At 40.6% G+C, this 72,089-nt stretch overlaps 2 protein-coding genes across 5 annotated transcripts in view; one reads left to right on the top strand and one right to left on the bottom strand.

Annotated features, from left to right (window-relative positions):
• The window catches only part of ccdc66 (coiled-coil domain containing 66), a 28,472-nt gene extending 8,019 nt beyond the window's left edge, over positions 1–20,453 (bottom strand). The window contains exons 1-16 of one of the 3 annotated variants that reach the window (XM_079889650.1): positions 20,364–20,453; positions 19,863–19,921; positions 18,433–18,467; positions 16,901–17,342; positions 16,712–16,829; positions 15,889–15,995; positions 15,067–15,167; positions 12,410–12,505; positions 12,188–12,319; positions 10,423–10,619; positions 9,192–9,276; positions 8,951–9,112; positions 7,270–7,432; positions 7,108–7,197; positions 5,451–5,890; positions 1,237–1,280 (exon numbers count right to left, since the gene is read on the bottom strand). In XM_079889650.1, coding sequence (XP_079745776.1) covers positions 1,237–1,280; positions 5,451–5,890; positions 7,108–7,197; positions 7,270–7,432; positions 8,951–9,112; positions 9,192–9,276; positions 10,423–10,619; positions 12,188–12,319; positions 12,410–12,505; positions 15,067–15,167; positions 15,889–15,995; positions 16,712–16,829; positions 16,901–17,342; positions 18,433–18,467; positions 19,863–19,921; positions 20,364–20,377 — 2,285 coding nt within the window. In that variant the 5' untranslated portion in view covers positions 20,378–20,453. The remainder of the gene's footprint in view (positions 1–1,236; positions 1,281–5,450; positions 5,891–7,107; positions 7,198–7,269; positions 7,433–8,950; positions 9,113–9,191; positions 9,277–10,422; positions 10,620–12,187; positions 12,320–12,409; positions 12,506–15,066; positions 15,168–15,888; positions 15,996–16,711; positions 16,830–16,900; positions 17,343–18,432; positions 18,468–19,862; positions 19,922–20,363) is intronic. The other 2 variants (XM_079889651.1, XM_079889652.1) reach the window with 2 other exon arrangements.
• A 5,214-nt stretch (positions 20,454–25,667) lies between these two features.
• Positions 25,668–69,827, top strand: ip6k1 (inositol hexakisphosphate kinase 1). Of its 2 annotated transcripts, none has more exons than XM_079891149.1 (6): positions 25,668–26,536; positions 49,624–50,017; positions 59,474–59,678; positions 60,265–60,446; positions 61,662–61,837; positions 67,286–69,827. In XM_079891149.1, exons 2-6 carry the CDS (start codon positions 49,795–49,797, stop codon positions 67,733–67,735), a joined length of 1,236 nt encoding a protein of 411 aa, XP_079747275.1. In that variant the 5' UTR covers positions 25,668–26,536; positions 49,624–49,794; the 3' UTR covers positions 67,736–69,827. The 2 variants fall into 2 exon arrangements, with proteins under 2 accessions (XP_079747275.1, XP_079747274.1); XM_079891148.1 differs by lacking the exon at positions 25,668–26,536 and adding an exon at positions 40,442–40,797.
• Positions 69,828–72,089: the final 2,262 nt, after the last annotated feature.

Genomic DNA, 72,089 nt, shown 5'->3' with positions numbered 1-72,089 from the left:
ACTATCTCTGTTACTGTAATTTCCTATTATCACAGTAAAGCTAGTAATGTATCATTAGAAAGTATTCAGAATGCACTGTATGTAATGTAATTAATATTGTAATAATAATCTGAATGTAATAATACTTTCTGAATGCACTGTATGTAATTACATTACATACAGTGCATTCAGAAAGTATTCAGACTCTTTAGATTCAGATATTTTTCAGATTATTGTTTTTCTTGTATTTTACTGTTATTGATAAGCACCAATACAAATTCCTTGTACAAACCGATGGTACTTGGGCAATAAAGCTGATTCTGATTCATGTAAAAAAGCTTTAATATATCAGTCTACACCCCATAATGACACCGCAAAAACCAGATTCGTGATGACAGACCCTTTGAAATGTAGCTCAGGTTCCCCCCGTTTCTCTGGATCATTCTCATCTTTGAGATGTTTCTGAACTTTGACTGCAGAACACACGAGGCAAGTTCAATAGACTGGACATGATTTGGAAAAGCTCTGACATTGGAAGCTGGACACCGGCCTAACAGCTGAAACATCAAGTCTGAGGAAGACTACAAACAACATCTCTGCTGTACTGAAGGTTCACCCTCCATCATTCACACTGGAAGAAGTTAGTGTTTCTCACAGGAGGACTGGAGGAGTAGAAGAGCCCGGGCCAGAGCGTTTAGGACCTCACAATGCTCGCTCGAATGAGACGCTTGTTAAAATGTGAGTATTAAGCCTTCCTTAAAAGCCTGATGGATCATATTTAGTAGTTCATCTCTCAATCATTATTAGATTGCATTATGTTTCAAAACTACAGATCATAAAACTAAGCATTTAAATATCATCTAATAACACTAAGATGTATTATTGGCAGATATAGATTTATGACTGATATTTTATGTAAGTATCTGCTAGACTATTATAAAGATCTCATTTAATCACATAACATCTTTGTGGCTATATAAATATCAGCAACTGCTTGAAATGGCATATTTCCGCTCAGTTTGGGCCTCTAAACAAAACTGATGTCAATCGAGTATGAGATTCATATTCTGCTATATCATACTATACAGCCATAATAATCAACAAAAACACATTTGAAAACATTGGTCTGACCCTAAACAGTCACTGTAGTCCATTACAGAGTTACACATCTGTCCATTTACTAGATTTATTAAGAAGTAAAAAGAAAAGCTTTGAATAAGCCAGCTCAAACAGCGGCTGCATCTGTGTGACACTCACCGTTCAGCACTGAACACTGATGCTTCTGGGAGGTGATTTTCACTCTGAAGAAAGAGAAGAAACAACATCACTCTGACATGAACACGTTTGCACTACACACATTTATAGGGACAGGAACTGAGGAACTTAAAGGAATCGTTCTCTTCAAAATGAAAATCATTCATTAGCCATCATTTACTCTCCCTCAAGTTGTTCCAAACCTGTATGAGTTTCTCTCTTCTGCTGAACACAAAAGAAGATAGAGTGAAGAATGTACCCGAACAGCTGATGGACTCATTGACTTATATAGTATTTGTTTTTCTACTATGGAAGTCAATGGGGTCCATTAACTGTCTGGTTACATTCTTCAAAATATCTTCTTTTGTGTTCAGCAGAAGAGAGAAACTCATACAGGTTTGGAACAACTTGAGGGAGAGTAAATGATGACAGACACTTCATTTTGAAGTGAACTCTTCCTTATATACTTTAATTAATACTTTAATTATTCTACCATTACATGTCAAGTAACTGATCTCTATTTTTTTGTTGATCTCTATGTTCAGTTCCCTGTGTTCCTGCACTGTGAGGTCAGTGAACAGTGAGGTCAGTGAATTGTGTGAACAGTGAGGTCAGTGAACAGTGAGGTCAGTGAACAGTGAGGTCAGTGAACAGTGAGGTCAGTGAACAGTGAGGTCAGTGAATTGTGTGAACAGTGAGGTCAGTGAACAGTGAGGTCAGTGAACAGTGAGGTCAGTGAACAGTGAGGTCAGTGAACAGTGAGGTCAGTGAACAGTGAGGTCAGTGAACTGTGTGAACAGTGAGGTCAGTGAACAGTGAGGTCAGTGAACTGTGTGAACAGTGAGGTCAGTGAACAGTGAGGTCAGTGAACAGTGAGGTCAGTGAACAGTGAGGTCAGTGAACAGTGAGGTCAGTGAACTGTGTGAACAGTGAGGTCAGTGAACAGTGAGGTCAGTGAATTGTGTGAACAGTGAGGTCAGTGAACAGTGAGGTCAGTGAACTGTGTGAACAGTGAGGTCAGTGAACAGTGAGGTCAGTGAACTGTGTGAACAGTGAGGTCAGTGAACAGTGAGGTCAGTGAACAGTGAGGTCAGTGAACAGTGAGGTCAGTGAACAGTGAGGTCAGTGAACAGTGAGGTCAGTGAACAGTGAGGTCAGTGAACTGTGTGAACAGTGAGGTCAGTGAACAGTGAGGTCAGTGAATTGTGTGAACAGTGAGGTCAGTGAACAGTGAGGTCAGTGAATTGTGTGAACAGTGAGGTCAGTGAACAGTGAGGTCAGTGAACAGTGAGGTCAGTGAACAGTGAGGTCAGTGAACAGTGAGGTCAGTGAACAGTGAGGTCAGTGAACTGTGTGAACAGTGAGGTCAGTGAACAGTGAGGTCAGTGAACAGTGAGGTCAGTGAATTGTGTGAACAGTGAGGTCAGTGAACAGTGAGGTCAGTGAATTGTGTGAACAGTGAGGTCAGTGAACAGTGAGGTCAGTGAACAGTGAGGTCAGTGAATTGTGTGAACAGTGAGGTCAGTGAACAGTGAGGTCAGTGAACAGTGAGGTCAGTGAACAGTGAGGTCAGTGAACAGTGAGGTCAGTGAACAGTGAGGTCAGTGAACAGTGAGGTCAGTGAACAGTGAGGTCAGTGAACTGTGTGAACAGTGAGGTCAGTGAACAGTGAGGTCAGTGAACAGTGAGGTCAGTGAACAGTGAGGTCAGTGAACTGTGTGAACAGTGAGGTCAGTGAACTGTGAGGTCAGTGAACTGTGTGAACAGTGAGGTCAGTGAACAGTGAGGTCAGTGAACAGTGAGGTCAGTGAACAGTGAGGTCAGTGAATTGTGTGAACAGTGAGGTCAGTGAACAGTGAGGTCAGTGAATTGTGTGAACAGTGAGGTCAGTGAACAGTGAGGTCAGTGAATTGTGTGAACAGTGAGGTCAGTGAACAGTGAGGTCAGTGAATTGTGTGAACAGTGAGGTCAGTGAACAGTGAGGTCAGTGAACAGTGAGGTCAGTGAACAGTGAGGTCAGTGAACAGTGAGGTCAGTGAACTGTGTGAACAGTGAGGTCAGTGAACAGTGAGGTCAGTGAACTGTGTGAACAGTGAGGTCAGTGAACAGTGAGGTCAGTGAACAGTGAGGTCAGTGAACAGTGAGGTCAGTGAACTGTGTGAACAGTGAGGTCAGTGAACAGTGAGGTCAGTGAACTGTGAGGTCAGTGAACTGTGTGAACAGTGAGGTCAGTGAACTGTGAGGTCAGTGAACTGTGTGAACAGTGAGGTCAGTGAACAGTGAGGTCAGTGAACTGTGTGAACAGTGAGGTCAGTGAACAGTGAGGTCAGTGAACAGTGAGGTCAGTGAATTGTGTGAACAGTGAGGTCAGTGAACAGTGAGGTCAGTGAATTGTGTGAACAGTGAGGTCAGTGAACAGTGAGGTCAGTGAATTGTGTGAACAGTGAGGTCAGTGAACAGTGAGGTCAGTGAATTGTGTGAACAGTGAGGTCAGTGAACTGTGAGGTCAGTGAATTGTGTGAACAGTGAGGTCAGTGAACTGTGAGGTCAGTGAACAGTGAGGTCAGTGAACAGTGAGGTCAGTGAACAGTGAGGTCAGTGAACAGTGAGGTCAGTGAACAGTGAGGTCAGTGAACTGTGTGAACAGTGAGGTCAGTGAACAGTGAGGTCAGTGAATTGTGTGAACAGTGAGGTCAGTGAACAGTGAGGTCAGTGAACAGTGAGGTCAGTGAACTGTGAGGTCAGTGAACAGTGAGGTCAGTGAACTGTGTGAACAGTGAGGTCAGTGAACAGTGAGGTCAGTGAATTGTGTGAACAGTGAGGTCAGTGAACAGTGAGGTCAGTGAATTGTGTGAACAGTGAGGTCAGTGAACAGTGAGGTCAGTGAATTGTGTGAACAGTGAGGTCAGTGAACAGTGAGGTCAGTGAACAGTGAGGTCAGTGAACAGTGAGGTCAGTGAACAGTGAGGTCAGTGAACAGTGAGGTCAGTGAACAGTGAGGTCAGTGAACTGTGTGAACAGTGAGGTCAGTGAACAGTGAGGTCAGTGAACAGTGAGGTCAGTGAACAGTGAGGTCAGTGAACAGTGAGGTCAGTGAATTGTGTGAACAGTGAGGTCAGTGAACAGTGAGGTCAGTGAATTGTGTGAACAGTGAGGTCAGTGAACAGTGAGGTCAGTGAACAGTGAGGTCAGTGAACAGTGAGGTCAGTGAACAGTGAGGTCAGTGAATTGTGTGAACAGTGAGGTCAGTGAACAGTGAGGTCAGTGAATTGTGTGAACAGTGAGGTCAGTGAACAGTGAGGTCAGTGAATTGTGTGAACAGTGAGGTCAGTGAACAGTGAGGTCAGTGAATTGTGTGAACAGTGAGGTCAGTGAACAGTGAGGTCAGTGAATTGTGTGAACAGTGAGGTCAGTGAACAGTGAGGTCAGTGAACTGTGTGAACAGTGAGGTCAGTGAACAGTGAGGTCAGTGAACAGTGAGGTCAGTGAACAGTGAGGTCAGTGAACTGTGAGGTCAGTGAACTGTGTGAACAGTGAGGTCAGTGAACAGTGAGGTCAGTGAACAGTGAGGTCAGTGAACTGTGAGGTCAGTGAACTGTGTGAACAGTGAGGTCAGTGAACAGTGAGGTCAGTGAACAGTGAGGTCAGTGAACTGTGTGAACAGTGAGGTCAGTGAACTGTGTGAACAGTGAGGTCAGTGAACAGTGAGGTCAGTGAACTGTGAGGTCAGTGAACTGTGTGAACAGTGAGGTCAGTGAACAGTGAGGTCAGTGAACAGTGAGGTCAGTGAACTGTGTGAACAGTGAGGTCAGTGAACTGTGTGAACAGTGAGGTCAGTGAACAGTGAGGTCAGTGAACTGTGAGGTCAGTGAACTGTGTGAACAGTGAGGTCAGTGAACAGTGAGGTCAGTGAACTGTGTGAACAGTGAGGTCAGTGAACTGTGTGAACAGTGAGGTCAGTGAACAGTGAGGTCAGTGAACTGTGAGGTCAGTGAACTGTGTGAACAGTGAGGTCAGTGAACAGTGAGGTCAGTGAACTGTGTGAACAGTGAGGTCAGTGAACTGTGTGAACAGTGAGGTCAGTGAACAGTGAGGTCAGTGAACTGTGTGAACAGTGAGGTCAGTGAACTGTGTGAACAGTGAGGTCAGTGAACAGTGAGGTCAGTGAACTGTGAGGTCAGTGAACTGTGTGAACAGTGAGGTCAGTGAACTGGCACCTGTGTTTGCGGTGAGCTCCTGTGCGTCTGCGCTGCAGGTCTGTGGTTCTGCGGTGAGTGTGTGGGCGGCAGCGGCTCTGGCTGAGGAGTGCGTGAGTGTGTGTTTCTCTCCATCAGTGTCATGAGCTGGATCTGCCTCAGTCTCCTGCTCTCCTGCCGGTGTCTCTTCAGGGCTTCAGGATACCTCTCTGACGCCGGCACGAAGGCTTTACTGGGCCGCAGTGTGTTCCACTCGGGCCTCTTCTGCGGCCTGCGCGCGTACGCCTCGTACGGGTCGGCTCCGGCTTCTCTATGTGTGTTGCGCAGAGGATCCTTTACCTCGCTGTGATGAGATCTCTTCACACTGAGAGCTGTGTGTGTCACTGCAGCAGGAGAGCGTTTATCTGCATCTCCAGCAGAATCATTCTCAGGCTGATGACTGACCTCTGCAAAATCACACACTGAGAGAGAGAGAGAGAGAGAGAGAGAGAGAGAGAGAGAGAGAGAGAGAGAGAGAGAGAGAGAGAGAGAGAGAGAGAGAGAGAGAGAGAGAGAGAGAGAGAGAGAGAGAGAGAGAGAGAGAGAGAGAGATGAACTTATACATTTTTGAATTGTCAAAATGTTCTCCTCCACCAAAGAACAAGGTTCAAGGTTAGAACCAGGTTAAATCAGAACAAGGTTCATGGCTAATAAATACGTTAGGCTTGTCGTCAGTAGCCATGTTTCCGTCTAGTGAATTTAACTTGCACGCAAAATTTAAATATGGCATAAAACATTTGCGAATAAAGCATCCCATGTGTTCAAGAGAACAAAATCATCACTTCCTGGGAAACTGGAACAAAATATCAGTAATAAAACTGTGAGTTTCTGCAGTCGGCTCTTTTCCCTCCATCATAAACGAGTGTGTCTCAGAGCGTCAGTCGAAACTCAATAACCGCTGTCATGATCTCTAGTGTTGGGATGCTGGTGTTTGTGAACACACTCGTGTGAGACGCTTCTGGAGGGAATTAAACCGAATCATTCTGATCACACACTTCGGCTCCGGCGTTTCAGAAACACCAAACCTACATCTGAGATGCTGCGATGCGATTGGTCCGCTGGTTACTCCAGTTATCCAATCACAGCTGACGCTGAGGGAAAGTCACCGGAGTTTATTGTTGCGTATCGAGAGATTTACCCTGTAAATGTGTTTCCATCGTAATTTATGAGCATGTCTTCTTATCGGATTTAAAAAAAGTATCCGCCTCAATTGAGCGCACGTGTTTTTTATGCACATTTTCAGAATTTATGCTCATCTGGACGTTTCTATCCAGCATATCCCAAGATTCACATAAAAATAGGTGGATGACAACAGCTACCGTCACGTCAGATCAAATGTGAAGAATGAGTCATTATATTTGAGAGCTTTTGCAGATATTTTCCATGAATAATCTAAATTCTAGTCCGTCTCTCACTGAAGGCTTTGAATTTAGCGCATCATATATCGTATCATATTTAAATGTACTTTTATGATACTTTCATAATTTCTTTGTCCTTTTTGAAACTTGACAGACATTGTCGTTGATTGTCTACAAACTGTCTTCTTCTGAAAAACTGATGTGCAAAGATTCACAGGATGAGGAAAGGATGACAGAACTTCATTTCTGGGTGAACTATCCCATTAAAAAAACAAACAAACCTGTCTGAACAGCGGTGTGTCTTCTGGGAGATGTTGTCCTCTGGGTTTGACTCCTGGATGATGCCGCTGGTAAATCTGGACCACTGAGGGCTAAAACACTACTTTATAATCATGCATACAGAATGTTGCAAATACAAAGCAAATGTTAGCTTCCTCCCGTACCCTGTGAGGCCGAGTCTCCGTCCAGGCTGTGCAGGAGTTTGGACACGTCGTGGCCTTTCTTGGCCAAGTCTCTGATTCTCTGGAGGTGTCTGTCTTTCACGGCCTCTTCTTGGGCTCTCTGAATGCTCAGATGCAGCTCCTCAGTTTTACGAGACTGCTTCTCCTGGAATACATACACAACTTTCATATTCAGAATACAATTTGAAACGGATCCTACCATTTTTCTTATTCCTTTGAAACATACGGTGTAATTATTTTACAACTAAGCGTGGTTCAACATGGTATGAGAAGGGTCTACTACTCTGTTCAAGTGCTGTCCGAAGTGGCTCTCTGTGCGCATTCTGTGTGTGTGTGTGTGTCACACAGACAGGAGATTCACAGATGCGCGCCAATACTGCACTGCATTCTCTTTTGTGTCTTATTGCGCTTGAATGGTTTAAAAGCATTTGCATGAATAAGAGCGATGTCATATAATCTAACGTGATCCAAAGGATGACAGGAAAAAAAACGAATGCGGCGGTAAATGTTTTTAACGCATTAAACTGTAAAAAATAATCGCTTACATTAACTAATTAATTTTGACAGCCCTGCTTATTACTTTTGACATATAGTCTGACACCAAATTGATGTGGTGTGGTCAGTGTTGGGTGAAAATGACAACATTTGGTGTCAATATGTCAAATCTTTCCAGAGAATCAGCCTCAGGTGCAGTTCAGCATTATGCCATTAAAGTCATTGTTGCGGTATACAAAAAAACGGTTTCGTCTATCGACACTAAATCCATAAGATTTCCCGGTGTGGTGAACAAATGAGTCCTACTGAAGAGATGAGTCAGAGCTTAGGACCCCATTAGTATGCCATAATAATGACATAATTATAATTGCATTACGAATTGCTGTGAATATGGTAAGGCAGTATCAGTGCAGTATAAGCTCAGGTAAAGCTCAGCTAGCACGATCATCGGATAACGTTAGCTGTATGCCATGCTACTATTTAAGCTAACTAAAAAAACACAATAACAACGAGAAATGTTTAATTTCACAATCTATAGTTTCGGTTAAATACTAGTATATGAAAAGTTAAAATACATTAATGACTCGTTATAACGTAGTACAAACGTCTTCTATAATAAAGTGATTTTGTATGATTTGTAACCAGGCACTAAAGCGATTACCCATAAAACGTGCTTTGAACCAATCGGATTGCTTGGGTCCTAAGCTCGGACTCATCTCTTCAGTAGGACTCATTTGTTCACCACACCGGCATAGGAGTTTGAAAAAGTAGGTTTTTAAAGAAAATCAAAATGGTGGACAGGAAGTTCAAACAACTATGGCAATATTGGTATCTATGTACTCAGCCTGACCCAAGGAATCTATTAAGACCAGTTTCAATAGGCAAAAGCTATTTACATTTTTTAAAATTTCATTAGAATTTTTGACCAGAAGGTGGCGCCGTCTCAAAACTTTTTGAGTACCTTCAGGCATGGTGCCGATGACAGTCACCAAGTTTTGTAACAACACACCAATGCATAATTCAAAACGGCCGATATGGGAATACTGGGTTTTGAGACCAGTTTTACCAAACCATTCAGAAGTTATAAGCAAAAAGAGGCATTTTTCAGATTTCCTGACCACTTCGTCACTTGATTTTAGTGTGCAATCCGTGTGTGTGATAGTTTTACCTCCTTGTGTCTCTGTCGCTCCGTGTCCGTGATATACTGCTGCTGGAGTCGCTCTCGATCTCTCTCAACCCTCCTCTCCTCTTCCTGTTCCTGTGCTCGTCGTGTGGCGTCCTCTTTCTCTTTCTGACGTCTGCGCTCCTCTACTTGAGCCTCAATTGCTCGCTACACATCAGAAATGTGTACATATTATAAAGGCACATGCAGTGATTTCCTGTCAGTTTGGTCAAGGGATGAATCCTACCTGGTGCTCCAGCTGCTTGAGTCTCCGGCGTTCCCGTTCCTCGATCTGAGCAGGGTCCAGCAAGGCCGTCATGGTGCGAAGATGACTAAACAACAAATCACAAGGGCATTTTGAGTCTCATAAAACCTTTGAAAAAGCCAGAATATGTAGAATTTGTTTAGTTATTCCAACAAAGAATAAATCATTTTGGAGCATCATCATCATCACTAATCAACGTCCATTCTGTTAAGGCAGGCAGTGACCAATGAGATTCACACACACAGCCTCACACACTGTAAACTAAAGAATCTGGGAAATTTCGGGGTAAAAAGCAAGAACACCATGTACAAAACACCATCATGGTAACACACAACACTATAAACATTCATTTAACAACAACCATAGTGTACATAATTGATAAGGGTATTTCAATGAAAAACCATCAAATGTGAGCTGAGGATTCTGGGAATTTCCATTTTCACTGTAAATTATAAGATGACACTTCCTAAAACTGTACATTTAACAATATTTTAACCCCTTAAACCAGAAGTGTACCATTGGCGGTACACCCCAACCCCCTCACCCTCTCGGCACCAAAATATTCCTAATCAAAATTACTAAGCCACTAAATGACAATAACACAAAATAGGTATCATTTTAAAGCTTAGAAACTCAGCTTTTCGATCAACTCTTAACAGTTCTGGGTAATCATATTTTTTAAAACTACTGCCTTGAACACAAAATAGGTTTCATTTGAGTCTGGACTTTACAATGCATGTAGCCAATTTGATCAACTCCTAAAGAGTGCCGAGTTATTTGCTGTTAAATAAAATGAATAAAAAAAATGCAGAATTTGTGAAAAATACAACAAGCATAGTTGTTTTGGGCTTTGACTAAACAGGAGGGAGTTTTTGTACATGAAGGGCCATATGCAAATAATATACGGATGTTGCATTCATGTGGTGTGTTCAAGTAAAATTACATGAACAGTCTCATTAGATCTGTTCTTATTAGATCTGTTTTTCACCGCATGGAGTAAGGAACTAATCGTCTTTGTCTCCTCTTTCTGACACACCCATTTCAGGTTCTAGAGTTTCTTCTAATGAGCTGATGAGTTGAATCAGGTGTGTTTGATTAGGGAGACAAAGAAAATGTGCAGTGTTGGGAAACACTGGTCTAAAAGACTGTGTGCTCAGTATAGATGTGTGTTGTGTTCTCTGTCGGTGTGTCATGAAGCTGTCAGCTGTCAGACCTGGATCTCTGTTGCACTCCCCGAGTGGTGTCGACGCTGGCCCTGCCCAGACTGTCCACTCCACACACACCGTCCCGTGCAGTGGCCAGGGCTCCTGAGACGGGGCGATGAGGAGACGGACCGCTGCTCGGGTCAGGCACCGCTGAGGGCTGAACCAGAGTCTCAAAGTGAACCGCCCACCGCTCCATGTCCTCGGCCTGTGGAGACAGAATCACAGAAGACATCAACTAAAACCATTCTTCACATCAATGTTAGACTATCCTCTGACATACGAGTCTGTCTCAGTTGTCTGCACATGCTTTACATTTATATATTCATTTAACACACTGAGCTGTGAAAAAGTCAAAAGTTAAAAGTGCATGAAAAATAAACAAACGTTAGTTAGTGTGTCTTTTTCAGTCGATTTTGATATTCTAGGTATTATCAACTGGCCGGAATTTTGAGATCGCAATAGACGTGAAGGACTATAATGCGTTAAGAGCTCGCTCAAGTACTCAGAGCTAAACCATTCAGTGCTTTGTAAGTAATCAGCAATATTTTAAAATTTATTATACAATGTTTAATAGGGAGCCAGTGCAGTGTTGACAGAACGGTGCTAATATGGTCATACTTCCTGGTTCTGGTAAGAACTCGAGCTGCTGCGTTTTGGATCAGCTGTAGTTTGTTTATTAAGCGTGCAGGGCAACCACCCAGTAGAGCATTACAATAATCTAGCCTTGAGGTCATGAACGCATTGTTCCGCATTTGTCATGAGCATATTTGAGCATATGACGTAATTTAGATATATTTTTAAGATGGAAGAATGCGGTTTTACAGATACTAGACACGTGGCTTTCAAATGAAAGATTGGTATCAAAGAGCACACCCAGGTTCCTAACCGACGACGAAGACTTAACAGAGCAGCCATCAAGTGTTAGACAGTATTCTAGATTATTACGTGAGGAAGTTTTTTGTCCAATAATTAGAATCTCTGTTTTTTAGTAGTAGGAAATTACGAGTCATCCAATTTTTTATATCAGCTATGCATTCCGTTAATTTTTTTAATTGGTAAGTTTCGTTAGGTTTTGAAGAAATATAGAGCTGAGTATCGTCGGCATAACAGTGAAAGCTAATGCCATGTTTCCTAATGATATCTCCTAATGGTAGCATGTACAGAGTGAACAGCAGCGGTCCTAGTACTGAGCCTTGTGGTACGCCATACTGAACTTGTGATCGATAAGACACTCTTCATTTACTGCTACAAACTGATATCGGTCAGATAAGTATGATTTAAACCATGCTAGTGCATTTCCACTAATGCCAACATAGTTTTCGAGTCTATTTAAAAGAACGTTGTGGTCGATAGTGTCAAATGCAGCACTGAGATCGAGTAACACTAATAGAGAGATACAACCACGATCGGATGATAAGAGCAAATCATTTGTGACTCTAATGAGAGCTGTCTCAGTACTATGGTACAGTCTAAATCCTGACTGGAAATCCTGATTTTAACGCGTCTTGACTGCCGTATAGTTTAACATTAATGACAGCTGAGATCCTACAGTGTGACATGACTTACAGCATGTTCAAACAAGCAACCGTCTTTTATAACTCATACAGTGTGTACCCGGCCTTAGCTTAAAATAAAAATGATTGATTCCCGAAACTGAATTTCGAGATACTTACATTTTATTGTAAAGCAGCTTTGAAGCCATTTATATTGTCTAAAGAGCTATGCAAATAACCTTGACCTGTCTCGACTGGAAGCCCTGTGGTTTGAGTTCACCTGGCTGTTCATTTCTTTGTCTCGTTGTCGCCGTAGTTTGTCCTCTTTTCTCTGCTGGTCCAATTCCTGTATCCATCGTCTCTGCTGTTCCTCTCTCTGAGCGTTGAACATGTCCTCCACAGGACCTGCTTCCTGTACACATCAAACATCATTCATCAATCTATCTATCGTAGAGTCAATACGGTGGACACGTGTTCTGAGTGAGTAACTGCTGAAACACACCCCGACTCTGAAGGCCGAGCGGATGGCAGCAGGGAGCTCTCGCTGGGACTGAGCCCTGTGCTTTGAGCTCTCCGCAGTCCGTGTGTCCATCCCATCCTGCACCGGGAGACACACACAGCTCAGTTACACAGACAAACACACCTGCTGTTTTAATCCGTCCACTTTCAAACACTTCTGTCCTGATTTCTTCGAGGGGAGGGTCTATGGGCGGGTAAAGGTATGGGCTTTTACAGAACTTTCAATCTAGTGGATGAAATAAGCTCACGCAATTTACATATCAACACATACAGAGATGACGACAAACACGCGGAGAGCATCAGCTTTAGTTTCTGCTCTGACAGTCGCAAGACCAGCCGAACGCTCTGAGTGTGTGTTAGAAATCAGGAATGGTGAGAGAACATTGTGCTTGGTATGTTTTTCATCTTCAAACCAAACTTGTGTCTTCAGTCGACAAAGTTTAAATACCGTCTGGCTCGAGCTCTTTCCATAATGTTCATGCATTAGGTCAGTAGACCGTCTACTCTCCGCCTACTGACCTAATGAGTCCGGATTGTTTCCTATTGATCGGATTGTTTTCGTAGTGTAAACGCTCATGTGGTTGAATGTGTTCAAACAGTTACACTACAAAAACAATCCGGTCCGTTTTCCACTACCTCTGGAAGTGGTCGAAATAGGACAAGCTCAAAACGTTTTAGACCCCGTTTACACCTGTATTAAGTGTCGTCCACTTCACATCTGATCCAACCAAAATCCATCTTAATACCAGGTGTAAACAGAGCCCCAGATACAAATTACATTAGGGGCCGCTAAGACGACACCATTCTCTCTACACAGACTTTAAACGCGAACCTGTGAGAAACGCTGATGGCGGTCACATGCGCATTAAGAATTGGTTCTATAGTTATGTGCGTTTGAATATATGTGCGCAGGTTTGGAATTCCCTACAAACCAAGCCTAAACAAAGTACTGGTGAAAAGAATAATCAGAAGAGTTGTCCAAGAGCCAAGGACCACTTGTGGAGAGCTTCAAAAAGACCTGCAGATAGCAGGTACTGTGTTCTCAAAGAAAACAGTAAGTAATGCACTCCACCTCCATGGCCTGTATGCACGCTCACCACGCAAGACTCCATTACTGAAGAAAAAAAGCATGTTGAAGCTCGTTTAAAGTTTGCTGCACATCATTTGGAAAAGCCAGGGAAATACTGGGAGAATATAGTGTGGTCACATGAGAGCAAAATTGAATTGTTTGGACGCCATAATACACACGTTTGGAAGAGAAATGGCACTGCACATTACCCTAAAAACACCATACACCTTGGTGTTGGCTCTTGGACAACTCTTCTGATTATTCTTTTCACTCCTCTGTCAGAAATCTTGCGAGGAGCACCTGGTCGAGGCAAATTTATGGTGAAATGATTGTCTTTCCGCTTCCGTATTATGGCCCCAACAGTGCTAACTGGAACATTCAGAAGCTGAGAATGGTGCCTATAACCAATGCCATCATTATGTGTTGGAACAATTAGGTTGCGAAGGTCTTGAGACAGCTCTTCGCTTTTACCCATCATGAGATGAGTCTTGTGTGACACCTTGGCAATGAGACCTTTTTGTAGGCCATCAGTTGGGACTGAACCAGCTGTTATTAATTTGCACGGACAGGGGGCTGGATTGCTTTTTAATTACTAATAGTTTTAAGCTGTTGTCTTGGCTTTCCATGCCTTTTTGCACCTCCCTTTCTTCATGTGTTCAATACTTTTTCCCTGTGTCATTTCACATTATTACACATAACTTAATTTCTGAGCTTATTTGTTTTGGTTTCTTTGTATGTACTGATTCCTTGGGTTGTTGTCAACATCTGGTGAAAATTTCATGTCAATAGCACCTTTGTAAATATATTTACTGAGAAAAATGGTGACGTGTTCAATACTTATTTCCCCCGCTGTATATATAAATGAAATGGTAAAAAATGGTAAATAAATGAACTAAATTAATAACTTATTTACACCAGAAATGAACCATCACTGAACTTACTTAAGATGGACTATGATGCTATTTTCTTCTAGAAACAAACTTTGTTGCATTATTTTCCTGTCATCTCTGTAAAGCTGCTTTGAAACACTGTGTATTGTAAAATATAAAATATATAAATAAAGATTACTTGACTTGACAAAAGAAACTGTGTAAAAATAAACACTGGGACTGGTCTGAGAGTCTAGGTTAAATCTTTTTGACTTTATTATGCTCTTTAATTTCAAACGAAATGCATTTTTAATAACAGTCAGGTTTGTTCTTCACAAACATTATAACACAGTATAATTGATTTTGATTTGATTTGTTAAACCCACAACAAATAACATGGATTGTTCTTATTGTGTTCATATTATTTAACCCTAATATTTAACTGAAAATCTGAATTTCATTTCTGTTTCCACAGCCCTGAAGGCATAGCAGACTCTGTATGGTTTGGCAGTATATGTGGCTGTACTGGCAGCATGAACTGTGGCGGACTGAGAGTTATGAACCATTATCAACAGCAAGCTCAAACCATTAGTGTAGCAGATTACATATTCACATTAGTGTAAAGCTTGACCACCATGACACAGAAATGGCAAACAATGGCAACATGTTACACGAGATGCAGAGTATGTTCTGTTTACTCACTGAGTCAGGCGGGGGTTTCAGTCTCACGTTAGATGGTTCATCAAGAGCCTTCATATCTTTGAGACTGGCTTTTTGCTGCCTTTTTAGAGCTATCTGCTCATCTGCAAAGTAACACACTGATCAGCCACACATTAATTCAACACACTCTCGTCACAATTCATAACTGTGTTACGGTTTGTATGAATTTGTACAATCTCATTTGCATGATCTGCTTACTGATAGTTATCTTTAGGGTTGGGCCTTCATGCTTGTGTTTTTTTCCTCTCTAAAAACCTTAAGTATCAACTCAAGTCAAGTCACCTTTATTTATATAGTGCTTTATACAATACAGATTGTTTCAAAGCAGCTTTACAGAGATAACAGGAAAATAATGTATTTGGGATGTTGTTCAGCTGAAGTCAGTCAAGTGTTGATTCAGTTCTGTTGTAAAGATCATCAATTACTGAATTAGTTCATTTCATCTATAAAACAGTTCTCTCTCTTCCAGCACTTTACACACAGTTGCTCCTTTGCTCTTAAAGAAGATTAAAGAGAGCACTTCATGAGAAAAGGGAGCCCAGCTGGAAGAAAACAAGACTAGAGGTAATTCGCATTTCATGGAAGGAAAGTGTTTTTGCATTCAGAAAGGCCTTAAAATCACATCGTACAAATTCATACAAAATCACCACTTAGTAAGATAGTTGTTTTCTCATGAGATTGGGTTCATTACATTAATGTCAATTTAATGAAATTAATTTGTCCATCATATTCCTAGACTTTCTATGCCACCCTCATTCATATTTTACCTCTTGTTACTTATAGTGTCTGACTGCACAACATTACCCAGCTCTCTCCTCCATTGAGCTTTCTTGGCTTCCAGTTTTTCTCTCCCCCTTTCCCTCTCTCCAAACGTGCTGAAAAACCCTGACTGCTGCCCGTCTGATGGAGGCCTGAGTCAAAACAAAACAGAGCAAAATAACTGTTTATCACGGTCAAAAACTATTCACCAATTACCTCAATGAATGAATCTCACCAAACCTAGAGTCAAAAGCATGCTATATTTCACGCACTGGTCATATTTCCCCTTAAAGGCCCTGATATACTTCAAGCGAAGTCGAAGGTCAAACTGGTGTGACGTCATTTTGAACTGAATCAGGCCAATCGACGTGTGTTTCTGGAGTTCGAAGCGGCTCGCCGAAGCAAACTCTCTTTCGTGGTGATGATGTAATGGGGGGTGTGGCTCTGAGGCTCCGCCTTCTTTGACGTGGGAAATCTTCTCTGGTTCGTTTCTTCTGTTCAGTCCGTCGAGATCAGACACGAGTGCAAACTTGAAACACCGGAGAGCTGCTAAATTTATGGTAGATATTTAAGTTGTAAGTCTAATTGAAAGGAAATTGAGAGGAAAGCGCAGGACATCTTTACATTTACATCTGAACCTCGCTCTCAGCAGCGTGAACAGCGTCGGCACGTTCACAAACTGTACATCACTGAATAGGCATTTCCAGCTTCTTTTTACCCCAAAGTGAAGAACGAAAATGAGTTTAACAGGGCCTTAAAAAACTAGGTTTTCATAAAATGACCTTTCATTCTCTATTACAACTAAGCACATTTAAAAAGATTGCCCTCATCAGGCCCAGCTGATCCTAACACAAGTAACTTTTCTTACTCTCGGTCTGTCTTTCCCAGTGCATCTCTGTGTTTATGATGATGTGGATCCGGGACGAGCTCTTCAGCTGCTTCTGTAGTTCCACCACAGTTTTCCTCTGAGCTGGCCACTGTTTCTGCTGACAAGAAAATACATGTTGTACTGAAGAATGTTAAGGATGAAGTTATTAAAACGTATATTTCCGCTCACCTGTGTGTGTGTTGGGATGATGTGCAGTGGATGAGCTGTTGATGGTGCTCAGCATCTGCTGAAGCTGCTCCTGAGTCAAACACACTGCGCTCTCTCTCTGCTGTGTGTGTGTGTTGGGATGATGTGTATGTGTGTTGGGATGATGTGCAGTGGATGAGCTGTTGATGGTGCTCAGCATCTGCTGAAACTGCTCCTGTGTTAAACACACTGCGCTCTCTCTCTGCTGTGTGTGTGTGTTGGGATCAGTCCCGCTGCGCTCCGACTGGACTCGCACTGCCTCGCTGGGCCTGCTGTGCATGGTGTGGGTCGCTCTGGGTCCGTGTGGGACATTCTGCCCAACAGAACCAACAGCTTTGCTCTTTCTGCCCTGTTCGGCTTTGTCTGGTTGAGGAGGACCTTGTTTTGAGTTGATGATTTTCTGGGGGGTTTTCCTTGGAGGAATCTGAACACAAAGCAGAGAGATCACACAAAAGTAACCAGTGTTGGGGCTAACATATTATAATCAACATAAGCTACGTAATCAGATTACTTACGCAAGTAAAGTAACGCATTACTTCTGAATTTACAAAAACAATATTGAGTAATTGAGAGAAATCGTGAGTAAGTGCAGAGATGTTGTGTGAACGTGATGCTTATTGTAGTTCTAGAGTAAATGTGAGCATTTACTCATCCCACAGATTCAGTATTCCTCAAAAATTAATAACAACAGTGAAATGCAAGCTCAGAATATTATGCAAACCTGCAATAATCAAATATGTTAAATAACACAATACTTCATGTATTTAACCTCACTTTATTAAACAATGTATTTGCTGCCATGAATCAATTCAACCATACTAATAAGCAAATATGACATCACAATTCACATTACATTAATCATTAATCATGCAAGTTAATTTCAACAATACATTACTAAAATCAAAAGCTCATGCATTTAATTAATGCATTAACTAACATTAACTAATGGGACCATATTGTAAAGTGTTGCCTTTTGTTCGATATAATTATTTTGCACTTTAATCTGTTTGATCTTTATAGCCTAAATTTTTTGTATATTGCTTTAGTGTATTTATATGTTCAGAGTTCTTTTTGTTATCAGAACAAAAAAGTTATTAAACATGTTATGACATAGCATGACAAAAACAATTTTGCAACTTATTTCAATATCGTGATAATACCGTATACCATGATAAAAGCTTCAGCAATTATCGCAACGTGAAAATATTATACCGTCACACCTACATTTACCAAAAATACAACTTATTAAACAAGCTAGCTAAGCCCAGGTGAGAAAAAGTAATGCATAAATGCATATATAAGTTATAACTTTCCATTAAAAGTAATGCAATTAGTTACTTTTTTAGGGAGTAACACAATATTGTAACATTACTTTTTAAAAGTAATTTTACAACAAACAGTTCAAAACAACATTCATGTCAGATAAGCTCTAGAACTTGGATGTTAAAACACACGTACTTATTTTATCTTTATTTTTTTGTTCTTGCACAAAGGTTGCATGGATGTTTACTTACCCGAAAAGAGCTCTTCTTATTAGAAGATTCAGCGCCTGTATAAGACGAGATCATCAGCCCAAATACAGATAGTCTGAATATGCCTAATTCACAACTACACCGTATGATAAACACAGTACGTCAAATGATTAGCAATGGTGATATGCAGTGCTCATAAAGCACAGACATTAGGTGGAAAATGACCTGAAGAACACCACAACTCTGAAGTGTGTGTATAATGGACACTTTACTATCCTATGAGGCCACAGGAGAGGAGTCATCATAGACATACTTCAAAATATTCAGATTATGAACAATTAACAACAAGAAACACTGAAAAGTGGAAAGTACACACTTTTAAAGGGATAGTTCACTTTGAAATTAAATTTTGGTATGTTTTAGCTTACCTCAAGGGCATCCAAGATGTAGGTGTCTTTGTTTCCGCAGTAGTTTCAATTTTGATATTTTTAGGTCAAACCGTTCTTGTCTGTCAGTCCTATAATGCAGGTCTGTGGTCACTGTCTCAAAGAGCATGCACAGAGTCCAAATTAAACAATTCCCCATCGTCCAAATTAAACAATTCCCCATCGTAAGTACACATTGATGGCCTAAGACACGAAACGAGCGGTTTGTGTGAGAAAACGAACAGTATTTATATCGTTTTTACCTCTTATAACACAACCACATCCAAGTGATCTGAGGGCGCGGGCGCGCATCCTGGTGTGTGACATGTGCGCGCGTTCTGGCTTAGTCTGCGCAAGCGCCGGAAGTGATCTCTCTTGGACGTGGCTGTGTACAAGAGGTAAAAACGATATAAATACTGTTCGTTTTCTCACACAAACCGCTCGTTTCGTGTCTTAGGCCATCAATGTGTACTTACGCTGGGGAATTGTTTAATTTGGACGATGGGGAATTGTTTAATTTGGACTCTGTGCATGCTCTTCGAGACAGTGACCACAGACCTGCATTATATGACTGACAGACAAGAACGGTTTGACCTAAAAATATCAAAATTGAAACTACTGCGGAAACAAAGACACCTACATCTTGGATGCCCTTGAGGTAAGCTAAAACATACCTAAATTTAATTTCAAAGTGAACTATCCCTTTAAATAGGCAATATGACAATATTAGATTTGTGAACCATTAAAATGTCTCCACGGTCTGCCTTCACAGAGAGATCATTAATATTGTGCACATTAAAGCTTCACATAGACACAGCTGGTGATGTCTTCAGTCAACGTCAACAGTTGGAAGGATATCAGATGGGTTTCAGGATAATAGATCCCTGGATTAAGTCTTAAAATGACAGCAGCCTAACATATACTGCTGATGTGTGTGTCATTAAAGGAGTAGTTCACTTTACTGATAATTTGAAACTGCATGTGTACTGGATCAAAGTTACTGGATTACATTCAAGGACAATGAAGTGATTAAGATCGTGTTCTTACCATACTTAGCCAACACAAGCCTGGGCTTGCCATTCTCCAACTCAAACAGCAGACCATCCCTGCAAAACAACCAATACACCTGACCGTATTAGCACAACACACTCATTCATACAAGTTAAAAGGTTAAAACCATGAAGACCATGATTATTGCAATAAATGAGTGCTCTGGTTTGTATATGAAAGTGCCATGAGATAACCATCATATACCATCAGTGCACGTTGCTACCGCGACTGTACTTTATTGCAAATGTCAATGTAAAATAAAAAGATTATAGTGGATTAACCCGATATCTTTGCATGCATGTCATAAAATATCGCATCCTTTAATCACCCGTGCTCTCAAAGCAGCGTCAAACGCAGACAAATTACAGCATAACATGGTGAAAGAGAGCAGTTTATTAATCTATCAAATCATGTGACGTACATTAAGATCACACTCACCCCAAATTCATCACTTAAGATCACACTCACCCCAAATTCATCACTTAAGATCACACTCACCCCAAATTCATCATTTTGAGCCCCCGATGTTTTGCTGCCACTGCGTTCTGTTGAAAAGCGTGTCCGTTGCTGCTCACGACCAGTAAGCGCCCCTCTGATTGGCTGAGGCGGAGCAGCAGAGCAGCAAACACCAGTCAGCGCTCCTCTGATTGGCTGAGGCGGGCTCTTCTTCTTCTACAGCAGAGCAGCAGGGCAGCAAACACGAGGACGCGCTTCAGGAGGCGCGCGGAACTGTTTCACGGACGCTGTTGCTGTCATTTTTTTGTAATTGTGTTTTTAAAAAAACGCAGGTTAAATGGATAAGCATGAAATCATTATGACATCAAGAAGGAGTATAATTGATATACAAAAAAGAGAATATTCGAATGAACTGAAAGTGAAGAAAATAACTTATAAATTGCGTATAGAGACCATTAATTTATTATTACTGCTATTATTACTATAAACCTCATACAGTCAAATTCAGATGTTGATCTAAAATGTAGATGGGGGGGGGGGTTATCAACACAGTAAAACAGTTTAAAGATAGCCATTTTTGTCAAATAGGCTATTTTCTATAATAAATAAATAAATAAATTATTGCATTGCGTTATTGCATTTCGTTGTTTCCCTCAATACACACGCTTTGCAAATGCTTTGGTATGTGCAGAGATTCTGTTGAATGAATGTCTTTGTGCCACACAGAGTTTCCCTTTCGTGTTCCTGTCTTGATACTCAAGGAAACATTGTTTGGAGGAAATATATTTAATGTTATTATAGATTTTGGAAGATTTTATATTTAAATATATCTGAAAAGTCATTGAAAGTAAAAATACTAAAAATAAATTAATAAAGTCTTCCCATCTAGAGGAAGCAGTTTCCAGCTCTAATTATTAGTATGGTTAAATTGGATCATCATGGTTGACATTGGTTAATAAAGTAAGATTAAATACATAGTGTTATTTGACATATTTAACTATTGCAGGTTTGTGTAATATTCTGAGTTTGCATTTCATGGTTCTATTCATTTTGAGTAACACTGAATCTGTTTTTGTGCAAGTGAGTCTTTTGGTCTAAGAACGACAATAGCCATCATGTTCACACACACCGCCTCAGCGCCTCTGTATATAAATTATACAACTTTAAAAAGTTACCTGGATGCCTTAAAATTTTGAGTTCATTGAAATTTAAAATGTTGTTAATACAATGATTTGTTTAATAAAGAAACTCAGAATATCATGTTATCTGAACTACATTCATTATCTAAGTTGATTTGACAAAAGATAAAAGTTGTGATGACAAATCATGAAAAAGCTTTCTTTACAGGGAGCTGTGTCAGTCAACACACTTGGAAAAGCAAAGTAAATTGTGTTACTTTGTTGTAATTTATTATATTGAAAGTATTATATCACTACAAGGATATAGATCTGCCACTGCTCCACTTTCACAGGGTGTTCCTCAAGGTTTGGTTCTTGGTGCACTACTGTTCATCCTTTATATGTCATTTATATATCATCATTTATATATACATCCATATTATATACAGTGAGGAAAATAAGTATTTGAACACCCTGCTATTTTGCAAGTTCTCCCACTTAGAAATCATGGAGGGGTCTGAAATTGTCATCGTAGGTGCATGTCCACTGTGAGAGACATAATCTAAAAAAAAAAATCCAGAAATCACAATGTATGATTTTTTAACTATTTATTTGTATGATACAGCTGCAAATAAGTATTTGAACACCTGAGAAAATCAATGTTAATATTTGGTACAGTAGCCTTTGTTTGCAATTGCAGAGGTCAAACGTTTCCTGTAGTTTTTCACCAGGTTTGCACACACTGCAGGAGGGATTCTGGCCCACTCCTCCACACAGATCTTCTCTAGATCAGTCAGGTTTCTGGGCTGTCGCTGAGAAACACGGAGTTTGAGCTCCCTCCAAAGATTCTCTATTGGGTTTAGGTCTGGAGACTGGCTAGGCCACGCCAGAACCTTGATATGCTTCTTACAGAGCCACTCCTTGGTTATCCTGGCTGTGTGCTTCGGGTCATTGTCATGTTGGAAGACCCAGCCTCTACCCATCTTCAATGCTCTAATTGAGGGAAGGAGGTTGTTCCCCAAAATCTCGCAATACATGGCCCCGGTCATCCTCTCTTTAATACAGTGCAGTCGCCCTGTCCCATGTGCAGAAAAACACCCCCAAAGCATGATGCTACCACCCCCATGCTTCACAGTAGGGATGGTGTTCTTGGGATGGTACTCATCATTCTTCTTCCTCCAAACACGTTTAGTGGAATTATGACCAAAAAGTTCTATTTTGGTCTCATCTGACCACATGACTTTCTCCCATGACTCCTCTGGATCATCCAAATGGTCATTGGCAAACTTAAGACGGGCCTTGACATGTGCTGGTTTAAGCAGGGGAACCTTCCGTGCCATGCATGATTTCAAACCATGACGTCTTAGTGTATTACCAACAGTAACTGTGGAAACGGTGGTCCCAGCTCTTTTCAGGTCATTGACCAGCTCCTCCCGTGTAGTTCTGGGCTGATTTCTCACCTTTCTTAGGATCATTGAGACCCCACGAGGTGAGATCTTGCATGGATCCCCAGTCCGAGGGAGATTGACAGTCATGTTTAGCTTCTTCCATTTTCTAATGATTGCTCCAACAGTGGACCTTTTTTCACCAAGCTGCTTGGCAATTTCCCCGTAGCCCTTTCCAGCCTTGTGGAGGTGTACAATTTTGTCTCTAGTGTCTTTGGACAGCTCTTTGGTCTTGGCCATGTTAGTAGTTGGATTCTTACTGATTGTATGGGGTGGACAGGTGTCTTTATGCAGCTAACGACCTCAAACAGGTGCATCTAATTTAGGATAATAAATGGAGTGGAGGTGGACATTTTAAAGGCAGACTAACAGGTCTTTGAGGGTCAGAATTCTAGCTGATAGACAGGTGTTCAAATACTTATTTGCAGCTGTATCATACAAATAAATAGTTAAAAAATCATATATTGTGATTTCTGGATTTTTTTTTTAGATTATGTCTCTCACAGTGGACATGCACCTACGATGACAATTTCAGACCCCTCCATGATTTCCAAGTGGGAGAACTTGCAAAATAGCAGGGTGTTCAAATACTTATTTTCCTCACTGTATATCTTCTCTTCCCCTGGTCCGGAGAACCCTCTGAGGTTCCAGCTGTCAACCACTGATAACACAATTTACTCAATTTGCTCAATCTTCCAGCATCCTCACGGATCTCTTCTAAAACCTCACACTGAACCTCTGTCCTCTTCCCACCTCCTCCTCCAGATGTCGCTGACGAGGACCTAGTGTACCGGGTCCACACCATCCACACCACACTCAGTCGTGAATTGCTTGGTCCACGGTGGGAAGAGGAGCTCAGTGGGAGGGGTTCCCGCCTGGAGTACCTGATCGACTGGGAGGGGTACGGCCCAGAAGAACACTCCTGGGTTGCCCACGAAGATCCTCCTGACCGTCCCGCTCCCAGAGGTCGAGGTCCCGGTACTGTCACAGAGTCAGCCACACCATCTCAGCACCAATCATCACCCAATCCCACTCGTTCCCAATCACCTGATTTGATCCCTCACCACCACTCACTACACACACCACCCTCACCTCAGTGTCTGGTCTCGTCTATGCCACAGACGACCTGAATCCCTACCTGTGAATACTCACCTGTGATCGTCCTGTCTCCTGTCTCCCGTCTGTCCTTCATCTCTCGTCCAGTTCCAGTTCGCCAGTCATCTCAGCTCGTCTCCATCTGCGCAGAGACCCAACATCAGTCTACAGCCAGCTAATCCACTCACCATCTCCTGGTAGCTGTCTCTACCCTCTGCTCACATTAAAACCTGTTTTATTTAAAGGGGTGGTTGATTATGATTTCACTTTTCTAACTTTAGTTAGTGTGTAATGTTGCTGTTTGAGCATAAACAACATCTGCAAATTTACGACGCTCAAAGTTCAAAGCAAAGGGAGATATTTGCTTTTACAGAAATCGCTTTTTAAGGACTACAACAAACGGCTGGTAGAGACTACACCACATTCCTCCCGGGTTAGTGACATCACCAACCCTAGAATTTACATAAACCCCGCCCCCGGAACACGATTTATAGATTATCAAGACAGAATATGCTAATCAATGACTACACATCAGCTTCATAAATTCATCAACTAACCATTCAGAAATGCCCTGTTGCTTCTAGATGTTGTCACTTCTTCTTGAGTCTCTCCATCATTGTCTGACTCCGGTTTGAACATAAAAGGCTAAAAGTTTTAGAAATGTTCAGTGCATGCGTGTGTGAGTGCAAGCTGTTGAAGCTCCGCCCCCTGTGCCGGGAGCAGCAGCTCATTTGCATTTAAAGGAACAGACACAAAATGCTCACCCTCAAAAAGTGACAATTTTAACATGCTATATAAAAATATCTGTGGGGTATGTTGAGCTAATACTTCACACACACACTCTGGGGACATCAGAGACTTATTTTACATCTTGTGAAAAGGGCATTATACCACCCCTTTAACTCACTTCTCTTTGTTCCCTTCTGTATTATGACAAAACCCATGTCAACTGGCAAAATATGTTATTGTAACTTAATAAGGATGAGTTGTTTACACTTTAGCATGTGTTACCCTTAAAAGTGCAAAAACAAAACTTAATGATTGAGACAACTTTTTTTCACTCCCATTTCTTCTGCAAACAATAAGCGATCTGCTGTCATATAGAGAAAGAGTGCAAATTAGGAAATTATTAGAATGTTGCACATCAATTGTAAAAGATTGAAAACACTTGAAGCTCTAAACAGACTCTCAAAAATGTTTGAATTAAATCACTGGATAAAAGTAACATCCTGGCAAAGTAAATATGAATGTAATGGGTCACACACACCTCAGCACAGTGACAGACCCTGGGCTAAGAGTTCAGACTCATCATATATAACAGACAGAGGAAGACTGCTGTGTGATCAGTGATCACACCCTAAATTACACCTCATGTACATCTCATCCTCACACCTCATCAACATGTGAAAGGGACTGTGATTACACAAATATTAAGGAGACCTGCTTCCCCCACTTCACATGATTTTGTCTCTAGAGCACCCTATTGTTTTACTCATCTTAGTTATCTTATTACTATTCATTTATTGTGCGTGTATGTAAACATGTATGTGTAAATATTTACGATGACGATGGCAATTCTAAAGTTTTGATCTTGCCAGAGGTGGTTGTGTGTCAGTAGATGGCAGTAGGCCTATATGATGCAGTCAGTGTGTGTGTGTGTGTGTGTGTGTGTGTGTGTGTGTGTGTGTGTGTGTGTGTGTTCTGCTATTTCAGTCTCTCAGGCGCTGCACACACTCACTGCGTGTTTGAGCTAGAAAAAGGCTTAACGTGCGAATAACGCATTAGATAGTCGGAAATATTAATTAGTTAGTGTTTATAAGACGATATTGCACCTTTATTTGATGAGGTTTATTATAATTGAATAGAAAAAAAAGAGTCCCTTAAATATTAATATATAAATTATTTGTAAGTGACAGATAAAGCAGGGTATGAAAAAGATTAAGGGGCAAATCGATATTTTTATTTTTTTAATTTGCTAGATGAAATATTTAATTTCTCAGGATTAGCCATCAGAGCTGCACGGACGAGATGAGATCATAACCGCTATACATATCTGGCAATTTATTCAGCATTTAAACTTAACTAAATAAGCCAGTTAATGTTTTCTCAGCTCCTTATTTCAAGTATTATTTTTTTTAAATATACTGTTTATTTTTTTTAACAGGTTTGTGAGCTATTTTTGTGTGTGTGCTAGCATCAGCTTTAGCATCCACACACTAGACGAGTGGAAAAGGGTTTAGCGGATAAAATAGTAAAACTGTACTTGAAATCTTAACATTGTTATCAGGCATGTATTTATTGTTTTGAAATACAGATGGTCAGTGGACAGTGTAGTAAGATCATTATAAATCGGTGTTGTTGATCACATCTGAAGACATTAGCCGTTGTGCTAACACGAAGGACATCAGGAGGATTTTAAACCAAAACATTTAGCCTAACGTTACCTATTTATTTACTCGTCCATTCACAAGGAAATATATAAAATCGTCGTGAAAGAAGGAAGAGGTAACTTATAAACAAGAGGGCTTTCCTTTCCTTGAGGTGAAATTGACATCAGGTATGTACATAAATATAACGACCTCATGCTCGTTTCCTGTCATTATCTGTTTTTATAGGTTTATAATTGCAGTTGTCGATTTTTGAGGAGGCTAGGTAAATTACTTATTTATGGATGTAATGCGCGATAACCACATGTATGATGATGTTATTACATGATGTTTGTTAAAGGTCACTGCCATAATAACATACAACGGTTTTGAGTTTATTTTTGGATATAACGTTAGCCTATTCTTTTTATTTGTCGTTTTGTTATATGTCATCATGCTTGTGTCTATAATAATAGATGATTATGTTGATGATGGGCATATGAGCACTAGATGGATCATTACATAAGCCTCACATTGGAGTAGAAACGTGACTTCATCTCTGCGTGTAAAGTTGCGTGTGTGTTTATGCGTGTCAGTGTGTGTTTTGATGTCATGTTTGTCTAAAATATAAGGTTGTTAAATGCACATGAGCTGGGATTTGCTTGATGGTCGTTTTTAACGGACGACACACACTTAATTGCCGATTAATGGTTGCTATTTTGAGCGCAATGCCTTGGAGATGTTTGTTTTGAATTTTTCTGGTTTTGCAGTCTTTCAAGGACATTTCAGTGATTGACTGATGATTTCCTAAAGCCTATAAGACCTTCAAACTGGTGCTGATGTTGACACCTTGCATTATTGTTTTACCTGAAATAATGTCACTATTGGACAGTTACATTTGAGTTTTATTAAAACTGAACGTAATAGCCACATATTTACATGATGCTCAGAAATCGAGATCTTACTGTGGTCAGTTAAAAGCACGTCAGATGAAACAAGCCCGTTTCTATCATTGGTCCTGCATTATTGATCCTATACAAGACAATCAGTCAAATATCTAGAAATCTGATATGTGGAGTGTAAAATTCTAAACCTTCAGGTCATGACATGGCTAGCATCACCTGTAACCTGAGATGTGGCTCGTCTAGTTGAGGTGTGGCTAGTTTAGTATTTTTGTGCATGTAAACGTACAGTAGGTGATGTGCTGGTCAGGGTCTGGTTAGTATGACTAAAATCCCATTGGATCTCACAGAAACTTTATCACAGTACAGCATGATATACTAATGGTCAAAACATTGTAATAGGCCTAATTCATATTTTTGAAAGTATCTGCTCATCCAAGGCTGCATTTAGGCTTTTTGGTCAAATAATACAGTAATAATTTAATATATTAAGCTGTAAGTTATTCCTGTGATCAAATCTGAATTTTCAGCATCATTACTCCAGTCTTCAGTGTCACATGATCCTTCAAATATCTTTCTAATATGCTGATTTGCTGCTCAACATTTACATTTATGCATTTAGCAGATGCTTTTATCCAAAGCTAAGAACAACTAAGAACAAAGCATTCATCAAGGAGTCAACAATCACGGTAGCCAGGTTTATTACACAGCCGATTTAAGGCTGGTCTGTGCCTGCTCATAATTCAGTGTAAAGACGCAGTGCCGGATAAAAGCCAGACTAAATGATGCTTGCTCTGACCCACCTCAGCCCCTAGTATATCAAGTTATAGCCTACCGTTTTTGCTGTGTAAATGCATTAATGCCACCTTTGAGCAGCGTTAAACAATCTTTAGACAACTAGATCACCAGCTAGAGAGGAGAAGAAATGCAGAATGTGTGTGTGTGTGTGTGTGTGTGCTGTAAGTGCATTGTTTTGCGAGGGTGAGGTCATTAAGTGCTTGTGGAGGAGGTGCTCCTTCAGCTGCTTCTTGACAGATGTGATGTTCTCAGCAGTTCTTGTGGAGGTTGGCAGCTCGTTCACCGGAGAGGAACAGAGAGAGTGAAGGTTCTGGAGAGAGAGACATTAGCAGTGGGTTGAGGGAGGGAGGAGCTGTTCCAGTGCTGGTCCTGAAAGCCAGCCTTAAAACTTTACATTTCTGTCCACAACTGGGAGGCAGTGGAGTGAGATCAGGAGGGGTGAGGTTAAGGCCCGTTCACACCAAGGACAATTACTATAAAGATAACGATAAAGAGACAGTTTGAAAAATCGTTCTCAATATTAAAGGGGAAATGAAGCAGTCAATCAAGTTTACATGATTTACAAGATGGATTTCCACTATAATCAACAATTATATAAGAAACATGACAAATGTAAACATATAAAAGAAAAAAGAGAAACCGTTATATCTTCCATGGCCAGGGCATTGTGCAGTATTCTAACATGTGACGTCACGGGGTTGGTTGGCTTTAATAAACCTGGCTGAATGTAGGAATATCCCGACATCAAACTGTCTACACCACAGTGTTTTGACTCGAACAACTAACATTAGGTACAGTCATTATTAGCTAACAGCTGTAAGCATGAACTAGCTAACGCTAACTTAGTGTTTAGCTAACTTAGTGAAGTTTATTAGTACCAGACAAAAAGACGACGTCTAACGTTATATGTTAACACACTGCACATGGAAACATTATTTGCGATGTCTGCCATCATATTCCCGTCTCTTGTCAACACCATGTAAGTTAGCATGTATTAATATATGCATTTGAGCCGATACGGCGTGGGATCCGAGCAGTGGTACGTCGTTATGTCGAACAGCCGGTGGTGGTTTGGGCCGAAGAGCGGGTTGGCAACGCTACCTGGTGTCAGTGTGGCTGTTGTACTGCGATGCCCACCGTGTTAAAGTCCATCTGCTGTAATATAACATGTAACGTTAGACGTCATTAGTTGTTCGCGGTCAAAATACTGTGGTGTAGCCTAGACAGTTTGATGTCGGGATATTCCTACATTCAGCCGGGTTTATTAAAGCCAACCAACCCTGTGACGTCACATGTTAGAATACTGCACAATGGTGGCGCCCTGGCCGTGGAAGATATAACGGTTTCTCTTTTTTCTTTTATATGTTTACATTTGTCATGTTTCTTATATAATTGTTGATTATAGTGGAAATCCATCTTGTAAATCATGTAAACTTGATTGACTGCTTCATTTCCCCTTTAAAGGGGTGGGTGGTTGATTATGATGTCACTTTTCTAACTTCAGTTAGTGTGTAATGTTGCTGTTTGAGCATAAACAACATCTGCAAAGTTACAACGCTCAAAGTTCAAAGCAAAGGAAGATATTTGCCTTTAAAGGAACACTCCACCGTTTTTTGAAATAGGGCTTATTCACATTCTTTCCCACATTTAGATAGGTGGGCAAATGCATTTTTGTCTCAGTGCATGCATTGTTTTAGTTTGACAGGGTCGGCGCTAGCTTAGCTTAGCATAATGAATGGAATCCTTTGTTGCCAGCTAGCATGTCCTGAGTAAAAGTGATAAAAAAAAAAAAAAAACCCTAATTACTTCTTGTGGCCTGCGTATTCACAACGAGTACAAATAGCGATGCAGATTAACCCTAGGCGATTTCCTAGGCCGATATTTACTTATATATTAAGGACTATATTAGGGGGAAGTACAGGCGAAGCACTGCTACTTGGGCATGATATCTCTGCGCCCAGTGCTTCGCCTGTGCTTCCCCCAATATAGTCCCAAGTCAATATCTGCCTAGGAAATCACCTAGTGTTAATCTGCATCGCTATTTGTACTTGTTGTGAATACGCAGGCCACAAGAAGTAATTAGGTGGAGTTTTTTTTTTATAGCACTTTTACTCAGGACATGCTAGCTGGCAACAAAGGATTCCATTCATTATGCTAAGCTAAGCTAGCGCCGACCCTGTCAAACTAAAACAATGCATGCACTGAGACAAAAATGCATTTGCCCACCTATCTAAATGTGGGAAAGAATGTGAATAAGCCCTATTTCAAAAAACGGTGGAGTGTTCCTTTAAAGAAATCACTTTTTAAGGACTACAACAAACAGCTGGTAGAGACTACACCACATTCCTCCTGGGTTAGTGACATCACCAACCCTAGAATTTACATAAACCCCGCCCCCGGAACACTCAGTCCATGTTGAGAAGAGGAAGAGTTGTTGTAGTCGAGCACATTTGTGAGTCAGCTCAAACTGTAGCATCCGTCTTTTCACATGCAATCTGTTCCTATACGAGCGATTTATATATTATCATGACAGAATATGCTAATTGAAAACTCCACATCAGCAACATAAATTCATCAACTAACCATTCAGATACATCCTGTTGCATTCTACATGTTGTCACTTCATCTGAGACATGAGTCTCTCCATCTTTGTCTGACTTCGGTTTGAACATAAAAGGCAGAACAGTTTCTGTCATTATAGTCTGTGTGAGGTAATCGGAGCTGCTAACACACATGAGCTGTTGAAACTCCGCCCTCTGCGCCGGGAGCAGCAGCTCATTTGCATTTAAAGGGCCAGAAACAAAACGGTGTTTTTTGCTCACCCTCAAAAAGTGACAACTTTAACATGCTAGGCTATATAAAGATATCAATGAGGTATTTTGAGCTAAAACTTCACACACACACTCTGGGGACATCAGAGACTTATTTTACATCTTGTGAAAAGGGCATTATACCACCCCTTTAAAGAATAGCAGAGTCCACTCCACACCACAGCTATAACAATAACGATATAGAGAAACGATATCGTTGGGATCACTTTTGGAAAGATTTTTTTCCCAGCTGTTGAACGATAAAACACTGACAGCCAATCAGAATCCATTCTAATTTAAGGGCTCGCACATTCAGAATGGCAGTCGACATTGCGGAGAAGTTAATCGCATAGTTATCGCTCTTGGTGCACGTCCTGGATCATCTGCAAAGGTTTGGTCGTGCTGGGTGGAAGGCCCTCCCATAGAGCATTGCAGTACCTTCAGCCCACATGTTTGTGTCGACCCGTGAATATATGTTGGAAGCCAGCGCATTACACAGTGTCGTATTTTCCATGACCGTGATGTTTGATTATCTGCTTAATCCGTTGTGCCCCTGAAATCAAACGACCAATGCTTCTGCATCAGATGGACAAGCATTCAGATATTCAAGACTTGCATTCTCTCTGCTTAATTGTGTTTTATGGCTCGGCTCCAGAGCCATCTGGAGTGTGTGTTTGCAGGCACTCGTCCCACAGGTCATTACATCAGGGTTTCAGTAATCGCTGCCACTGGCCTGTAGCCGCTTTTACAGAGTTGCCCAATTGAAGTAAGCTAGTACACTTCCAACGACTTTATCGCTGTATGTCGCTAGTCTCAGTACTGGGAGTCGCTTGTGGGCGTTCGTAGTGCTGTCGCTCTCATGTTATTGGTATGACTGCATGACTGGCCATATCTATACAAAATACTTTTCCATACACCTATATCATCTTAATTTGACTAGGAATTAGGCTCAAAAGAATTAAAAGTAACATTATGCTGATGGGAGAGTGTTTTTATATTACCACAGTGTTCAGTGGATTAAATAATTTACTAGATTAACGATCGATCAATCAACAAATTAAACTCACTCATACTGTCATAAATCTCTAAAACTTCATTCAGATTTGACAAATAATCCATTTTCTTGTCCCTAATAGTCAACATAATGCAGGGGAAACTGTAAAATGAACTCAGTGCTCAACTTGCATCATAAAATTACAACACTCGAACTATAAATGTATGAATTAAACTCACTGAGACTGTCGACGGTTTCTTTTCCATGCATCATTTTATTATATCCATGACCATGTATGTGGTTACAGTCAAATCATATAAAACAGTGAAATCGCCCTCAAACTCTTCTTGCCTGCACTCGAGTCGGTGACGTGAGCTCCACTGAAAGTCTTCTTTCCTATTGGTTGTTGCTCGTGAAAATTGCTTCTCATTTGCATAAAGTTGAAATTTCTGAACTTTTGTCTCGAGACGCGTCGCTTGACACGCCCACATTCTGTCGCAACGGTCACTGTCGCTAGTGTCGCCGGAAGTCGCCAGCGCTTCATTGAAAACGAGGATTAAGGGTTTGCGATATTTATTCTCTGTGATAATATCGTAATCGTTGGGTTAACGATGTGCAATCTAACATTATCAAGTATGTCCCTCACTTTGCAAAAACCAAACAAAAACACACCTAGTGAGTGCATACACTGTGTGATGTGGCCTTCTCGGTTTAGGCTAGGCTACTGCCCGTGGCACCCTTAGCACTCGCGGTCTTCCTATGAGTGCGCACTTTCGTGACGTAACGCTGCTTTGCCTGTCGGGAAGAAGTCTGCTGCACTCGGGACAGTCACCCTACGGTCTCATGGACTTAATGGACATCTGCACGTGGCAGCCATTGTAAGTCCGATTCTCTACTGGTGTATGATCGGCAAGCACCTCTCAACATCAGATCTGCCATAGAAAATATGGTAATCTATGATTTGGACGGACAGAAAACTTCTCCCCCTCCTCCAGTTCTTCATGGATTACCTGCTTACCTCTGTCGGACGCTGTGCCCATCTCTTGGAGGTAAGCGTGACGGTCTCGTCCAGCAGTGTTCCCCTACGCTGGTCTTCGTGGTCTGCGTTCTCTGGGTCCTGTGTATGTTGGTTGGTACTGGTGGTCGGCTCGGATGAGGAGTTCCAGGTTCCCCGCTCTCGGTCACCTCGCCTTCCGAAAGGTTGGAGTGATTGCTTCTTGCATTCGGACACTAGACCAGGAGCCCACGACAGTAAAAGACCCGGTTCCAGTCAGGATAGCCATAGTAAACGCTGGATCGCTAGCCAACAAAACGTTTATTTGAACGACTTTTTCACCTCCAATAGCCCGGATCTACTATGTGTGACTGAAACCTGGATGAGTGTTGGTGAGTCAAGCTCTTTTTCAGAGGTTTTACTGCTGGACTGTATTTGTTTTAGTTCTCCGAGATCTACTGGGCGAGGAGGAGGAGTTGCGACTTTCTTCAGAGAGCAATTTAACTGCCGGCATTGGATCGACTTTATCCAGTGGTGTGATTTATCTTCCACCCTTAAAGATTTTATTGATGACTTTTCCGTTTTTTTTTTTGCCTGGAATTATGCCAAAATATGATAGGGTTTTAATAGTTGTTGATTTGTTGTCCCTCTAAGCCATTGGTCAAAGATTTTTTAGATCTCGTTGAGCCTTTTAACTTGGTACAGTTTGTACTAGCCCTACACATGAGCATGGAGACACATTAGATCTGGTTTTATAATGTGGACTACCTGTTTGTAATATTGAAGGATTTCTCTGTCCACATGCCTGTATTATTAAGTTTATCTTTCTTGTAATCCTAAACCAAGTGTCCCAGCACGTCATTGTCGTTACTTTAGCCCTTTAACTGTTGAACTGTTTTCTGATGCTTTTAATAGTATTGATGAGGATTACTCAGTGTCCTCGTCTCGTCTTAATACTGAGGAGTTAACTTCATTATTTAATTCTACCTGCCATAACATTCTGTTGCTCCGCTTAGGATTATTCGTGGTAAATCAAAAGCTGAATGACACCACTCGTGCTGTAAGACATGAGTGTAGGAGAGCTAAAAGATAGTTTACAGATATCTTTTGACATTTTAAAAGAAAGCTTGCTCAAATATCAAAAGACTGTCAAAATTGAAAAGTCTGAGTACTTCTCAGATATTATTTCTAACAACTCACACACGCCTTGCCCTTGTGTTCTTTTCAGTGCTATTAGTTCTGCTTTGAACACTCCTCCATCAACTTGTCTGGGGTTTTCTGTTGAGATGTGTGAAAACTCCTTAACATTTTTTTGTTGACAGTATTTCTGCTGTTAGAGCATCACACATCTCACTTCCCTCTGCAGATCCATCTCAGCACTGAGTGCTCTGCTGTTTTAACCAGTTTGAGTCTCTTTTTTTAAGATATCATTGTTAAAATGAAATCATCTGCCCGCTGCATAGACATTAGTTGCTCCTCATTTAAAAAAAAAAAAAAAGGTTTTTGAAACCCTTGACCCCAAAATTTAAGAAATTATAAATAGTCTTGCCTCAGGAGTTTTACCTCAACATTTAAACATGCAATAGTTGAACCATTGATCAAGAAATCTAATTTGGATACCTCTACTCTTGCTAATCTCAAAACTTCCGTTCCTTTCCAAAATATTAGAGAAAGTTATTTTTACACAGTTGCAATCATTTTTAAATCAACATGGTTTGCAAAAATGTGTTTCAGTCTGTTTTTTAAATCACTTCATAGCACAGAAACAGCCCTGTTAAAAGTTTTGAATGACCTGTTACTAGCCACTGACTCAGGCGATTGTGTTGTTCTCATGCTCCTGGATCTTATGCCTGCATTTGACACTGTAGACCGAAACATCCTGATTTCTCCTTTGGAGCATTGTGTTGGCATTAAGGTTGGGGTGGTTTAGATCTTACCTGTCTGACAGACGTTTATCGGTCTGCCTTGGGGTTTTGTGTCATCCTCGGCATCTCTGTCATATTATGGAGTCCCTCAGGGTTGTATTCTTGGGCCTATTCTATTCTCATTATATGCTACTACCTTTAGGGTCTATTTTTAGGAAATATGGCATCTCGTTTCAACTTTATCTGCCTTTGAAACGGAAAGATTCAAACTCCATAGCACCACTGTTGGACTGCTTGAGGCTGTTAGAGCCTGGATGGCCTCACATTTTTAAAGTTCAATGAAGGGAAACAGAAGTCATGGTATTTGGACCTGGCAATGCCTGTGAGCTCCTTATTTGGATCTGGGTGCTATAAAATCACATGTGAAGCCCAGTGTTGAAAACCTGGGTGTTATAATGGACAGTGACTTTAAACTGGATATTACTGGACTCAGTAAAACATGGACTCATGTTGTTTAAAATCTGCTCCAGTCATTGGAAACCGTCTGTAAACTTGTGTTCAGTTCAGTCTTAAAATGTGTCAGCTAGTTGCTAATGCCGGGGACTATCTGAAACACTCTGAACTGAACACACTAACAGACTGTTTCCAACGACATTTGGTATCAATTTTTGTCAGTATAGCAAGTATTTACACTAATTTCTGCACTTACACCTGGTCTTAATCATTAAGACAAGCACATTACTGACAGAATCAAAAACAGGCGGTCAGATGGAGCTTGAAACACCATTTTTCAAACATGTTACATAAATACATTATTGTTGACATCCCTAATTTAAATGTACCATGACAGGTACAAAAAGTGCATTCTGTCATCGGGCAATTCCACGCAAAACTGTCACATCCATAACGCCAACTAAATACAATGGCATTGTGCTGGCGTTATGGATGTGACAGTTTTGCGTGGAATTGCCCCATCTTCTTTAGAGCTAAGTAGGCTAACTCATTTACTACATTGTACACTCCACAACTAATGTAGGTTAAGAGTTTTTCCCACAGGATTCTGTCAGACTATTGGGGATGGACCTTGTTAAATGCAATCAATCTGGTGCACTTTGAAAGCAAAATGAAGAGCTTCCAGCCCTCCAGTCTTTGCATTGACTTTTACCTAAACTTTAAAGTGGATTTAAACCTCTTTTTATATGTGATAGTGTCTCAGTCCACATCACATGCAGTTTTCCACCAAAAGAAAAAGCTTGAGGGTTTAACAAGAGTTCAAACTGTCAAGCTTTTACTTTGGTGGAAAAGTTTGCAAAGCATTGACTTTGCATATAATAATACAAGTGAAATATTAAAATGCATGTGGCACCTACACCCGCAAATTCTTTACAAAACACTCCTGACCTGCATCCTGTGTAATTTGGCCTTAAGATAGCGATATGTCAGTGACACGTAGGGCTATTTTTACACACACTCATATGCAAGGCAAACTGCCTTCTTAAGAGGTACTAGAGATTCCAATACCGACTGCATTCCTCAAAACTATCATGAGTTCAGATAGATTATAGAGAGTATTGGCACCAATGGTCTCTCTGGTCTACTTTAGGTTAGGGTGTTTTTGGGAAGTGCTCCCCTGGGGCCGGTTGCTCCGGCCGGATGTGTAAAAGTTGGATGTAAGCTCTACACTCCCTCCAGCCTTCTGATTAAAATGCACACCTGTTGCACCTACTAAAACTACCAGCAGGTGCGACTGCGGCCAGCCTGGGTGATGCACGTCCACGCTGACACGCTCTACCGCTGCTATATTTAAGCTGCCAGTCACAATGCTTGCAAACTTTGCTAATAATAAAGAACTGAGTTTCTCATGACATCATGTGAAGTGAAGCCATCTGATTACAATTCGAAAACGTTACAAGTGAGCGTTTTTATAACTGAACTCTTTACATTCTAACAACACAAGCATGTAAATAGTATTTATTGTCCCTGCTTATTAAAAGTGTGAGCGAGCTACAAATAAGCCTATTGCAAATGACAGATTCTTATTCTGAAATCTTAATTCGTTGCATAAATTAACCATAAACATTGGAGTTCATGTCTACATTAGTTCAAATTAAATTCACAGACATAAAACTAATCTTATCCGAACAAGTCAAGACTTTTCACTTTAAGCTACCTTTGATTAAGTGTAAGATTTAGTCTCAGATGGTGCAACCGACCCCTGGTGTGCTGCAATAACCTTATGTAGGGCATTATGATTTCCGCAACGCATCCTAATGAGATTAATCATATATTTATATACAACATAAACGTAATATTACAACTTATATCTGCACAAAATGATGCGAATGCACAAGTAAACTTTAACTAAGTTGTGTGCGAGTCAGAATGTGTAACTCCTGTTGTGGATGCGCTCTTACCGTAACAACACATTGAAACGCAGAAACCAAACCAAAGAATTCACAATGTTTTATTACTATAGTGTTCTCTTTATAAAGTTATGTTTTCTGACTGTCCCAATCATAGTTATTAATGTTGTGCATTGCTGTTTGAGCTGTTGCGCTGAAGCTTAACCAAACGCATCCTATATGTGATAAATCAGATATATATAAGTGAACTTGACTCTGCTAGTCATGAAGGTGTAACTCCGTTGTGGGTCCACTATTCTCGCAACAACGTGCTAAAACAGGCACACAAGTAATTCACAACAGTCTTTTACTGTAATGTTCTCATTATAATGTATGTGGCCTTGATGACGGACTTGAGCTGCACATGTTGCACTGAACCATATTTTCCTTTTCAAAGTGATTCATTCCAATCATATTTCAAGCAATTAAAAACCATCATGTTGAACAGTGCGCATCTGAAGGAAATAATCCAGTACTTATTGGCTTATATGTGACCCTGCCTGTGAAAACCCAGCTAAAGTCATTTTTTTGTGATTCAGTGTTTTTTACATAAAATCATCCTACACAATGTAAAGAACATTCTGTGAAAATATAACCTTAATATCTTTAAAATTGACTGAGTAAGGCCATGTCAAAGATTTGCTCAAATTCGGCCTCAGAAAATCATATTTTTGAGAAATTCCAATTTAAAAATAAGTTATTTTTTAAAACTGCAACACATTTGATCCATTAGTTATCCTGCATATGTGACTTATAACACATTAAAGCTGAGATTCTCCCCTTTTTAGTGATATATGACACATCAGTGGAAAAATTCTTAAAGTTTTGTAAAACAGATCTATTTATTATGATGTGCATGTCCAAAAAGCTAAAAGCATAAAAACATTGAAAACGAATGGGGGTACCACAAGAGCTTTATCGTAGCAACAATTACCATGTCAATTCAGTGGAATGATTTGTATAACTTTATTAGTAAAATGAAATATCAGTGAAATGTCAATAATATATCAATTAAATAACATACCATTTCTCATTCTCTGAAATTATCATTCTCTTACTGGCCCACGGTGTAACATTGAGTAAATCTGGAGTAAAAAATAAATAAACAAATAAAATTTCAAGGGATAGTTCACCCAAAAACTACAATTCTGTCATAATTTACTCACCCTGATGTTGTTCCAAACCTGTATGAGTTTCTTTCTTCTGCTGAGCAAAAAATAAGATATTTTAAAGAATGTTTGTAACCAGACAGTTGACGGACCCCATTGACTTCCATAGGTGCCGCCAACTGTCTGGTTACCAACATTCTTAAAAATATCTTATTTTTTGTTAAACAGAAGCAATAAACTTATACAGGATTGGATAGGGTAACATGAGGGTGAGTATGAGTATGAGTAAATAATTTTTGGGTGAACTATCCCTTTAACAGGTCAGTCTCAAACTTTGTACACATTCTAAAATTGTCTAGATGCAAAATAAAATCCTGAGTGACAGCAACTCTCCCTCCTTGAAAAATAAAGAACACTTTTCCCCATTGAAATACTTGCAGTTGCAAGAGAAACTGATTTTCAGTTTCACATCTGGACTTCCAGCATTCAAAGCAAATTCTTCTTGCTTGTGTTCCCTCTTCATGTTCGCCAGACAAATAGCTTGGGGTTCAATCACCAAAACTGGCTTGTCCTCCTCATCATGTTGGTCACTGCCTGAAAAAGCAAAGATAATTTTTTTTCAATTCAAAGCAAGATACCTAAAAACATGATTGTGTAACATGCAAGAATGGGAAATGGGTTTAATTTCACATTTAAAATGGATAATGAAGCATTTTATATGAAAATATCAGAAAATATTTTTTCAGTTTAGTCAGACTGGATCTGATTAATTGAGGGGAGGGCATAAGAACAAGAAACAGCCTATAGGTGGTTAGCAGACTTCAATTCAGAGTGTAATGAAACAAATAAACATCATGCCATAAACGTAATTAATTTAAACTGACTAAATCCCAATCAACAAATGTAATAAACATTTAAATCCACTATTTTTGCATCACAGATATGTGTTAGCATTACATTGGCTGGACTAGACAGTATACATTTACATTAGCATAAAACAATAATAACACAAACTTACCGTCAAATTCCTCGTCAGTTTCGTCAAAGAAGTGTCCTGTTCATCATCACAATCATCCTCCAGAAAATAATCCGCAATAAAACCGGTTAAATCATAATTTGGGTTCAATTCCACCGAGATTAATATCAAGCAAGCTGTTTAAGCAAGCAGCTATTTTCCGTTCCTGCTCATACTTCGGTGTCGCCGGCAGATGTCAAAACAACGCATTACGTTACCATCATCCAGCAAATAACACGTAGCAGGCCAAAAATGTCCTTAAAATAAGTTTAATATTATTGGCAGAATACTAAGCTACAAAACAAATAAGCAGTTCTTAAAATATTGGCTATGACAAGAAAAAATCACCACAGACATCTAAACGCGGCTGACATCTTCTCTCTTTTTTTGCATTGTGTTGACCTGATTACCGGCGCTCGCGGATTGATATTAAAGTCTGTTTTTACTCTTTCTAATAGAAAATACACAGAAAAGAAGTTCCTGAACCGATTGATATACGAATCAGCAGTGTTGTTGCGCGAAATAAACGCAGAGACGACTGAAATCAATGTTTAGGAAGCCCACGTCCGTTTTTTTTTTTGCGCAAAAGTATAACGTAGTGTCAATAAAAACATTAATTTCAGTATTTATCATGTTATAAATGAAAATGTAAGTATTGCATCTCAAAACCAATGGTATAATCTATCATTTACAGCAATAAACACACATGGACTATTTTTGTCATTTTTATGGCTATGACTACTTTGACGCTCGTTAACTCATAATTCGATTCTGCGACTTTAGCCGGGGTTTCACAGGCGGGGTCACATATTATCCACGCATTTAGTAGAGCGTAAGCTGTAACTTTGTGCTCCTTCACATCAAAACTAGGCTAAGTTGTAACTTGCACACAGTTGGTCCAACTGGCCCATTCAGTGATCCTTAACATTAAACACCAGATCTTTGCATGGTAATTGTGGCTTCTTTGGCATCATATTTCCCAAACAGAGCTGCATGCTATGGTGTGAACGCTAGAAAAACATCTCGAGTGGATCTGATCCCTCATGCCTCCTTTAGCACCATAATAATCTTCCCAGCCTTTGATGGCAACCCTGATTCATACTTTGTCCTTGTAATCCAGTCATGTCAAGGGCTAAAATTAACCGTATAATGGCATGCAGTCGGTGTAAGGCTCTAATCTGCCCAGCCCTGCCTCAAACACCCAGGTGGACATTCAAAGGAGATTAGGAGGGTCACCTGTCTTTCCTTGTGTCTGCCTCACACTTTCATTCCGTCTCAATCGACTCCCCATTGAGCGTCCTCATCCTGAACCACTCCCACCGTTGTGTCAAAACAGATCCGACCTTGAGATGTCTTTTTTCCAGACACTGAACGGCTGCTGTGTGTTTGGGAATGAGATGTACTGTAATATGTTTGTCTGAAATATCCCATTGCATCTTGTCCGGCTCTAACGACACACATTCAGGCGTGCAGGAAGATGCATGCATGGGTGAAACTGGACTCAGATCCTAAATGGACACAACTGCACCCTCAGTTTTTCTTCTGGATCTAGTCCCATATTCAGTAAGTAGAAGCTATATCGAACAATAGTGGCTGACTATGGTTTTATTACTCCCTGAGATTGTCTAGTGTTATACATGCGTGATCGGATGTGATTGGAGAACAACTAATGTTGTTCATTGGCAGACAGGGCTGTGTTCAGGAAACTAGTTTGAAACCCTTTTGGTGGTACTGAAGATTTATAATTCATCTTTAAGGTTGCTTAATGCTGAATTCTGTGTAAAATGCCCTCATAAAAGCCATCTTAAATATTTAAATATAAATAGAATAAGCAAGTATAAGCGGCCATTCAAATATGCCATTTAAAAATGCGAGATGCAGTTCAGTGAAGCAAAAAAAACAACAAGACACATTTCTTAAAAGTTGAACTTATTTTAACAAGACACCGCAAAAGACACAAGCGCAATGGTCAAACGCGTCTGTCTAGTGCGTTTACATTGAAAAACGATGGGAAAAGTAGCGCAGTGGAATGGAAAAGCACGTTCTGTGTGAACCGGGCCTAAAAACAAAGGAACAATATAACACAACTTACTTTATGAGCAGACATGACTAAAGAATATCACGAGGACTTTGTGGCTAATGTGCTGGATAAAAGATTGTTGGTCTAAATGTTTAGTTTTATTTTTAGTTCAAAGCTAAATTCTTACATTACTTTAAAGAAACATCATGTCAAGTCACATTTATGTGTAGTGCTTTATCCAATACCAGTTAAAGCAGCTTCACGGTAATACAGGGAAATAATTGTGTTAATGTTCTACAACAGAGAAGAGTTCAGCAGCTTATATCTGCTGGATATAGCATATACACTACCGTTCAAGAGTTTGGGGTCAGTAAGATTTTTTACTGTTTTTAAAAGAAGTCTCTTCTGCTCACCAATGCTGCATTTATTTGATAAAAAACAGTAAAAAAAAAAAAAGTAATATTGTGAAATATTATCACAATTTAAAATGACTGTTTTCTATTTTAATATATTTTAAACTGTAATTTATTCCTGTGATCAAAGCTGAATTTTCAGCATCATTACTCCAGTCTTCAGTGTCACATGATCCTTCAGAAATCACTCTAATATGAGGATTTGATGCTCAAGAAACATTTATGATTATTTTCAATGTTGAAAACAGTTGTGTACAATTTTTTTTCAAAATTCTTTGATGAATAGAAAGTTCAAAAGAACAGCATTTATTTAAAATAGAATATTTTCTAACATTATAAATGTCTTTACTGTAACTTTTGATCAGTTTAACTGATCCTTGATGAATAAAAGTATTGATTTATTTAATTTCTTTCCCCCAAAAATAAAATTAAAATTCTTACTGACCCCAAACTTTTGAACGGCAGTGTTTAATGTTACAAAAGCTTTAGATTTCAGATAAATGCTGTTCTTTTGAACTTTCTATTCATCATAGCATCATGAAATAAAAATGTAAATAACTGTTTTCAACATTGATAATAATAATGAATGTTTCTTGAGCATCAAATCATCATATTAGAGTGATTTCTGAAGGATCATGTGACACTGAAGACTGGAGTAATGATGCTGAACATTCAGCTTTGATCACAGGAATACATTACACTTTACTATATATTCACACAGAAAACAGCTGATTTACATTGGAATAATATTTCACAATATTACTGTTTTTGTTTGTATTTTTTATCAAATAAATGCAGCATTGGTGAGCAGAAGAGACTTCTTTTAAAAACATTAAAAATCTTACTGACCCCAAACTCTTGAACGGTAGTGTATCTATATATGAATACAGAAGACGTGTCATTATACAGCTCACTTCAGTTTGGTTGTCCTCGTATGATGTCAGTGCAGTCAAATCGATAATATTTCTCATTACTTGTGTCGTGTGTCAATTTTATTTCACTAAATAAAGGAAATATCTCTTCACTAAGACTGAATTGCGCTTTTGTTTGCAGGCGCTCTCTGTTTTAGTGCCCGATTCACTACTGGATGCAAATCAGGGAACCAACATCACCAAAAATGTGTGCTGAATTTAGCATGACACATTACCCACCCCATCCTGTAGACTTTGGTCAGGTCTGGTGCAACTTCACCAGCTCACAAGGTGTGTGTAAGCAGATAGTGCATCAGTTCACTGAATCTGTACAGCATCAGATCTCCACTGCGCGCTGAATCTGCTCTTTGCATTGTGTGTCTGGTTATAAAGCTCTACAAACATCTCTTTTAAACAAACAAACAAAAATAGTTTCCCTCTCTTCTTTTTTGTGAAAATAACAGAATTTATTGCATCAGGCAAATAGCTAGTGCTAATAGCAATGAGCAGTTTTACCACTGTGCAAATTGCGCTTGACTTGTTTAGACTTATTCAGGCAAAAACACATTAAAAGTATGTTTTCATAAAAATATGAAAAGCAATAAAATGACTCAATTTACACAGATAAATGCATCATCATATGTCCCGCGCCAAGCTTTGGGATGGGTGGGGGGAGATCAGGGATGGTGGTTTTGCAGCTTGTACTTGTTTTGAACAGTCTATACTTGATATCCGATCAATGTCTAGGTCTAATAATCTCTTAATTAGGGTATAATTGACCTTTGTGCTTTTATATTAATGAAATGTTTTGCTGATTTAAAAAATTGTGCACAGCCCTTGAAACGTCAGGTTTTGGCTAATAAAGCAGAAGATGAGAGTTCAGTCCTAAAATAGCCACTAAAGCTGATGCTTGTGTACTGATGCAGAGACGAGTGATGTAAGCGGACGAGCCGCTCAAATCTCATTTACTGCGGGACAGCCCACATTCAAGCACGTCGCTCGTCTTAAGAGCAGATTAATGTTGTTTGTGAGTCTCTTTCCAAACAACATGTGGCAGATCAGCCATGACAGGGAGAGTTCCCTTGTACTAAAAGGAAAATATTGCTGAGTTTTGTTTTCTTGTGCTAGAGAGAGTTCACCCAAAAATTTAAATTCTGAATGAATTATAATTTGCCATGTTTGAACTGCAGGTTTGGGAAGTTTCCAGCCATGTTTACAAGCCTAATCTTTGTGAGTTTACTGAATTGTAGAGAGCAATCTCTCTGTGCATTTTGAATGCACATCTTCTAAAAGGGAGTTTTGTCATCGTTTAGGAGCACACTAGCTTAAAAATAATGTGTGATTGCAAATGTGTTTAAGATCTGATGATCCTACATCCTTACGTAAACTCACTTGAAAATAAGGTGAAATAGATTGAATTGGGCATTCAATTTGATCATGATGCCAGAGCGGGGATTTGAGTCAAACTGTTTGTAAATCTTGTAGTTCTGGTGACCAGGTGGTACTTCTACAGAATCCAGGCATGCTGGCATGCACAAGGCTTCAGGTCATTTGATGGAAATAAGGTCTGTTGGATCTCACAGTTGGCGGTCTCTTCTCTCAGCTGTTCCACCTCTGGCTGTAAGGCCAGTAAGGTCAAGGACTGCCCACTGAATGCCTATGACACACTGTGTTTGCCTGCCGTAGCCAGACTTGATGAGTGTTGCACCAAACAACGTTCTCAATCAAGAATCCTGTTGAAGATACAGCACATCCAAGTCTCCTGGTCTTCGCTTCTGAGATTTCCAGCAATAACCTTAAAACCCAAATTATACTTCTGTTTGGACGCGAACACTTAGTGTACAGTATGCGAATGCACAGCCTTTCAAAGTATAGCCTACTACATTTCATAGTGCGCACGAATATCACTGTTATCACTGTGAAAATGCCTTTCCACTCGTTCCGAGAATCTCTTAATCCTCTCACACAAGTGCTCATCAACGCTGGTGTCTGCTGTTGTTGTGTCTCCAGTAGTTTGTTGTTGTTTTTGTTCTGTATCAGTGTTGCCACCTTGTGGACCAAATAATTAGTGCAACAACAAAAACCCCTCAAAGTGTGCGAGCTGAGCTTACATTGCACATCTGACTGCACTCTATCATCTCTCCTTTCCACCTTCTCTTTCACATATTAGTGAAATAATATATTCATTTCGATATTAGCTTATGATTTTATCGATTATGATACAAACCTTTGTTTAATCTTAAGCCTAGCCTACTATGTCTTAAAGTCGTTTTCTCTTGGCTCCAGAGAAATAAATCACATGGGATGCAACTTAAAACAACTGAGCGCCTATGAACAGCCAACTTATTTCAAATCGGGATGTGATGGCTATCTAAAGGTATTATAGACCTCCTTTGACCCTGAAATATTTAACTAGTGAGTGCAACCCCTAGTACTGCACATTGTAAGTTTGGTAACACTTGATTATTCTCTATTAAAGGGATGGTTCAGAGTAAAATCAACCTAGGGTCCTTTGCACCATGACCTCGAGCCAAACACCCCCCCCCCCCCCCCCCCCCAGAAGCCTTTTTTCCCTTGGTTGAACATTATTAAAGTTAGAGCTTATCTAGAGATATCAGCCGAATGGCTTAGTGCAGGCGCTAACGGATCCAAGGATGTATCTCGTAAATTACCCCACTAATAATGCCCAGAATGGTACCAAACCAATCAGAGTCTCATCTCCCTTTAAAAGCCAGTTGTGCTCGCGCCACGGCGGATTCGCTATTTACATGACGGAATTTGCAAACGGATCTGCTCGTGCGCGAGCTTAAAGCTGTATGTGTGTGTGTGTGTGTGTGTGTGTGTGTGTGTGTGTGTGTGTGAGGTTAAAGCTCGGGACAAGCCGGATTCCACCATATCTTTATGTACACAATATTAATCTTTTACATTGCTATCCTTTTGGTTTTAATATTTGGCTAGTTTGTGTGCTGCTGCACATCCCTGTGTGTGTAATAAGCAGAGTGTGTGTAATAAGCAGAGAGTGTGTGTAATAAGCAGAGTGTGTGTAATAAGCAGAGTGTGTGTGTAATAAGCAGAGAGTGTGTGTAATAAGCAGAGAGTGTGTGTAATAAGCAGAGTGTAAGTGCGTTGTGGAGCCGCCTATATAGGCTCATATTACTAATGCTCCCTTTAAATAACATAAAAAATATTGCGCCATTGACTTTAGAGTCAATAACTTTAGACCAGGTTTCAGTTGGTCAGTGGCTCAGTCTATATCAGTTCCTCATAATAGCAATGCTCCAGCAATGCGCCTGAACACACTCGTTTTCAGACCAGCAGCCCATGGGCCACAGATGGGTGCAAATGCATTTGCTATTTAAACAACGTGGCGTAAGACGTGAAAATGATAACTGCGTCGGGCTGAAACTAGCAGAAAACACTTGCGTCGCGCCTGGCGCCGTATTGCACCGGGTGTGTGATAGGGCCGAATCAGTTGAGAAATTAAAATAAACTTAACGTGTGTTACATGCTGCTTGGCTAAAGCTACAGGACTTCCGGGATCCGATCGCGTCGCAATCCTGACGCAGTGTTTTCCAACGTCAGACTCTTTACCAGGGTGTTTGGTAAGTGTATCCATAGTAGACTGGTGGGAATGGCCTTGGACGCCCACATGCCCAGTGCATTATGGGTGTTGAAGTTTTCTTGCCTATTTGGCGAGGGGGAAGACATCAGCTTTATTCCTCTGTTTTCTCTAGGAGGTGTTTTCTACTGCATAGGGAGCCAAGTTTTAATGAAAGCCCACTTTGCCAGCGGTGAAGAATAAGACATAAACAGCCGTGTTTATAAGGAGACTCGCCAGGAGGAGATGTAGCCTACATATGTCTAAGCACAAGATATGTTATGGACATCATCAACCCAAAGCTTTACACTGCATGTTTTGATCATGAATCTGGCCAGCAGATGCATTAGCCTAGTTTATGTGAGAAAAGTCAGATTGACACAGCACATGGCCCAATATGATACGTGTTTCTCGGACAGATCAGGTTTGTAGTTGCCGTCCTCAGTTTGTGTGGCAGCCAGACAAAGGTATTATAAATTGGGTCGCTCGCCCTTATGTCCTGTTGAGATGCCTGAGGCGTCGGACAGCATTGTTCTACTTTTCTTGCATGGCTTCAGTCATTAATGAGTACTAGCAATTCCAATTAGCAGCTTAGTAGGCCAGCAAGAAACAACTCTATTCCTGGAGTCTCTGTTTTATGATAACTAGTGCAAAAAATGCCCGTGCAAAATCAGTTTTTGTGTGTGTTTTTAGTAATTGTTGGTTTGGTGTGTTTGAGTGCTCATTGTTACAATTACACAGCAAAAGTTCAGTGACATTTTTTTTTGTGCATGGTAGAAAGCACACAGTGAACTCTGAGAAAACGCTGCGCTTGAGTAAACAGTTTGTGTATAGGCCACTACAAATGATGACCGTGAAAGAGACTGTGAACGCATTGAATAGGATATGTTTAGTTGGTGAATAGCATAGGCTACTATTACACAGTAGCGATAACGTTAAGCGCACCAGAATGAAATATAATATTCAGAAGTAAACAGCATAGCTGACTTACAGATTCAGTTAACATCCACAAATGAATAAGCGTGTCGATTCAGGGAGCAGTGCAAAGTGCCCGTGCAAAATCAGTTTTTGTGTGTGTTTTTAGTAATTGTTGGTTTCTTGGTAAAGAAAACACATTTTTACTCCAATTAATCAAAATGGATTTATCACGTTTTGGAACCAAACTATAATATTCAGAAGTAAACAGTGTAGCTGACAGAGTGTTTATGTCAGAATGTTTATTTTTAAACCACAACCTTCTTGGGGCTTCTTTGACCGATACAACTCTCTAGTGTCAGAATGTTTATTTTTAAACCACAACCTTATAAAAATGATATATTTAACGATATCTTTAGCATTTCTCATCCAAACAACGTCAAACTTGGCACTGCACTTACTCGTGACCGTAGCGAGACACCTGTCAAGTTTGAAATCCATCGGACTAACGGTTCGAGAGATATGTGGTTAACAGACACACAGACAGACATACAGACACACACACAGACACACAGACAGACATACAGACACACACACAGACACACAGACAGACAGACGTTCCTGTAATTTATAGAGAGATACTGTTGTTTTGAGCATGCTTTTAGGTTTGCTGTTGGAATTGTTGGGGTGTTCTTATTGTTATTTAATTATCAAACAAATAATTTTCCTTAATTATCAATATTGATCAATACTAGTATCACTCAGCAGCATTGATATATGAACTTCCACTCTGGTTCTTTAACTCTTTATAAGACAACACTTTCCCGCCATCCATGTTTTTCCATGTTTTCACTGTTATATGGGAAGGGGCGCTATTACACATACAGAATCTCCTGATCAAAACACAGGAGAGGAAGCAGAAACAAGTGCTAGAAGCATTGCTTATGCACATGAAAGCTAACGCAATCATCAAACAGCTGCCTAATGTTACCAAATCAAATGTCGAACTTGCAACGAGGTAACGACTATGAAGCTTTGGGTTGATGGATCCTTCACTAAAGTAACTCACTCCTGCTAAACGTTTACTCTTTGAATCCTTGGACCTGGAAACAATACAAAAAGTTTGCTAAGAAGTAAACTTCCTACTAAAACTAGGTGGTGTTTGACTCTAGTGAGTGTATCCATAGTAGACTGGTGGGAATGGCCTTGGACGGCAACATGGCCAGGGCATTATGGGTGTTGAAGTTTTCCTACCTATTTGGAAAAGGGAAGACAGCAACCTTCTCTAGTCAGGTTTTTTCTCTCTCTTTTCTACAATATAGGAAGCCAGGTTTTATTGAAAGCCATTTTTCCAGCGGTGAAGTGCCTTTATGTCAAATTGAACGTCTCTAAAGGTGCAAGAAAATTGTCCTCCACTTCCAAAATGATACTGGGAATTCACACTTGAATATGTCCAGCAGGGTTTTATCGCTAATGCCTGGAATGCATTTTTGGGTTCTGCTAGGTCAATCCTTCAGTTGAGGATCGTTTAACTTGACTTAGTTCAGAAGGCATTCGGGAATGAAGCAGTCGATGGCAGCTCAGCCTTCCTGAGACATCAGACTCTTTCCATCAAGACTTCAAAGACATTTTCAAATGGGCATGTGAAGCATTCATGTGTCTGTTTTTGTAATGAGAGCTGAACGTGTGTGCTGCGGCATGTTGGGTTGTTGAGGATTAGATTGGACACATTGTCAGAGATGGATGCCGCTCTGTGTTTGTCTATGTGCTGATGGGACTCAGGCTAATGTAATAAAGGCAGATGCCAGCTGTGTTTGTAGGGTTACACGGCATGCTGGGAAACGCTCTCAAGGTGCAGTAATGGAAGGTTATAAACCTCAGTTGTTTTCTTTTTAGCTGGTTGACTGGTGTGCGGTTTGATGCATATTCAAAAAATGTTTGCAGTTCCCTGTCTACTAAAAGATTAGGCCTAGATAAGATAAGAAGTAGTGATCGATCGATATATTGGCAAGACTGATATATCGGCCAATTTTTTTTTTACTTGTTAACTTATTCGCAACATCTTTTTTTATTTTGATATATTTTGCAGCCCTACTATAGTGGGATCACAGAATCAAGAAGTTGTCATCTAAAGTATGAATCTGTTTATTTTACTGAATTGTTTTAATTACAATCAATTTTTTTTTCTTCATATAATTTCGTTTTTAAATGACTTAGGCCTATTTCTAATTTTGTAAATATAATGTAAAATAAATATAAATTTAATTTCAACGATTGTTATGGATGTGTTATTGCTACATTTTAATTAAATAGTGTGATATCATATATATCACATTGGCTTTAGATATTGGCCATCAAAAAACTCGATATCAGTCGCCCGCTAAACGGAAGGTTTTCATGCGAGCACATTTAATCTTGACAGGAACCAGTGAGGTCTGTTCTCGCACATCAAGCAAGTTCCGTTCACCATGATGATTCCACCAGTATGTTTGGCACAGTGTTTATTTCGTTCTTCCTCTTTCTGTCCCCCAGAAGGCCGTGTGGAGGACTGCTCCGAGCGCTCCTGAGGCGGGATCTGTCGGCAGGTGTGTCAGCGGGCTGGCTCCTCCCCCTCCCGGCGGCAGCCTGCGCTCTCAGCCGCCCCCTTGCAGCCCCCGCTCGCCAGGCCTGCGCGCCCGAGCCCATGCCCCCAGCTCAAACGCCATGTGTGTCCCGCACACGATGGAGGCGGGCAAGCACAGCGCTAGCCAGGGGCCGGGCAGCCGCGACGGGGTTCCCCTGGAGCCCTTCATACACCAGGTGGGCGGCCACACCAGCATGATGCGTTATGATGACCACACCGTCTGCAAGCCACTCATCGCCCGTGAGCAGCGGTTTTACGAGTCCCTGCCACCGGAGATGAAGGAGTTCACCCCGGAGTACAAAGGTAAGATGGAGGATTTGTGCGCAATGCACTCTTCTTAGATTGAGTGTCTTTTTTATTGTTGGTTTTAGTGAGCTGAAACTGTGACACAGTAACTGTTTAAATAGCACACTGAACACAACATGCTAAATTCCTCTGTAAAAAGTTGATTCTTCAAATTCATGCACTTCAAAGCACCTCCGCTTAAAGGTACGTTGTCTTTTTTTCCCCGAAATTAACAAAATTTAAATAATGAGTCAAAATTGGGCCGATATAATAAAACTGATAAATACTGGATTATTTCCTTGAGCTGAGACACTTCAGATGCGCACTGTTCAATATGATGGTTTTGAACTGCTTGAAACATGATTAGAATCACTTTGAAAAGGAAAATACGGTTCAGTGCAACATGTGCAGTGCAAGTCTGTCATATAGGCTACATAAAATTATAATGAGAACATCTTTATAATTGTGTGGATAGGACATGAATTTTAATGGTGAGACTTTTGTTTTTGTAATCAGGCTCTCAAAAATGATTTAAAGAAATCTGGATTTAGATTTATTGGTCAAAATATCGGTTATCGGCTTTCAATGATCAGTTATCGTCAAGTCAAGTCATCTTCATTTATATAGCGCTTTTAACAATGTAGATTGTTTCAAAGCAGCTTCACAGAGATAAATGTATAATTTAAGGTAACAGAGATTGTTTTGGCTTTATAGCGGTTCTTTAATAAAGTTATTTTCCAGCTAAAGTTAGTTTTGATTGATTCGCTTCCGTCGCAACGATCATTTGTTATTAAATTAGGGGCCGCTAAGACGACACCATTCCCTCTACACAGACTTTAAACGCGAACCTGTGAGAAACGCTGATGGCGTTCACATGCGCATTAAGAATGGGTTCTATAGTTATGTGCGTTTGAATATATGTGTGCAGGTTTGTTATTCCCTACAAACCAAACCTAAACAAAGTACTGGTGTTTCCTTATAAATTTTGATACAGAATTTTATTTTATTTTATCACTTCGGGGTAGATACGCGAAACGAATTTCCCCGACGACGCTTTATCTGTAGAGTAGTAGAGGGATCCTCCATAGGGAGAGACTAGTTGGCACTTCAGCACTGCGTTGACATCGGGTCCAGGCGAAGGTCCTTCATCAGATCTGGATACGGCCTGGATCCGGCAGGCTGCGGGAAAACCTCGGGATAAACAAAGACACTAAAATTAGCGTAGATGCCATTCTTCTTATGATGTAACGAGTACATCAGGATTTATGGGAAGTGTTCCCGGTTCCAGCTGACCTAATCTATGCAGCCTAACACTGAATTATAGAAGTCTATAATGTATTATGTGTATGCTAGGTCAAAGAGATGTGTCTTTAATCTAGATTTGAACTGACAGAGTGTGTCTGCTTCCCGGACAATGGTAGGAAGACTGTTCCAGAGTTTTGGTGCTAAATAGGAGAAGGATCTACCGCCAGCAGTCGATTTTGATATTCTTGGTATTATCAACTGGCCGGAATTTTGAGATCGCAATAGCCGTGAAGGACTATAATGCGTTAAGAGCTCGCTCAAGTACTGCGGAGCTAAACCATTTAGTGCTTTGTAAGTGATCAGCAATATTTTAAAATTGATGCGATGTTTAATAGGGAGCCAATGCAGTTTTGACAGAACTGGGCTAATATGGTCATACTTCCTGGTTCTGGTAAGAACTCGAGCTGCTGCGTTTTGGACCAGCTGTAGTTTGTTTATTAAGCGTGCAGGGCAACCACCCAGTAGAGCATTACTATAATCTAGCCTTGAGGTCATGAACGCATGAACTAATTGTTCCGCTTTTGTCAATGAGAGCATATGACGTAATTTAGATATATTTTTAAGATGGAAGAATGCGTTTTACAGATACTAGACACGTGGCTTTCAAATGAAAGATTGGTATCAAAGAGCACACCCAGGTTCCTAACCGACGACGAAGACTTAACAGAGCAGCCATCAAGTGTTAGACAGTATTCTAGGTTATTACGCGAGGAAGTTTTTTGTCCAATAATTAGAAACTCTGTTTTTTCAGAATTTAGAAGTAGGAAATTACGAGTCATCCAATTTTTTATATCAGCTATGCATTCTGTTAATTTAGTGAATTGGTAAGTTTCGTTAGGTTTTGAAGAAATATAGAGCTGAGTATCATCAGCATAACAGTGAAAACTAATTCCATGTTTCCTAATGATATCTCCTAATGGTAGCATGTACAGAGTGAACAGCAGCGGTCCTAGTACTGAGCCTTGTGGTACGCCATACTGAACTTGTGATCGATAAGACATCTCTTCATTTACTGCTAACTGATAACGGTCAGATAAGTATGATTTAAACTAGTGGTTCTCAACGGGGCAGTACGCCTCCCCAGGGGACGTTCAGAGAACAACGGGGGGCATTGGAAGCAAGATTTTTGAAAGGGGTTAATGGGGGGCGTTCACGAGTTTAAATATATAACGCAAATTTTTGTTCATTTACTTTTATTCATTTTAAGCATTTAGTAATTTAGTTGTAATAAACACTTTAAGTGGGCTATTTAAAAAGTGTTAGGACTATGTATTTGATAAATTATGTTGTAAAACATATGCGCAGAGTGTGATATCTATTGTGTGTGCACGTGGTGCACTATGGTGCGCGTGAAAGAATACATCAGCAGCGCTCAAAAAAAAAAAAAAAACATTCCTCCGCAGCCGCTCTCCTGACCGCAAGTCCACCGTCAGTGTTGTAGGCACTAGGCAGGTTTTTTGTGTTCATCTCTATTGCATTACGATTGAAAGCAGTATCAATAATGTCAACAATATGATGTGCAGTCAAGGTCGGGTGTGTATGCTGTTTAAATGAGTGTTCTCACCGATACGCTTGTTGTGATTCGTGGAGTTTCGACGAGTTGTATTTTGACGACTTGATATTATTTCTTTATAAGTTTAGAATGCCTAACATTCTAAAATCTTCCACTTTAATGCGACATGTAGCCTATTGTTACTTTTGCAACGACTCTACTATTTTTCCAGTCATAGACCAGCGCTCAAGCACTGACTAGAATCCAGCACTGACTAGAATCTGACTACAACTTTCCAGCGGAGGAATGGAAAGTTGACAAGCCATTAAAAAGTATTGACTTAAGAAACACTTATATTTTTTCAAATATTTTCAATAAATCATGTTCCCATTCACTTCTGCGACGAATTTTAAAATTAATTAAACTAAATTCTATTTTTAAGGTAAAACTTTTACATTTTTAGGCATTAACTAATTCCAATCCCAAATGCCAGATGTTTTCTTTGTTCACCAAGTAATTTACTGGTTATTAAACCAGTTACATTATTGTTAACTCGCAAGACTGATGGGAGAAAATGACAATTTGATGGATAATTTAAATATATTCTGCAATCACATTTTGGTAATGTATTCATTCCGCCGTCACATCTGAGCAGAAACGCTGCTTGGGAAGTTTCAAGATATAAAAATAATGAATAATACAATAATAATTTAATTATTCTTGTTAGAAGATTTATTTTTTATTTTTTACTGATTATGAACACAAATTAATCACGACAAACCAAATTGTAATTGTAATTGTATTAATTATACCATTGATGAAAACAAGCTGATACCAAGGTATTTTAGGCACTTTAAATATCTTGCACTTTAGTTGAACTTCAGCACTATTTCTGGATTACTAAAGTACATTTTGTTCAAAAATAGTTGTTTCAATTTAGCAGACTTTAAGTATATCAGTATAGGATACCAACAGTACAATTGCAGGGTATTTACATCAAGTACACAAATATGTAAATGTATTTGTAGTATACTTAGCATAAAATAAATGTATTTAAAATACATTTTAGTATTTTTATTTTTCACTAGGGCATCTTTAAACCGTCAGACTTCTCATTTCCTGTTTTGTCATCCGTATGTTCCTGTGGCCTGTATCACGTACAGCTCTGAGACTCTCAGTCTCTGTTCTCACTTGTTCAGTGTAACAGCTGTTTGCTGTCAGATGGTGAGGTCTGTCTGCTGTACAGAACCCGGTCTGAGACGGGATGTGAACTGTCATGAGAGACAGCTCCTTTTTCTTAATATCATAATATTTGAGTTGCTCTGATGAAAGCAGGTGCAGTGAAGTGTGACGTTATGACATCCAGTGTCATGTCAGAGGAAAGCCAGAGTCCAGCCTGGCTAGAGTTCTGTTCCAGTCTGTCTTCTCTTGAGATGTCCAGCTTTAAGAAGTCCTCTCTGATCACATCATCCTCTTTGACTGGCTCATGCGCAATCGCCATTCGCAGAAGGTTCTGCAGATTTCCACACCCAAGGTTTAAAAAATTCTTTATGTAAAATGTACCACATATGTGTGGTTGCAGGAAGGCAGACGAAGATGAAGAATAAAGTTCCAATGTGAAGTTTAATAAGGGTAACACAGATAATACTCAGACAGGCAGGGAGACACTGAAGGACTGTGAGGGAAGAACTTAACCCTCTATGGTATGCATTATGTTGTTGTAACCATGAACTATTTTTTCAAATCAGTTTTTATTACATGGTCAAAAAAGTAGTTTTTCTGTAAATTTCTGATTTTCTTTTCTGTTTAATTGCACATTTCTTTTAGAAATTGATAGATTTATACACTTGGAACTCATGCAAACCAAAAATGAGTAGATCCCTATCATTTAATCCCTATCATTCCCAATCATTTGGCCAACTCATCCTCACTCTCATCACATGGAAGAGCTAACTCTGAACTCTTCCTGTTGCCCTTCCCGTTAAATATTGCTGTATTCATTTTCTGAAAAGAAGAAATCAATTTATTTATACATAAATACAACTATACTACAATAAACGCTTCAAATAAATAAATAACTGCAATCATATTGTTGATGCTACTATCTACAAAAAATCCCAATAGGGAAATATATTACTGCAATTCCACTATGGTACGGCGTTGCCTTATGGAAACATGGATATTTTCTCAATTTACAGTAAAGCTATGTTAGACAAAGCTGATTTGTGAATAAAAATATCTAATTTACTTATCAAAGATGCTGCAAAAAATCCCGCTTGAGAAGAGTTGTTTAGAAATGAGGTTAATAGAGACATTTCTGGAGCACCTCAACAGTGTCTTCAGTGTGAGGGTGATAGAGGGGAAGAAGGAGAGTTCTGGAGGACATTCAAATGTCATGTGACTTAAAAACAGCACATCCTTGGCTACCTTAAGGCCTGCCCTTTTAATGTCAACAGTGCAATATATTGTATTGTATTTTTTCTGAATAACAAGGAAATTAGTAAAAAATAATTGTTGCCATATGGCAACGCCGTACTATGAAGTATTAAATAGTGACTCAAACAAGATAATTAATGACATGCACCTGAACAGAATGAACTAATAACAGTAACCATAGAAACAAAGGAGTGGCGGGAAAATCAAACAAAGGAACACATGATGTGAACGAAAACTAACTAAAAGTCCATGATAACTAAGACAAACTGAACATAACTGTGACAATATGTGTTTGTTTTTTGAACATTTGGCACTTACATTTTACTCGGTTCATCATGGAAGTGGATTGTATCGCTTGGATTGAATCACTGGAGGTGTATGTGTTATCAAGTTTGGGTAACTGTATTGGAGAATGGACAATGGACTGAACTAAGACAGGGTTTAAAAACACAAGCCAAACGAATCAACTAAATGAATAACAGGTGTACATGATCATCAAATCAAAGAGAAACCATGGAAACAAAACTGAAACAAAGGAAACTGAACTAAAACATGACAAATCCATGCAAAACAGAAACTGACACAGACTGACCCTTAACACGCACATTGTTATTGTTGTTATTATTTAACTCACGCCTTTTGGACATATAATATAATATAATATAATATAATATAATATAATATAATATAATATAATATGTTTCAGTAAGTTGTACGGTATCTTTCAACATACCTTCAGATGTTCATGTTTATTCTGTAACTAGTATTAAAGAGGAAGAGATGATCGCGTTCACGTAATGTAGGCCTAATGTATACTTAACTAAATTGAGTGGGAAAAAGCCAAAGAAGTGCAGATTCCCCAAAACAAAGCAATGAAAGTGCCTTAGTCAAGTTTTAATACTCCTGCCAGCACATGAATACACTCCTGACTCTCACGTCTGTCCTGTGTTCCCCATCACCAAAACATCTCACATTCTAGATTCACAGCATACCTTCCACATGAACCCTGCGATGGGCTAAATGCATGCCATACATCTGTACCATCCACTGACTATTCCAGGCCATGCTAGAGACACACTGAGGCTTGTTATTTCCCTCATAGAGTCACAGCAGGGGTTATAAATAGGCCTGTCCTTATGAATCACATGGCATTGTTTTCAAATGTCAACACACCAGAGTGGGATGAGTGTTATAAATTACACTGGCGCAGGGTAGTTTTACTGAAGTTTTAGGGCTTACAAAATCAAATCACCTCTTTAGCTGGCAAACAAATAGGCTAGATTTACAGAAGGCAACATGTTTTATTTTCCCCCAAATTCCATGTTTCCTGTTTTTTTTTCTTCTGGATTTCACTTGAATGGTTTAATTAAATTGTATTAATCAAAAAGCTTGTCTAATAAATTCATAACACTTTTTTAACAATTTAATAATTTATTTAAAGTTTTACAATAACAGGGTCTGTGTTGTCTGTTTTAATTCTTCTGGATTTATGATTTAATACAAATTTATTATCAAAAATGGTGGTGATCAAATAAAGGCATAGAATATTAACAATTTAATTCATCTTTTAATATGTCATATTTTATTGTATTTGTAAATCTAGCGAATGTATTTTTTATATTTTCATTTATTAAAAAAAATGACCATTTTTCTAATTCGATTTACTAAGACTAAGACTTTTCTAAGACAATTTACTAACACACAGCCAACTAAACACACTCTTAACTTCAGCCAAACAGTTCAACTTTACTGCATAATGAAGCACTGTATTTATTTATTTTTTTATTTATTGCTAATGCTTTTATTAAAAGCAAATTCTATCGTCAAAACTACAGGTGTGTTCTCTATTTTATAACGTTTTCATCTCGATACACAAATGCACTAATGATAATACTTGTTTACCTTTCCTGTGATGTGCGTATTATTACACACTAAAGACACTTTTTCAAAACTCTTCATACAGTCTGCATTACCAACACGAATCTTGAATCTCTGTACACAAAGCTTTAAGAAAATTATGCATATGATTTGTAATTTGTATGAAATGAAGTATATTTATATTATTATATTTTTGTGTTATGCTATCCTGGCACTAATTTACTGAACACTAGCTAACATAGCCACAGTGTGGTTTCAAATAGAGCTGCTGATCTTCCTCTCTTCTTCACATCCATCCATCCCTCCATCCCTCTTCTGCTGTCTTTATGGGATGCAGGGTCAGGGAAGTGCTGGAGTCTATTTCAGCATCTCAGGCCAAACCTCCTGCCTTCCATCACAGAAAACACTAATTGATTTTTCTAAACGTGCGATTTTTTTTTTTTTTTTTTTAAACAGGTGCCCCCCCCCCCCCAATCTGGATTAAACAGCTATTGTTATAATGTACATACTTTTTTTTTTTTATTACAAAATCATTACTAGTTAAAAAAACAAAAATCAAGACTTAAGGGGGTCGCACACCGGACGCGCAGCTCAGCGCCACGTCTTTTAAATTCGAACACATTATTCTCTATGAAGTGACCATTGATGCTTTCAACTAAATGAACATAAAATATGTAAAAATCATATGTACTTTAAGGTACCAAAATAAAAATATGAAAATTATAGAAAAAGTGCAATCTTCCTACAAGCAAGTAGTTTGAAGAACAGATGAAGAGCAAAGAAACACATTATAATGCTTTAATAATGATCGTTTACTACTGTCTTTTTAGAGCTGATTTACCGCAGTTCAACTCAGAATCATTATTTTACAGTTTATCCCTGTAAAGCTGCTTTGAAACAGTATGTACTATATAAAGCGTTTTAGAAATAAAGGTGACTTGACTTTACATAAAACAAGAGGCGGGTTTATTAGTTTGCATTTACACTCCAAGACGTGATGCAAAGATCTTTGCATACTGACATACAGTATCAGATTTCTTGTCTCGTCCATTGCTACGGTTATTACTGTCAATCATCACATTTTCCGATTCAGTCCCGCATTCAAATATTGTTTCAATCCAGAAACCTTGCAGTGTGTAGCTAGTAGCATGAGAAATAAAACTGTTCTTCCACTCCAGCTCCGCAGCCCTAGCCTGTGTCGTGTGTTGGGAAGACAATGAAATGAAAAGATGCTTACTGTGTTTGTGTGGATTTAAAGTAGCCAGTCTTTTTATCTCATCGCAGATGTCACATCCCAGGCACAGTAGCAGCCTCACACGTAATGTCTGTCAGTGGCCAGCGTCTGATGGGGGTTTCGTAGAAACACAATGTGATTTGTCTTGTCTGACTGCACTGTATCACTGTCACAGATCAATTGCTTTTGCCTGAACAAAACATCTTTGGAAGCAGCCAGATAATGACCTAATTATGCAAAATATGAATGGCTGGAGTCTGTGGATCTTGACACTAGATCAGGTCTTCTGCTAAACAGTTCCTCCTGAATGAGCTCCTCGTCTCAGTCTCCTGTCGCTGACGATCACAGAGCTAAAGATGAGCTTCACGACTGAGGCATGCTGGGATTATTCAGACTCACTCTGTACATCTATCTCAGCTCCTTTATTCATCATACCACACTAACTCACACTCCTTTGAGCTGCTTCATTGCATTAGCGGTTCTTTGCGTGGCATTTCTGTAAACTCGTTCAATATTCAAAATCATCAATGTTTATACGTCTGGACTTTCTCTTTAGTTACTCAGCTATTTATATCCTTCTTACCCTTAATAAACTATCATCAAATCTGTGAATGTGTCAGTGCGTGCCGTGGTTTCTGATTGGCTGAACCTCAGAAGAGCTGTCAGTGTGACATCACTGCATTCACACACTCTTAGTTCTGTACGCTGTGCCATTTTTAGGTAAATTCGGTCGTCGCTACATGAATTTTTCTGGCCTAAATTTGAAGCTTGTACTTGAATTTGTACAGAATGTAACTATATTTAATAACTGTCTATATTTAACTGAAGTGTGTACATGAACAAAGTAGAAATGTACAATTACATTTTTGGTACCAGCAGTAATTGCGTGTTGATTTGTCATAAAATCGCATGACTGTGGCTTTGGACTTCATTAATAATGTGTCCTCTTTTGCTTGTGCATTTCCCCTTAATAGATTAGCTAGTGTTTATTAATGGAGAATCACCTCTGAAACATTGATTTAGTCCAAACCCTGCTATAATTGGAGTCATAATGTGTGATTTCTTCTTGATTGTATTCTTAGCACACGCCAGCTGTCAGTGGTTGACCTGTGAGTGTTGTGTTGTCCAGGTGTGGTGCTGGTGTGTTTCGAGGGCGACTCTGACGGCTACATTAATCTGGTGGCGTACCCGTATGAAGAGAGCGAGGGTCTGGATCACGAGGAGCTGTCGGAGAGAGATCAGCCTCGCCGGAAACACTCTCGCCGGAGCCTCCACCGCTCCAGCAGCGAGATTAAAGAGGACCGGCCCGCGCACGACAGCGACGGCACTGACAGGTACACAAGCATACAACACCACACACAAACACAGCTTCAGGGAGGAGATATTACATATTTAGACAGCCTGACATTTTCCAACCTGAGACGTATGAAATTTCAGGAATCCATGGGGGTTTTCAAGTACATTTAATATATATTTAATTAATGTATGTATACGGTAGCTTCCAACAGAAGCTTTTATGTGTGTGTGGATCATCCAGGTAACACTCGCAAAGAGCCAAATGTGAGACTTGCCAATTGGCTGATAACTTTGAAAAAATTCTAACCATGCATGGATGCGTGAATGTGATCATCAAAGCACAAAGGCTCAGATGTAATAATATACATATATAGTGTCTGATGCATTACATGTTTCAGAGTGTTCTTTACATGCATCTTGAAGCATCTCGGTTCACAGTAAACACGCTGAAAACACACCTTTAAATCTCTGTGGTTCTTCCTATCAAGTAGATCTGTGTTAATCAATAAACTTACCAAGCAAACATTCCCATGTAAAATATATTAATACTAAGAGTTTGCAGTCAGAAAACATGCTCAAGTGTCCCTCTTGCATTGCATTGTGGGTAACAGTGTGTGTGTGCAGTCTGCAGGAGTTGAAGAGTCCTCTTCTGGATCTCCAGATGCATTCGGATGTGCCGTTCCAGATGCTGGACAGCAACAGTGGCCTGAGCTCCGAGAAGATCAGCCACAACCCCTGGAGTCTACGCTGCCACCGACAGCAGCTCAGCCGCATGCGCTCCGAGTCCAAGGACAGGAGGCTCTACAGTATCCTCACACCAACTACACTTACAGTTCTCCATTCGTATGAAGTATGAAGTTGATCAATAAAAGTACTGTGTTTCCATTAGCAGAGGAGTAATGAAAGGGCCGGTGTAAAACTGCTCTTTACAGGGAGGTGTTCTGAAAAGCTTGATGTAGGTTTAATACTTTACTTTAAAGTAGGACCTCTGTGAATCATGAACCTATTTATCTATCAGTGTAAATCATGTTCTAATTCTCTACAGCTTGTTTGCCTTCATTCATTCCTTCATTCATTCCTACGGAGCCCCTAAAGGGACCTTTGCAAAAATAAAAATATACAGACGTTCACGTGCTCACGAGAAACGTATCTTGTGAGCATGTGAAAGTCTGTATATTTTTATTTTTGCAAAGGTCCCTTTAGGGGCTCCGTACATTCCTTCTACATTATATTTTAAATTAGCACTTTATAAATGAGGTCAAAGTATCTGCTAGTTTAAACATTTAGGACATGAGCTGCTTGGAAACATTTGAGAATTTATTTTGTGCCTGATTTCCCCTATTGATGGCCATGAAGGAAACTCTCGACTCTCCTGTTGGACTACTGTACCGCCACACCGACAGACAGGAACAAGTCTGTCTCTGGCTTTATTCACAAATCTAAGCGAATTGTCAAAATCATTTCTTTGTAAACTGTTGCATTCAATTAAATGAACACGAAACTCCATGCATCAACACTAAAAATCACTTTGCGGTTAGCAGTCGCTGTTCTGTTGTCATGCTTCCTTGAGGTGCATTGTCTATGACTGTGACATAATTACCCCCCCCCCCAAACAATAGGCAAACATTATCCCAAAACAGTAAGTTTTCTGCGCACAGCAGAAGCATCAAAGAGAAGGAGGAAAGTGCTGTAAAAACAGCTTTCCGCCACGGCCCTCTTCATTTCCTCAAGCTGAGCTGTAGGAAGCAGATGCTCATCTCTTTCTGACACTCATTTGAAATGCTCCAGAAATCATCATTAATCACCAGTGATTCAGATCGGGTGCTAAAAGGAGAGAACTAGTTTCTGAGAGAGGCAGAATATTGTTAATGGAATGATGGGAAACACAATCCAGAGCTAAACTATTTAAAACACACATTCCAGCCAATCAGAATAGAGTATTCAGACGGGCCGTGGTAAACCCACTGTGTGCATGTGCGTGTGTTTCCCCTGTCACGCTCCTTGACCTGAGCCTCCTCCAGAGTTCCTGCTGCTGGAGAACGTGGTCCACCACTTCAGCTGCCCCTGTATCCTGGACCTGAAGATGGGCACGCGGCAGCACGGGGACGACGCCTCCGAGGAGAAGGCCGCCCGCCAGATGAAGAAGTGCGAGCAGAGCACGTCTGCCACGCTAGGAGTGCGTGTGTGTGGCATGCAGGTGCGTACGGCTCTGACCCGACACACGTGTCACATTAGGGGCTCTATCTTGCACCCAGCGCAATTGACTTTGTACACCGACGCATGTAGCATTCCTATTTTGCACCCGACGCACAGCGGACTTCTCCCTCCACAGACGCACACCGGTAAATTAGGGAATAACTTGCACTCCGGGGGGCGGTTCAGGGAAAAGAGGAGGCGTGTTCCGGCGCAAACGTTCCCTGGTGCTATTTTGCAGTTTCAGAAAACAATTCCGCCACAGACCCGGAGAAACCTTGTCTAAAGTCAGAGGCGCGTTTTCAGTGGCGCGTTCATATGCTATTTTAAGGGCGCATGCTTGGCCATAATGTAGCGTGTGCACAACGCGCATACACTTTGCTTCTCTCATCTACACACTGACCCGAGATCTCTCATCTCTGACCCGACGCGTGTGTCACATTAGGAGTGTGTGTGTGTGGCATGCAGGTGTGTACGGCTCTGACCCGACACATGTATCACATTAGGAGTGTGTGTGTGTGTGGCATGCAGGTGTGTACGGATCTGACCCGACACGAGTGTCACATTAGGAGTGTGTGTGTGTGTGTGTGTGGCATGCAGTTGTGTACGGCTCTGACCCGACACACGTGTCACATTAGGAGTGTGTGTGTGTGTGGCATGCAGGTGTGAATGGCTCTGACCCGACACATGTATCACATTAGGAGTGTGTGTGTGTGTGTGTGTGTGTGTGTGTGTGGCATGCAGGTGTGTACGGCTCTGACCCGACACGTGTCACATTAGGTGTGTGTGTGTGTGGCATGCAGGTGTGTACGGCTCTGACCCGACACGAGTGTCACATTAGGAGTGTGTGTGTGTGGCATGCAGGTGTGTATGGCTCTGACCCGACACGTGTCACATTAGGAGTGTGTGTGTGGTATGCAGGTGTGTACGGCTCTGACCCGACACGAGTGTCACATTAGGAGTGTGTGTGTGTGGCATGCAGGTGTGTATGGCTCTGACCCGACACATGTATCACATTAGGAGTGTGTGTGTGTGTGTGGCATGCAGGTGTGTACGGCTCTGACCCGACACGCGTGTCACATTAGGAGTGTGTGTGTGGCATATGCAGGTGTGTACGGCTCTGACCCGACGCGCGTGTAACATTAGGAGTGTGTGTGTGGTATGCAGGTGTGTACGGCTCTGACCCGACACGTGTCACATTAGGTGTGTGTGTGTGGCATGCAGGTGTGTACGGCTCTGACCCGACACGCGTGTCACATTAGGAGTGTGTGTGTGTGGCATGCAGGTGTGTACGGCTCTGACCCGACGCGCGTGTAACATTAGGAGTGTGTGTGTGGTATGCAGGTGTGTACGGCTCTGACCCGACACGAGTGTCACATTAGGAGTGTGTGTGTGTGTGTGTGTGTGTGTGTGTGGCATGCAGGTGTGTACGGCTCTGACCCAACACACGTGTCACATTAGGAGTGTGTGTGTGTGTGTGGCATGCAGGTGTGTACGGCTCTGACCCGACATGCGTGTCACATTAGGAGTGTGTGTGTGTGTGGCATGCAGGTGTGTACGGCTCTGACCCAACATGCGTGTCACATTAGGAGTGTGTGTGTGTGGCATGCAGGTGTGTACGGCTCTGACCCGACACACGTGTCACATTAGGAGTGTGTGTGTGTGGCATGCAGGTGTGTACGGCTCTGACCCGACACGCGTGTCACATTAGGAGTGTGTGTGTGTGGTATGCAGGTGTGTACGGCTCTGACCCGACACACGTGTCACATTAGGAGTGTGTGTGTGGCATATGCAGGTGTGTACGGCTCTGACCCGACGCGCGTGTAACATTAGGAGTGTGTGTGTGTGTGGCATGCAGGTGTGTACGGCTCTGACCCGACATGCGTGTCACATTAGGAGTGTGTGTGTGTGTGTGGCATGCAGGTGTGTACGGCTCTGACCCGACGCGCGTGTAACATTAGGAGTGTGTGTGTGTGGCATGCAGGTGTGTACGGCTCTGACCCGACGCGCGTGTAACATTAGGAGTGTGTGTGTGTGTGTGGCATGCAGGTGTGTACGGCTCTGACCCGACACGCGTGTCACATTAGGAGTGTGTGTGTGTGTGGCATGCAGGTGTGTACGGCTCTGACCCGACACATGTGTCACATTAGGTGTGTGTGTGTGTGTGTGGCATGCAGGTGTGTACGGCTCTGCCCCGACACGTGTCACATTAGGAGTGTGTGTGTGTGGCATGCAGGTGTGTACGGCTCTGACCCGACACATGTGTCACATTAGGAGTGTGTGTGTGTGTGGTATGCAGGTGTGTACGGCTCTGACCCGACACACGTGTCACATTAGGAGTGTGTGTGTGTGGCATGCAGGTGTGTACGGCTCTGACCCGACATGCATGTCACATTAGGAGTGTGTGTGTGTGTGGCATGCAGGTGTGTACGGCTCTGACCCGACGCGCGTGTAACATTAGGAGTGTGTGTGTGTGTGGCATGCAGGTGTGTACGGCTCTGACCCGACACGCGTGTCACATTAGGAGTGTGTGTGTGTGTGGCATGCAGGTGTGTACGGCTCTGACCCGACATGCGTGTCACATTAGGAGTGTGTGTGTGTGTGGTATGCAGGTGTGTATGGCTCTGACCCGACACGTGTCACATTAGGTGTGTGTGTGTGTGGCATGCAGGTGTGTACGGCTCTGACCCGACACACGTGTCACATTAGGAGTGTGTGTGTGTGTGGTATGCAGGTGTGTATGGCTCTGACCCGACACACGTGTCACATTAGGAGTGTGTGTGTGTGGCATGCAGGTGTGTACGGCTCTGACCCGACACACGTGTCACATTAGGAGTGTGTGTGTGTGTGGTATGCAGGTGTGTATGGCTCTGACCCGACACACGTGTCACATTAGGAGTGTGTGTGTGTGTGGTATGCAGGTGTGTATGGCTCTGACCCGACACGTGTCACATTAGGTGTGTGTGTGTGTGGCATGCAGGTGTGTATGGCTCTGACCCGACACACGTGTCACATTAGGAGTGTGTGTGTGTGTGGCATGCAGGTGTGTACGGCTCTGACCCGACACACGTGTCACATTAGGAGTGTGTGTGTGTGTGGTATGCAGGTGTGTATGGCTCTGACCCGACACGTGTCACATTAGGTGTGTGTGTGTGTGGCATGCAGGTGTGTACGGCTCTGACCCGACACACGTGTCACATTAGGAGTGTGTGTGTGTGGCATGCAGGTGTGTACGGCTCTGACCCGACATGCGTGCGTGTCACATTAGGAGTGTGTGTGTGTGTGGCATGCAGGTGCATACGGCTCTGACCCGACACACGTGTCACATTAGGAGTGTGTGTGTGTGTGGCATGCAGGTGTGTACGGCTCTGACCCGACACACGTGTCACATTAGGAGTGTGTGTGTGTGGCATGCAGGTGTGTACGGCTCTGACCCGACATGCGTGTCACATTAGGAGTGTGTGTGTGTGTGGCATGCAGGTGTGTACGGCTCTGACCCGACATGCGTGTCACAATAGGAGTGTGTGTGTGTGTGTCTGTTCTGACAGATGTGATCTTGGAGCTTTATACAGCACATGCCACTGTAAAGAGTGTAAGGGTGCTCTCACACCTGAGAGTTTGTTCCGAATCCTGGTGTGTTTTCTCCCTTGGTTCGGTTTGTTTAGGCATACGAACAAGGCAAGCGCTCTGAGATCACCTGATCAAGGTGTTCTCGGACCGATTGCAAATGAACTCTGGGACGGTTGACTCGAGGTGTGAAAGCAACCAACCTAACGGACCAACGAATCAATTCAAACGGAAAATGCGCTCTTATAAATAGCAGTAGTGTCTGATTCTGTGAGTGAGCACATTAGTTATCACAGCTGAAAAGCAAAAGAGCAGCTCTTCATCTTAAAATGTTGTGTGTATGCTCTTCTGTGTGTGAGAATGCAGTACTGATGAAGCCTTGATTCCTGCTCTAGCTGCATTATAACACTCAACACTTGACGCAGAGGAAACTCTGACCAATAAGAGGACAGTTGTACTCACATGTGACTTGACTGAACACAGTTTGGTGCGCTTTGAAAGGTTTCCTTGTGAAAGCGAAACGAACCAAGAAAATGCAACATTGTAACAAATTAAGTCCGTGTTTCGGAACCAAAAAAACCGATCTATTGGTGTGAAAGTCTGTCCCTCACAGCCTCATTTTTATCCGTGTAAAATCAGAATGGCTTCTACCCTGACTAAGGCAATAATATAGCAATAATTGTTGCGTTTAAGTAATGGGAAATGTTAATGGGGTTTTAAGACAATGCAGTGGTGCTGATTTGAATTAGTTCGGGATTAAACTCTAGTAGTTGACACATTGAGTCATGGTACTCGTACAATGGCACCCAAGTTTGAATCTCAAGATGGCACAGAAGCTGGAGAGCAGATGTCACTGTAGTAATTTGTAAATATGAATATGTATGTCTATATTCCAGTCAGACTGAAGCAGCTGACCCAGCTGAAGAACAGTTACTGATCGACCTATGAGGACCAACGCTGGTTCTTTAGAGAGCATGTGATATTTGATTTAGGGTCTGATTACATGACACTGTGTCCAATTAAAAATGGAAAAAAAAATCAGTTTTTTGTCTGTTCATTTGCACGACAATGGCGTTTTGGGGACCTGAAAACGGGTTTCAGTGTGCACGTTTTTGAAACCGATGCCGTTATCGTCTCCATGTAAACTACAAAAACATGAATTTGTGAAAACGGTGATGTCATGCGTATTACATCTTCAGTCTATAGACGCGTAGTGTTTCTTTACAAATCTACTGGCCTGACATGAATAACACAGCGTTTTCAGTTGTGAACGAGGTTCGTTTTGACAACCCTGTCTGTACGTGACAAATGCAATTGAAAAATCTAAGAAAGATGTCACATCTAATGCTGTCGTTCTGACTTATTGGAAACATTGACGTTTTTAAATAAATGATGTGACAAAAGTTGACACTGTTGATTGCTAGTCTGATAAGGTCAAACATGATGATGAATATGTCTATCTGTCGGTTCAATAAATATCTCACCAGTTAAGTAAGATTAAAGCAGTCTCCGTGTTGCTTGAAATCCTTCCAAACCTCTGAAAGGCAAGCCAATATTGATTCAGGTTTTAATACAGACTCGGCTTCTGTTCCCTTTTTGCTTGTAGACTCTACTGTTTTCATTTATATATATATATATATATATAGGTTTATCCAAGTGTATCTGAGTTATAAGACATGGTTTGGAAGGTTTTTGCACTCTCTCATTAATAACATTTTGTATATTTTCTTGTTAAAGAAAGTCCCATATTGTATCTAACACAGTGGTTGAAGGCAAAAGCCAATGGAAGACCTTATAATCAAGCCTTGACCGAATATGAATCACAGGCCACATTGACTATGATAGCCTGACCCACCTGTCCTTGTCTCCTGTGCTCATTCTGCAGGTGTACCAGATGGACACGGGCCACTATCTATGCAGGAACAAGTACTACGGCCGGGGCCTTTCCACCGAGGGCTTTCGACACGCACTCTTTCAGTTCATGCACAACGGGACGCAGCTGCGCAAAGACCTTTTTGAGCCCATCCTGAGCAAACTGTGCAGCCTGAAGAGTGTGCTGGAGCGCCAGGCCTCGTACCGCTTCTACTCCAGCTCTCTGCTCATCATCTACGAGGGCAAGGACCCGGAGTGTGCGGACCCCTCGGAGGAGAGCCAGGCCTCTCAGGACAAGCCTCAGGCGCTGAGTGTGGACGTGCGCATGATAGACTTCGCCCACAGCACCTTCAAGGGTTTCCGGGATGACCAAACCGTCCACGACGGCCCGGACCGCGGATACGTGCTCGGACTCGAGAGCCTCGTCAACATTTTGCAGCAGATCCGCGAGGAGAACCAGTAGCCAACCAGTCGGTCCTTCAGTTGCAAAGCTACTCCCTCCAGACTGTTGACATTTTCTTAGAAAAGCAACCATGTTTATAAAGATTGCACATAACGCAAACCTAAAGGTGTGTTTTCTGTTTCTCAGTTAGTATTTGAGCCATGAGGGATTCATGTCCACCAGAAATGGAGGCAGGTTCTTGACTCTGCTGTCACGAGAGAGGAGATGTTTCAGTGTGATTCATCGCCATCATGTGACCGGCTGAAGAACTGCAGTCATGAACCAGGAGCTCAGGGCACGTCCGCTGTCAGGGTCTCTCTTAAAGTGTGTGTGAGAGTGTGTGGGTGTGGGTGTGAGTGTGTGTGTGTGTGTGTGGTGAATCACAAGACGAAATGCCCAGGTCACATTTTACCCAAAGTTCACAAGAAATCATGAAGCCTATTTTAGGACCTTTAAGATTTTTGTGCTATTATTTTCATGATAAATTAAGCATGAGAGCATTTCTACCCTAAATCTTCCAGAAACACTGATTTTGTTTTCCATTTATTAATATATTATAACTATGCTTAATTATGAAAATAATGTCATAATGCAAACAAAATCTTACTGGTTTTAAAAATATGTTATTTTCTTGTGGTGTTTTTGGGGTGAAATATGAGCTGTAGTTCCCAGCATTTCTCCAGGAGTTTTAAAGGGAGTCGCTGGTTAAAGCTTTATTGTAGGAGTTGGTGGTTTTAAACCACTCTTCTCTGATGACAGGATGATGGATCTGGCCTTATGGCAATAGTTGAATGGACAGCTTAGTTATGTTCGTCTACTTAACCAGTCAGGTGATGTTTTTTTGGTAGCTATCTTACTCTGTACATTTAGAGCAATCATTAAATTTGACAGTTTTTACATATTTGTTGGGATAGTATATTTGTAGTCTTGAATTTAGATTACCCTTGTGTTACAAAGTCTTTCCCTGTCAGCAACGAGGTTATCAGTACAGAAGAAAACCTCACTGCAAAAAACATCATTTTCTTAATCTGTCGAAATTTTGAAACATCCTTAAAACATTGAAGGTATTAAGATTCAATTACAGAAAAAAATCTCAAATGAATTTCTCACCTCATTGGCAAATTCTACTTTAATATTTGAAACTGTTTTGCTTCTTCTCCATTTATTGTTTCAGGCATTTTTCGATATTTTTGCTGAAAAACCGACGGCTGATTAAGAAACTTATCTTCGCTTTAGTTAGTGCTCTGCTCACTAACATCTGCACTGTAAATTATTATAAACCATTACAAGAGCATGTCTTTTCATTTGTTTTTGTTTTGGATTCATTTTGAAGGGTTGTCTTTTAACTGCACCGATACACAGTGACCATTTGCCATCAGCAAATGTAGCAAGATTCGTCCCTAGGTTGGTCCTCGTGAGAGTGACACGTTCAGCATGTTCTCTGTCTAGATGAATCATTTATTGCACTATAGTGTCAACCTTTTGCTGAAACATTCTCTGGGAAACAGACATCACATCCGCCTGTAGTAGCAGTTGAGCAAATATACTGTAATAACTGTTCGTTCGTTCGTCTTGTCCTACATTTATTGACTTTGGTCACATGTGGTGTGTAAATTATAAATCAACATGGCATCTATGCGGAGTTGTGCCGTAGGGATGTGTCTGTATTTAGACGTGTGATTTTGGTCAATAGCCATAACTGGGACGTCCAGGAGTGTATCGCGTACATTAATGTTTAACAGAGTCATCGCAGCACATCAGGTCATTTCTGTAATCGTTGAAGGGAAACGTTTGAAGAACAAATGCCACATGCGTGATGTGATGTGTTCTCTCACAATAAATGAGCAATTTAGAATACATCATTGCTAACATGATTACAGTGTAGCTGGTTTGTGTATCTAAACCTTTCTTTTGTGCCAAACCATGAGAGAGGAACACAGATTCATAGATTTGGCATAAAAAGAAAGAATATTATTAGCCCTCATCCTGAAAACGATCCTTTTATCTTTATTGTTGTTGCATGGATGGGTATTTTTTTAAGAAAAAATTATATGACAACTTTGAATGTGAGATATAAATTGTTTATTTAAGTAAAGTTGTCTTGTCTCTTTAATATTTTGTTGCTGTTTTGATTTGACCAAAAAAAGCAGAACAATCATTTCTAGAAGCAAAACAACCAAATAATGAAACCCACTAAAAACACATGCAGTATAGGGAAAACCAATAGTTTCAAGCCAGCATAGGGTACATTTCACATCAGCAAAAATGTGTAAAAACAATATGCTTTCTCAATAAAACAACTATTGGTTTGAGTTTATATATTTTATCAGTGTAACGTATTTGCTAGTGTCAAAGCTTAATCATTTAACACCATTTTGATGTTGCAACAAAAAGTTTGTCAACTGTTATGGACAACTACATACTGACACTGTCACTACATACACTGATTAAGTGACTCAAATATTTAATGTTTCGTTTTTCTGCCATATGTACAGTGACTATTCTAAAAGACCTTTTTATATTTTGAAGATTTGTGTAAAATTCTCAGCATGGACACTAAGGACAAGAACATTTTTATCATGAATCTGCTTTAAAGATCATTTAAAGGTCATGCAAAAGTCCATGCTGACAATGACAGTAACAGTTGACGATCACAGTAACAGTTGACAATCACAGTAACAGTTGATGCATGTAACAGTGACAGTAACAGTTGACAGTGACAGTAACAGTTGACAGTAACAGTTGACAGTGACAGTAACAGTTGACAGTAACAGTTGACAGTGACAGTAACAGTTGACAGTAACAGTTGACAGTGACAGTAACAGTTGACAGTAACAGTTGACAGTGACAGTAACAGTTGACAGTAACAGTTGACAGTGACAGTAACAGTTGACAGTAACAGTTGACAGTGACAGTAACAGTTGACAGTGACAGTAACATGGTTGACAATCACAGTAATATTTGACAATGACAGTAACAGTTGATGCATGTAACAGTTGACAGTGACAGTAACAGTTGACAGTGACAGTAACAGTTGATGCATGTAACAGTTGACAGTGACAGTAACAGTTGACAGTGACAGTAACAGTTGATGCATGTAACAGTTGACAGTGACAGTAACAGTTGACAGTGACAGTAACAGTTGATGCATGTAACAGTTGACAGTGACAGTAACAGTTGACAGTGACAGTAACATGGTTGACAATCACAGTAATATTTGACAATGACAATAACTGTTGACACAAGTAACAGTTGACATTTTGCTAGCCTGTTAACCTGCCATCCGTACTTACCATCTTTTTTCGCTCGCGCCTTTATGAGTTGCTGTAATTTATAGTAATATTTTCAGAATTACTCAGAAGTCTAGTTTCAAATATAATTATTTTGAAGTGTTGGTGCTTAATGTAACAATATATAGTGTAAATGATAAATCACGTTTGAGATTTGTGCTGGCTACTGTATACAGGCCACCAGGGCACCATACAGACTTTATCTGCAGCCAGTACTAACTCTGATAGAAAGTCAGCAAATTTTTGATAAAGTCATAATTGTTGGTGATTTTAATATACATGTAGATAACGAAAAAGATGCACTGGGATTGGCATTTAAAGACATTGTAAACTCTATTGGAGTTAGACAACACGTGTCAGGACCTACTCACTGTCGTAATCATACTCTAGATCTAATATTATCACACGGAATAGATGTTGATGCCGTTGAAATTCTGCAGCAGAGCGATGACATCTCAGATCATTATCTAGTCTCGTGTAAACTTCATTTAGCCAAGGCTGCAAAGCCGACTCCGTGTTATATGTTAGACCTATCACTTCTGCCACTAAAGATTGCTTTATTAATAATCTTCCTAATCAGTTTCATCATCTCAGCATCTCAGATAGCTTAGAAGAACTAGATATTGCAACAGAAACGTTTAACTCTCTCTTTTCCAGCACTTTAGACACAGTTGCTCCGTTGCACTTAAAGAAGATTAAAATAGTCCAACGCCGTGGTACAGCGAGCACACTCGGGCCCTTAAGAGAGCAGCCAGAGAGATGGAGCGCAACTGGAAGAAAACAAAACTAGAGGTATTTCGCATTTCATGGAAAGAGAGCTCAATTACTTACAGAGAGGCTTTAAAAGCTGCTAGATCTGCTTATTTTTCAACCCTATTAGAAGAAAATAAACATAATCCTAGGTATTTATTTGAAACGGTGGCTAAACTAACGAAAAAGAAAGCTTCAAGCCCAGACGTTTCCAAGCAACACAGCAGTAATGACTTTATGAACTTCTTCACTTATAAGATTGATAATATCAGGGACAAAATTATAACTATGCAACCGTCTACTACAGTATCGCATCAGGCAGTGCATTGTAGTCT

This window comes from Squalius cephalus (assembly GCF_949319135.1).
Source record: "Squalius cephalus genome assembly, chromosome: 13".
NCBI classification, from domain to species: Eukaryota; Metazoa; Chordata; class Actinopteri; order Cypriniformes; family Leuciscidae; genus Squalius; species Squalius cephalus.
The sequence above is the reverse complement of the archived record's forward strand: the minus strand, read 5'-3'. Positions and strand labels throughout refer to the sequence as shown.

Coding starts and splice junctions, on each gene's coding strand:
- ip6k1 (XM_079891148.1), top strand. CDS start 40,747: ATGGACACAACTGCACCCTCAGTTTTTCTTCTGGATCTAGTCCCATAT. Junction 59,679..60,264: donor GACAGCGACGGCACTGACAG/GTACACAAGCAT, acceptor GTGTGTGTGCAG/TCTGCAGGAGTTGAAGAGTC. Junction 61,838..67,285: donor TGCGTGTGTGTGGCATGCAG/GTGCGTACGGCT, acceptor CTCATTCTGCAG/GTGTACCAGATGGACACGGG.